Source organism: Amblyomma americanum, chromosome 1, assembly GCF_052857255.1.
Source record: "Amblyomma americanum isolate KBUSLIRL-KWMA chromosome 1, ASM5285725v1, whole genome shotgun sequence".
Taxonomy (NCBI): domain Eukaryota; kingdom Metazoa; phylum Arthropoda; class Arachnida; order Ixodida; family Ixodidae; genus Amblyomma; species Amblyomma americanum.
The window spans coordinates 504,035,002-504,105,729 of NC_135497.1; the positions used below are offsets into that span (position 1 = coordinate 504,035,002).

Consider the following 70,728-nt stretch of genomic DNA (forward strand, 5'->3'; position numbering starts at 1 on the left):
TTTTAAGAGAGATCTATTTTAAGGAGAAAGCCTTTAATGGGTCATCATTGTCCGTCCTGCCGCGAAATCTGACCCACTATAGAAGTCAATAAATAAATGACAACTCGCTAAAAAAAAAAAAAAAACTTTTTGTGCACGGCGGGATTCGAACCACCATCCTTGAGTTCAGCAGCCGAGCATACTACCCACTACACTACTTCTTTCCAACACGGAATCGGTTCTACTTCTCAAATATATATTTTATTGATTATTCTGTGCCTACACTAATATATGACGCCGGAGAGTGCGGAAAGGCGCCGAATCAGACGGATATGCCTCCCAAACACCCTCAAATGTCTCCAGAATAATATTCAAAATAATTGTGTACTTGACATCTTAACCACACATCAGTGACACAAGCAGTAACACCGCGCTCAAGGCATTCGACTACCGCACTTAGGTCAACAAAGTGTGCGCCCTCCTGAATTTTTTGCATATCTTGCTAACGCCGGCTGTGTACACTGCAGTCGTGATTTTTTCCCCCAAATTCTCGAAATTCATATGGAAAACGCGACGGCTGAGGCCATATATAGCTTGCGGCGATGCTAATCAGAATAAGCTGAAAATTGCTTATAAACCCTTCGCTTGGAATCGATCGAGTGAACTAGACCATCTGCACCACACATATCATTCTCTTAAGAGACATTCGTCATTGAAGATACGTGTTCCTGCCAAGCAGTTTATTCATTCCACTTAAAATGAGTGCGCTGCAGGCTCTCCCGTATTGCGCGTGTGCTGTGCACGGAGTCTCACGGACAAAGAATTAATTTTCTTGATTACCAATTAGCGCGCACACACGCGTATGTATAATCGACCCATTTCCTATGGTTCGCGCCAGCCCGCATTGTTTACATATCGGGATTTGTGAGAGATTTTTAAAGAACTAACGCGCATATATATTATAGTTCGATCTTTCGATCGATTTGCCTAAGATTTTTGTGTAAATCCAATAACTGCCCCAAGCAAATCCTCATGGATTATCACCCACAAATTTCGTGGGTGATAATAAATGCACTGGAATGGTGGAGAATTAGTGGCAAACAATGACCGATATCGTTCTGCCTATTGAAGTGGCGTTGCCAATCCTGGGGAAATACTACACAACGAGGGGCCATTAATGGAAATGTAACAGAGTGGCACTGCCTATATGGGGAAAATAGTGACCATCCAGGGCCATTATTGGGAATGTAACTGAGTGGTAATGACAATATGGGGAAAATAATGGTCAAATGGGGCCATTATTGGATATGTAACTGAGTGGCAAAGCCATTATGGGGAAAATAATGGCCAACTGGGGCCATTATTGGGAATGTAACTGAGTGGCAAAGCCATTATGGGGGACATAGTGGCCAACTGGGGCCATTATTGGAAATGTAAGTGAGTGGCAATGCCCATATCGGGAAAATACTGCCAAGCTTGGGCCATTGCTGGCGATGTAACTAAGCGGCACTGCCAATATCGGGGACACATAGAACATGTGGGGCCATCATTGGAACTGTCGGAAAGAGGCATTGCCTATATTGGGGTAATAGTGGTGATGGTGGTCCTATGTAGGACCACCATTTGCCATCACAATCCCAATATTGGGCCAATGGCTTGTGCTGCCTGGGCGCATGCTTCGGTCTTCTGAGGGTACAGCGCATGCCTACACAGGTGTAACTGGTGATTTTAAAGGCACCAAAAAGAACATTGTAACAACGATAAAAACCAAGAAGTGATCTCTAAAGCTACCACCTAACACTGTATCAACTGGCCATGACATCGTCTAAGGATAGGGCACACGTGTTGACAACTGAAAGAATCTGTTCCGTTGCCTTCACCTCAAATTGTTCTTCAGCCCTTGAAAATAACTTCTCCCTCTTGAAAGGTTTTCAAGGACTCGCATGGACTCTGTGGTAAAGGGGTTTTTGCTATGCAGGAAAGCAGACTTAATGCAGTTTTGCAACAGGGTCTTAATTGAGCTCAAATTCATGAGTCACCCATATGCATTTTTTGCGATCAATAAAAAGCAGGCACGGCTAGAGGGTGGGTGTCCCCCCTTTCTCCTATGTGATATTACCATAAATTCACTAAGCCATAACTGAAACAATGCAAATCTAAAGGCTAAACACAGATAAAGGCTTACAGGGTGGTGATATCAGCCGGGGTGGCGATGGCAGCTGGGGTGGTGGCGACGGGAGCCGGGGTGGTGGCGATGGCAGCCGGGGTGGTGGCGATGGCAGCCGGGGTGGTGGCGATGGCAGCCGGACGTCAGGCCCATCCGGACCTTCATTGCCTAAAACAGAAAAATGCGTGCATATTTTGAATATGCAATAATTTTACTAATGTTTAAAAATTTAGGATTTTCCACTTACCAGAAATTGCAGAGCTTTCCACTGCAGAGCTCATCTCATATTTCTTAGCTTTTTTCTCTGCATTCTTGTATGATCCTGCAAAAGGTTAGAGATCAAACACCCAACTCAAGTGCAGTCCACACTAAAATTGCTGCTTCACATGAAAATAAGGCAAACATTTAATGCAACAATTCCTGGATATTACTTTTAATGCAATAATTCCTGGCTATTGCAAACACAAACACTTTACAGTAGGCATCTTGAAGCAGCCTGTGGGCTATGAAAGGAAATGTAGGGAAGGGATGTAGATTATCATGTGACCTTGGTGGCCAAGCACACAGCCTCTGTGGTAGCATCAGTGGCCTTTGCTGCATATGTGGTTTATTTCCTGCTAGGCTGGAAGGTGGTAAACGATAATGCAACTATATTGAATTATGAAACCAGCCAGGCACCAAAATTCTAGAATACAGACCTTATAAGTTTTTCCTGTGATTAGCGTCTAGCTTGCGCTGAAAGAACTTTTAACAACGGACTACTTTGTCGTGGAGGCATTCTGTGCAGTGGCCCTGAATGTGGGCAGTTTCACTGCGGTACCGTCGATGCCAAGAGGCACTGCTTATACAGGGTGGCCAGTTTTTCTAGCACAATAGCCCCACCATCCTTCAACAAATCTGTAGTTACCGCGTCCTACGCAGCTGCTTTCCCCTTTTTCATAGCTTCTAAAGCTTTCTTAACCTCGGTCTTCGTTACTGGCAGAACGTTTGATTGCTCTTCTCTACTGCCAATCTCATTGTCCTCACTACTCTGAATAATGTATAGGTCAGTATAGAACTGCTCTGCTACTTTGACAAACTTGTCCATATTAGTAATGACATTGCCCCCTTAATTGTCCCTAAGCGCCTATATATCTGATCTCTGCCTACGCCTAATCTTCTTGTCACTGCTTCCAGGCTGCCACAGTTCTTTAAGAATGCTCGATTTTCTCCATATTATACTTCCTTATGTCGTATACTTTACGCCTGTTGATCAGCTTTGATAGCTCTGCCAGTTCTATCTTGTCTGTTGGGTTGGAGGCTTTCACACTTTCTCATGTCTTAATCAAATCTTTCATCTGCTTGGATAGTTTACTGGTAAAGAACTTCTTCCCTGCACTCCTCCCCCTGAACTACTTCTTCACTGCACTCGGTAATATCTCTGAAATTTTATTGTTCACTGCGTCTACACTGAGGTTGTCTTCCTCGGTTAAAGCTGAATATGTGTTCTGTAGCGAAATCCTGAATTATTCTACCTCCCCTCTTACCGCTAATTTGTTGATGGACTTCTTTACTAGTCTTTTCCGTTCCCTCTTCAAGTCCAGACTAATTTGAGACCTTACCAATCTGTGGTCACTGCATCACACCTTTCTGATTACTTCCACATGCTGCACAATGCCAGGGTTAGAACACAGTTTGAAGTCAATTTTATTTTTAGTCTCCTCGTTAGGGCTTTTCGATGTCCACTTTCGGCTCTTCCGTTTTCTGAAGAAAGTATTCATGATTCTCAAGTTATTGCGTTCAGCGAACTCAATACCTACCTTCTGCTATTCCTAGTGCCAATGCCATATTCATCTACTGCCTGGTCTCCAGCCTGCTTTTTGCCAACATTGGCACTGAAGCCTCCCATTAGTACAGAATACTGCATTTTTACTTTCCCCATTGCCAATTCTACATTTCACAGAAGCTTTCCACTGCCTGGTCATTATGACTACATGCAGGCGATTAGGCCTGTGGGAAGACAGCTAGCCGTTCTCATGTGGGCTCTGCAAGAAACAGGCAAGCGTTGGCAAGGCTGACATATTCAGTTGATCTACTTAAATTAGGGCATGAGGCAGGCACTTGTGTGTGTTGAAAGCTCCCGCAACGCACACTGGTGACACACTAAGCTATCTGTGTATAAAAGACAAAATCTGTGTTAATTTTTTGTAAGGCTTTTAATGACTGATCACCAACCACGTGCAGTAATTTTGGTTTCAAAGCTGCCCCTGTCTTGTGCGCCCAATGCTTTTGCTTACTTAAAACTAACAGGTACATGCGCATGCATCGACTGACACCACAGCTTGTTGGTGCGCACTTTCAAATGATGCGGTAGACATCAGTGTATACACAGATCACTGCGTATTATTCGCCTAAAACCGCTAAATAATTTATACAGTTGACTCCCGATATTTTTAAGCCGCTTAATTGGAATTTCCAGTTAATTAGAAGTGAAGCATATTTTGGTCCCGTCAGTTTAGCATATAACCCTACAGAAGAAATCACTCGATAATTGAACATTATTATATAGACTGGGTTCCTGATAACTGCACTGTCATGGTGCAGCAAATGTTGCAATGCAGAGAGACATCCTCCTGTTTGTATGATTTCTCTGTGCTGCTTGCTGGCAGCAGAAAAATTTCATAATGATATCAGCAGCTCTTCTATCTCATTACTTTCAAGCAATTCGTGGAACAGCGTTACAAATATATATTGTCACAGCAAAAGTGATGCAAGAAAGTACCAGTGGAGCCTTCAAGTGACAAAGCAAACCACCCGATTCTGTACACCTATCTTTCTTCGACTAGTTCACAGTGCCACTGCAATGTGGAGTCAAATTTCATGCACATTAGCAAAACATTGTAGTAGATAAGCTTGTTAGCATGAAATCCATTTGCAACAAAGGTCGATGACTGCCATAAAAATGGAACGGCTAAAACAGACATTTTGGGGTTTCCTTCGTTACAGCAAGGTTCAACTGAATATTTTTAAACATCAGCAATTATTCGCCAATTATAAGGCTCTGATTTCCAAATTCAAGAGCGCACACTGCCGCTCTTGAAGGCCTTCGAAATCACCACCAAGTTTCGTGCTGCTTCACTGTCTCAATACATTATACATGGCCCGCATGTCGCATTCAGTGCCCATCGGTTGCCAGGCGGCCATGCTGTGCTGAACCACTGCCAGACTGCCTCTAGCTTACCGCTGCCTCTGTTTGCTCACACAGAGTTGATTCCCGTCCATCCACAGCTTCACTATGGTTTTGTGCATTATCCTCAGTGGCTCCAATCATAGCGACAGGTACAGGCACAAGAAGAAGCAGACTAACATGAACTTAGCACAAGAACTCCAAGATCCCAGAGCACAAAGAGCTGCAGGTTGTGGCTGGCTCGGACTAAGCAAGACAATTTGGACCCCAAGAGTCTCAATTTACAAGAGTACAGAGTGCACTTTGTGACAGATAAGAGGTTTGGGTCGTGAACTTAATGTCTGCAAAGCTATGGTGAGCAAGGACTACACCCTGAAGAAGTGAATGTTTTTGTTTCGAGTGAAGCCATCTGACCTGTTTGACAACCCAAACACAGACTGGGCCCTGCGTCACTGCATATACCTTGGCTACAGCACTAGGCAAAGTGGTTCATCACCACGGCCACAGCCAGCAACAACGGCAGAAAGGACAGCATGCTGAGGCCGAGCTTTAGGTATCGTAGACTCGTTGCAGACAGGATCCTCGACCAGCAGCTCGTGAAATATTTTTGTACCTCCAATGATTTGAGGTTTCCATTCTTTCTAATGTCACAAAGCTGGAAGAGTAAACTAGATAGTTCACGATCCCTGTGGGTCACTTCAGACCACATCATCATCTATCATTGCATCGTAACCCGGCCACACTATGTATGCATGCATATTGTCGCACATTTCCACCTTTTTTGTGCAGCGCACATGCACCGATCCAGCAAGTTTAAAGTAATAGCCTGCATTGAATAGCCAATTCCCCTGTGGAGGCAGCATCACGCCTGAAAGGATAAGGAAATAATCCAAAGCATCTAAGGAGCAGTCAGGCCACGCAAGGCGGACGGTCTGGGATCGAGTGGTTTGGCGGCATGGCCGCCAGCGCTTGATAGGAGCAGAAGTCACGTCACGAGCAAGCCATATATTGACTCAATTGCTGCTGCAGCTAACTGTACAGCAACTAGTGTTCATCTCCTGAGTCGTAGACAATTGGTTTGAAAGTCATTGAAATGCCCATGTGATAGAGATATCTTTTCAATCACGAGCGATAAACTTGGACAAGAACAAAGCACAGTCAGTCCTAAATGTTTTCAAACCTGTAGAGTCCAGTGACCTGGAAAACTGGATATCACCATAAAACAAGGCATTGCAGTGTTTGAGATCACATGCGAATTTGGACTGGCAATCGCTTTTGATGCAGATGAAGCAATGATATCAGCTCACAAATGCATGTGTGCATCATTCATTAGCCTCCGAGTTTTGAAAAGATTAGTCACTTGACAGGCTAGCAAAAGGCGCCCGTGTGCTGTGAAGTGTTGGCGCACGTTAAAGCCGGTTAAAAAATCCGGGACCCTCCAATACAGCGCCCGTCACAGCCCATGCGTCGCTTCGGGATGCTAGACACCACAATTCACAATTGCACACATAGCGTTATCCCGGCAATAAAACCACTTACTGCATGTTGTGACGACAGCGACTGGGCAGCGGAACCACTCGCACCCTGGGGCGGATGGGTCCGCCTCCTCTCGAGCGAGGCGGATTACCTCCGCGGCTCGCCTTTTCGGCCAGTGGCAATGCTGCCAGTCGTGGGACAGCCACCCGACAGGGACGACAGCCAAGCTGTCGTCCTCCATCGGGAACTTCACTACCGCAAACGGTTTTGGTGGCATGCTGCAAGGAGTAAAGCGATGCAAACAAAGATTAGTGCGTAAACTGATTTTTCACAAGCTCGCTCGCCCCCTATTCTCATGTTCCTCTCGCACGAAGGTCTCGCGACACATCTCAGAAGCAATACAACGCAGCGTTAAGAAAATAAGTGCATGAAAATGGCATACAATTGAAGGTGCACATGTCGGTTCGAACCCATGTGGCAAGCTAGCCTCCCACATGACTATAAAATAGTACAATTACAGAACAGGGCAACAAATGACGCCTCTCCCCTTATTGCTACTCATGACAGTAGGCTCATGAGGAAACAAAAGAAGCTACTAACAAAAAAGCGTAAATACTTACGCAAGTGGCGGGCTTGAAGATCACGTGAAAACACGATGTATACACAGCGACGACCGAACAAAGAAAGAGATGGCATCCGTCGGAGCGGTCGGACGGGCAGCAAGGGTTGCCAGATAGCTCCAAGCACAGGTAGCCAAGCTGGCCTCCGTAGTAGCCCAAATAAAGCCAAAAAACTTTGTTTTTGCATGGAAAACTCCTTAGCCATATTAAACTATTTTTCGCAAGTATATCTACATAATACTATTAGAAGTAGCGCAAGGCTTGCCTGCAAGCGAGTTCATGATTAAGCAAATGTGGTGTTTATCATAAACGTCGTGTTTTATTTTTTTCTCAAAGCATAGCAGTATCGGGAAAATAACAACACGCAAAAAACATCGCACAATAAACTCACACAGTAATGATATGCATTCAGCAATGCATATAGGTACAGCTCACGACATTTTCACTAAACACAATAAAATAAATACACTACAATAAATTCCAAGACAAACTCTAGTACAGAGGTTGCGGCTAGACAAGATATAGCACAATAGACGGAAGTAGTCTAGAGAGGGATCTCAGGCATCGTGACCTGATTCGAAGGGGAAAAGTTTGGCCCATACATGGTCAGTGACCTTCAAATTCATCAGTATCATGCCTGACCATGGAGACGAACTTTCGTCGAGCCCTAGCATATATGTGTTCCCATTGATGTCTGAGCTGGCATTATCTTTGTTGTCCCTACCGTCATCAAACGCAGCCACCGAACAAATGTTCAGCCAGGTCTCGTTCACTATAAAACCTACCTGCGAAATAAAATGTAGATCTATAACAAGACTTTGCAAGCGCTCCTCCATGTACGTGAAGTTTGGTATGGCCGGGAATGGAGGCTGCTAGGATTTTAAACCGGCCAAGAATTTTTGTCCCGTCTCAGCCCTAAGACTTAGCTGAGCATTTGTTTGACGGCTGCGTTTGATGACGGCAGTGACAACAAAGAGAGTGCCAGCTCAGACATCAATGGGAAAGTCCGTCTGGAGGCATGATATACTGATGAATTTGAAAGTCACTGACCATGTCCAGGTTACGATAGACGTTTCTGAACCCATACGTACGGTTCATCATCTCGACATGCGCGGTCATGTGACCTTCAACTTCATCAGCGGGAACGTCTATCGGCTTTCCAACATTTTTTGCATTTATCACGCAGAACCGGGTATTGTCTGACAGATCGTCAACTTTCGTTTGAGCACGCGATTGTCAGATTCGATTGCATAAATTGACTTTGTTGCTACGAAATCACCGAATGGACAATAGACAAAACCGATGGAGTTCGGGTCGGCGCCGGTCACTCAGAAGCTTTAGGTTCGCAGTAATGCCTCTTCAGCTCACATTTAATGCAGGAAAAAAAAGAAGAAACGCTGCGGCACCTATCCAGCAGGAAACGTTTGTCAGAGATGCTGATCAGGGGAAGATATTTCGGGGCTGTCTAGAAAAAACCCTACCGCATGCCCTGAAATGTAACATATGTGCTGCTCCCATTCGGTGTTGTCGTTCTGCGTAGCTGCACGCAACTCAGCGTTTTCGCAAAAGAATTGGCGTAGTTACCGTACGGTAGAGCTAAAGCTCGCCGGACAGGGGCCGGGGTCTTCCACCGAAGCCCTTGTTCATTCGCTCAAATTAATTTCACCGATTACAAATCCAACAAAAGGCAAATTTTGATCATCGGTGTATATTTCCATATGTATTCTTTCTGCGTAGCAGCGTTCTCTACTTTTCAATGCACCGATTAAAGCGGCCTTCCAGTATAGCCAATTTATTCACAATTAATCGCAAGGCAGGTGCTATGCTGAGCCAACTTGACGCACACAAGCCGTTAGGTGTATGCGGGAAGATAAGATGTCTAGCACGGCCGCCATCAGCGGCGTCACATGAGGCCGGCGTACGTTTCTCCGTACTCATGCTGCCGTTTTGGAGTACCTGTGCTTCATTTGAAAGCCTGACGTAAAGGATTCTAGTACATTATATGAAAAGCAGTCAATGTGGGGGTAGCCCACGCACTTTAGGACCACGCTAGAACCACGCATTTTGTGCCTTGAGTTTTGTGTAAAGGCTGTTGGGCTGATGCCCCGTCTGTCCCGAGGCCCACACAATATTTCACGACAAGTTTTCTACCAGCTATCAGCGCTTAAATAGAGAAAATAGCCTCGATCTGCATCGATCACTGGCACAAAGCCGAGAAAGGCTGTAAACAAATCACAAAAAAATATAAATTACAGACAGTGACTACATTTGCTCCGGCAACTACAGTAGAGTGTAGCTCTCACTGGAGTGGATGGATGAGCGAGTCAAGGAGGCTATATGACCTGAACAGTTATTAGCGAGTGGTGGTAAATATGGAGGTGCGGCACGACCGTATTTTAGACGCATTCTACTAAGACGTGCCGCTGCGGCCACTTATTTTCTCCGTGAATTAAAAATAAAAACAACTCAACTATTTTTTTTATTTACTAAAGATAGTGACCTAATATAATACCGAATAATTCGCAACCGGAGGTCTTTTTTATGCACAGTGTTAACGCCTTTTTGTGATGTTTGTGCTTTTGTGCGCTGCGAGTATCTTCATTGTTAGGCCTCTTTTCGTTTTTAACTGTAGCTCTGAGCGGTTAGGTTTGTTGATTGTTCGTCACTCTGATCTTTAGCGCTCCGTCATGAGCATGGAGACGGAGGTCATGAGCAAGTGGCGGAGGTACCGTATCATCGAAAAAGAGTACAGGGAACTTTTAGGAGAGCTCGGTATCCGACGGCCACCGTCTACGCATCTGAAATCCTCCGGAAGCAAGAGAACGGGCGGCGAAGCGGCCTTGGACGTCGTCAGCGCCCCTCCACTCCCGCTACCGTCCGGAGCAAGCAAACGGCCGAATAGCGAAGCCTACGCAAGCGGCGCTTGCGCTAGTGGCAGCGGACGAGCTACTTCGTCGCTACCTGCAGACCCGTCGATGCCATCTGTTCAGAGCGAGCTCAACGAGCAGGCTTATGTGTCCGAGAGTTGCGCTGAAAGCCTTTCTAGCGAGCATACCGCTACCTCGTGCGACTCAAGCGATGAGACCTCGTCCACGAACAGCCTTACTGCTGAGAACGTGGAAATGGGCCAGCCTCGTGAGGAGTCTCCTGAGCTTTGTTATCGCCATCTCTCGACAGCGCAGGAGTTAGCTAGCATAGCTAGCAAGCACAATTTGACGCACGCCTGCATCAACGATTTGCTGGACTTCTGCCGTCGGCGTGGGATTGTAGAGCTCCCGAAAGATGCAAGGACCATCATGCAGACGGAGCGGAAAGCTAATTTAGAACACGGCGACTCGTTTGTGCATTTTGGCCTTGCTGAGGGAATTCAGCATGCTGTTGGCCAAGGACCAGCGCCTGAGAATGTCGAGCTGCACGCAAATATTGATGGGCTGCCTCTGCATAGGAGTAGCCAGACTGCACTCTGGCCAATTCTGTGCAGAGTAATTAACATCAAGAAATCTGAACCATTTATGGTCAGTGCGTACTGCGGTGCAGGGAAACCTCCGTGCCTCCAGGAATACCTCAGGCCTTTCATTGATGAAGTGCGCAACCTTAGTTGCAACGGACTGATGGTGAAAGGGGTGCACGTCAATGTGTGCTTAAAAGCCGTGATCTGTGACGCTCCAGCAAGGAGTTTCGTGAAGGCAATCACTGGCCACACAGGCTATCATGCCTGTGAACGTTGCAGCCAAAAAGGGCACTATCTGGAAAACAGGATGACTTTCCCTGACCTGCATGCACCACAGCGAACAGACTCCTCTTTTCGTTCGCAAGAGGATCGGCGCCATCACACTGGTGTTTCACCATTTACATCTCTGAACGTAGATATGGTGAAATGCTTTCCTACAGAGTATATGCATTTAGTCTGTTTGGGGGTTATGCGGCGGCTCCTTAGGAATTGGATATGCAAGGGGCACGCTGCCAGGCTGAGCCGGGCTGACAGGAGTGCACTCAACGACAAGCTGCGAGAAGCAGCAACTGCATTTCCAAAGTACTTTCAGAGGAAACCAAGGGGCACCGAAGAACTCGACAGATGGAAGGCCACAGAGTTCAGGTCTTTTTTACTATACCTGGGGCCTGTTCTCCTGAAATCCACTGCCTGATGAGCTTTATAAGCATTTTTTATATTTGCATGTATCTGTTAGGGTACTTGCCTCTCCTCAGCATCACAGAGACCTCAACCAGTTTGCTCACGACCTGCTGCGGTACTTTGTGCAAGAATTTGGCAGACTGTACGGACAAAAACAACTCGTGTACAATGTGCACACCCTTGCACACTTGGCAGAGCAATGCCTGGAGCATGGCACTGTCGATGAGTTCAGTGCATTTCCATTTGAAAGTTACCTAGGAAAGGTAAAGAAGAGACTGCGGACGACAAATAAGCCTCTGGCGCAACTCAGCCGACGAATGTCAGAGGTGAGGGCGTGCACACCGCTCTCTACAGGACAAGTGGGTGGTGACGTGAAAGTCGGTGACTGCTTTCTGGTGGATAACTGCGCTGTAGTCATTGTTGATCTCCTGGGGGGCAATGCCAAAGCTGGCATCTTGCCAAATGGCAGAGAGTTTTTTAGAGTCCCAATTGACTCTTCAAGGATGGACGTGCGTCGCTACAGTGCTCTTGGTCAAGAAACCAAAATCTGGCCCATTTCGTACATCAAGAATAAAGTTCGATGTATAAAGCTTCAGTACAAGAGGGGGCATGTCGTTTTCCCTTTGCTTCACCTTCAGTGAGGCTTTACATTTCTGTGGTGCCTGAAGGATTATGTGCCTCTATTAAGATAGCTGCAGATTGCAGCATCTTGCTTGAAGTGTTAATTGGTGCTGAAGACAGCAACTTCTACATCACCATCCTTTGCATGGTTTGGATTTGGTTGTATGGGGCTTAACATCCCATAGCGACTCAGGCTATGACAGACGCCATAGTTGAGGGGTCCAGAAATTTCGACCGCCATGCAGTTCTTTAACATGCACTGACATCGCACTGTACAAAGGCCTCTATAGTATTCAATGCTCATCAAAATGTGACTGCTGCAGCCCGGATGGAATCTGAATCTTTCAAGTCGGCAGCCAAGCACCATAACCACTGAGCCACCGTTGCATACTAGATCTGCATTGAAGCACTTGGAATTTCATCTTTTGGGGAACATCAACTTTGAAGCTATAATGGCCCTCTTCAGGGCCACCCAAATTTACTGGCAGGATCGTTGCTGCGCCTCCAGAAACTCCAGAACCCTCTTGTTCCCGTGAGCGCCTGCCTGTTTAATGAGTAGTAACAGTCAATCAGCATTATATAATCGTGTCATTCATGCTCCTGTTATTACCCCTATTTATGTAACCCCCCCCCCTCACACAATACTCCATGCTTGGAGCCTGTGAGGCAACGTGAATAAATAAATAATAAATAAATAAAAAAGTATACTCTCAACTTGTTAGTATATAACAGACTGCAGAGTAGTGGGCAAAGAAAGATATTGAGAATGCAAGGCTGAATTAACACGCATTTATGTTAAATGTTAGGTAAGACTAGTGCATGCAGCTTAACTGCTTGTAAGTGATGCATTACTGACATGATTACAAAAAAGATAATATGGAAATTTAACTTGACAAACCTAGAGTTCAAACATCATAGGAGAGAAGGGATGCTCACTCACCTCTGGAAGTCACTTCATGGCACGGAAAGTTGTTGCATCGAATAATAAGTTTGAAATGACCTGCTTCTAAGCAGTGCACCACTTCTTAGTGTCCACCAGCAAAAACGGATTTCTGTCACTATGTAGTGAAGTGGCATCTGCTGTGATAAGCGCCCTTAATTGTTTGTGTCCCCTGCAGCTCTTTTCTCATGCCACCTAATTTCGGGCTGCTAAGATGAGCCTATAAAACTGCACACTTAACTTTCGTAAATGCAGTTTCACCCATGTTGTAAATATGCTGAGGATGAAGTGCATCAACACTTGGTACGAGCCACACCAGAAAGTAGATCTGTTTCTAGAAAGGAGCTCCCTTCAAACACTTGTTTCAATGCAGTCTTTGAATTACGTCACTTAATTAGCACGAGACACATCATATTTTCAGCACTTTAATTTAACATGACTATATATTGCTTTAAAAAGAAATTGAATAATCTAGCTGTGTAACCATATATATGTCTGCTCATGACATGAGGCTTGGGCTGTTTATACTGAATAAAAGTACCATACAGCATCAGGTTTGTAGCAAAAAATTCGAAGCTGCTGCTACTTTAAGGGATGCCAAGGACAAATCTGATGGATTACTGCTGTCTGAAAACAAAAAAGATACTTACACATCATAACGCTTTAAAAGGGAAGTTGCAAAAATTTAGATACATTTGCTGTCATCATTAGAGATTTTTGCAAGAAAAGTGTAGTTAAAAAAGACGGGTTCTTTCACTGGATCTGTGGTGATGCGCCATTCAATTATAAATGGTAGTTAGCAGTTTTTTTTGCTATTGTTATGAATTGAGAGAGGACAAAAATTTAAAATTATGATTTTATCTGCAAGAACTAACAACACAGAAAGCAAGAGCCTTGGAATCGATTATAAGAAAGCAATAGGTTGAAGTCATATCCTCCATGCCCCTTTAAAGCTGGTGCTTCTGCCGTACGTGTTGTTTTCATTTCGCCAAAAGGAGGCACACAGAGGTGCCATATTCTTCTTTGTCCTTAATGACTGAACTGGATCCACCGTTTGTGGGCATAAAAGGGGCCAAGTGTGTTTCCAGTCCAGCCCTTTACATGCATTTTATGCAGTGGTAAACTGGCTGCATGGTGGCTGGTCGACAATTAATGGTTTGTTAGTTGTCAAACTCCTGGCAATAGTCTTATAAGCCTGAGAATAATTTCCATTTACACTTATAGCTTGATTAGAGTTGCAGTCTAGGCAAGTTGGTAGACAATCACACTTCTTCGAAACATGAAAAAAAAAACTGGCACATAAAGCCTACTCACAGTTAACTGGTTATTGCAACGAGAAACTTGGTGAAGAAGGAACCGAGTATGTGAAACACTTGGCTTTGCAGCCAAGCATTACAAAAAAAGATAAATACATAAGAATAGAAGAAAAGTTACTTTGATCTCACTCGCTTAATGCATGAGCAGTCAAGGAATTTCTGAATCTGAGAGTGCAGTGGGAATTAAGGGGCTTTTATGCTTGTGCTGCCTCCTTTTGAGACATGAAATGCCTTAGCTCTTTCATGAACTTTGTTTGTGCTTAAAGATGAGTTATTGTTCCTGAGAGCACTCGCATAGCAATTTTTCATTCATCAAATTTTTTCTGGGCTCATTAATCCTAGGGTTGAAAGATCAGGCTTTTAGGTTTCTTCTTTGATAGCATTTTTGCTGCAGTAAAAACTGAGAGTGCACTTCCTTCTGCATACAGGTATGCCTATACCGTCATTTTTTTCACACTGCAAAAAGTTAGAGAGCTCATTGTGTATTTTCTACCATTTATCTTGAGAACGCAGGAAATGGCTATGTGTTGTTGGAGTTAATGTGGTAGTGTAACTTGCTTTTACACCACAATTTCTTGGTCGTGAGATGATCGACGGTCCTATGGACACCCGTTCAGGTTATTGAGATTACTTGAACTATTGCAACAGGAAACGATAGGTTATGCTACTAGCTCATGTCATTAATAATACATATTGTTTTGCTTTCTCCTTGATCTTTTTATCCCCTCACCCCTTTCCCCGGCCCCTGGTTAACCTATCTTCCTTTCCTCCTCCTCGTCCTCCTCGATTTGCTTTGCATATTTGTTGTAGTTCTTTTCCAGAAAATTGAAAACTTCAGGGGTACGTTTCTTTATTCAAACATGTGCAGCCTTCATACCTGCCTAACACGTACCATCCCGATCTAATTTAGGCGCTGGTCATTGAAAAAAACAAAAACAGTACCAGCATCCCACTACAACAACAATCCATTTATTATTTGATTATGTTCCAATGATTGCAACATTCCATGAACGAGAATTTAGTAAAGAGAAGAGGGGCACAAAAGACAAGCCAAAATAAGACTGAAGAAAAGTTTGTGGACATGCAATTCTAGCCTGCCAAGAGCAAGTGCAAATAGTAGCTGGCCTTTGCCATGATGTATATCTATAGGGTCACCTCGCTCTGTAAAGTTTAGCACATTCTGAAGTAGGCTTGGGTTGACTATTTAATTAAGGATGTTTGAATGAAGGATCTTTTATGTGTATTGAAAGTGAAAAATAAAGAGAATATCCTGGTGAAGGCATTCTCGTACTATAATTTTGCGTCTAGAAATAGTGTGACTTCACTCTTGCATTTAAAGTTGAGGAATTAGTACAACAGTGAATATTTGGCACAGCACTAAAGTTAAATACAGCCTTGAAGTGTGGTGCATGGCCTAAGTGAAGAATTGTACAGCTCAAGAGAAATTTATTGTCATTGCCATACATATTATGCCTAGTGGAAGAAAAAGGGTCGTACCATATCAGTTGCGTGCAACTATAGCCTGGTCTTATGCTAGTCCAAATTGCTACTCTCTATATTTGCAGTTTTCAAAAGCTCGTTTCCGTAGCTGTCTGTCACCTTCAGCCACTTCAGGAAATCAATATCTGTTCTGTGTATAAGATAGTGTATATCCTTATTTAATTATTGTGCTGTCGTATTTGGACTATGCGGGTATTACAAGCATATTTGTTCCTGACCATTGCAGAAGCAGTAAATTGTACAGAAATGGAGAAAGGTAATTAAAGTACTTTAAATCTGATATATCGTAGATGTTAGTACTTTGGAGTATGTAACTCCTCCAACCCTATAGCACAAAGGCTGAGGTCTGTGAAGCATAAAGCCATGTGATGAGATATCCAAACTGTATAAGTAATTAGATTGCAGGATAATTTTATTTATGACAGCAGTGTTCTGTGAATGTCAGTGACAATGCAATCAGCATCATGCTGTATTGCGTGAACTGGTACTATACCTAACTGACTATACTAATGCGTGAAGTAACAATTTTGTATTGCACAGGCCAATAAAAGATATGAAAAATACGAAATGCTCTCAACTCTATACTCCTAAATTTTCTCCCATACTGCTGATGTTGTATATATTTCATTGCAATAGCAACAGTTCGTTTGGTGTGAACAGTCACATGCAAGCCTTTGCAAGTATGTCGACACTGGCGCAATAGTAGGCAGAGTGGCTAAATTTTGCTCTTGGGCATACACATTTGATATAGTCGTGCACCTCCATGGCTTTATGCTGTGTAACCCACAACATAAGTTATTGCATTTGCTTTGCTGAACAAATGTCAGTGAAAGGCTCAGCAATAACCACTGATGTGTTTACTTAAGATAATGAAATATAATAGCATTGCTTTACTTTGCTATACTTTTTGAGTAACTATATATACAACAGAATTGTGAATGATAACAGCTATTTATAATCCGCTAGCAAATTTGGAATGTATCAACGAGAGAAAGGTGAAAGATGAATATGCATATGTATATATATATTGTTGCGCACAGCGATGAACGGGACGACATCGGTTTTAAGAAGCCGTCTCGTCCTTTTCCTTTCCAATTTCATGGTGTCTCATCACAGGTCGATCGTGTAAATTTCCCGTGTGCGCTGGTACAGTGCGAGCTGCTTCGATGCGTGAACTATAGTGTTTTTAAGAGAGATCTATTTTAAGGAGAAAGCCTTTAATGGGTCATCATTGTCCGTCCTGCCGCGAAATCTGTCCCACTATAGAAGTCAATAAATAAATGACAACTCGCTAAAAAAAAAAAAACTTTTTGTGCACGGCGGGATTCGAACCACCATCCTTGAGTTCAGCAGCCGAGCATACTACCCACTACACTACTTCTTTCCAACACGGAATCGGTTCTACTTCTCAAATATATAGTTTCTTGATTATTCTGTGCCTACACTAATATATGACGCCGGAGAGTGCGGAAAGGCGCCGAATCAGACGGATATGCCTCCCAAACACCCTCAAATGTCTCCAGAATAATATTCAAAATAATTGTGTACTTAACATCTTAACCACACATCAGTGACACAAGCAGTAACACCGCGCTCAAGGCATTCGACTACCGCACTTAGGTCAACAAAGTGTGCGCCCTCCTGAATTTTTTGCATATCTTGCTAACGCCGGCTGTGTACACTGCAGTCGTGATTTTTTCCCCCAAATTCTCGAAATCATATGGAAAACGCGACGGCTGAGGCCATATATAGCTTGCGGCGATGCTAATCAGAATAAGCTGAAAATTGCTTATAAACCCTTCGCTTGGAATCGATCGAGTGAACTAGACCATCTGCACCACACATATCATTCTCTTAAGAGACATTCGTCATTGAAGATACGTGTTCCTGCCAAGCAGTTTATTCATTCCACTTAAAATGAGTGCGCTGCAGGCTCTCCCGTATTGCGCGTGTGCTGTGCACGGAGTCTCACGGACAAAGAATTAATTTTCTTGATTACCAATTAGCGCGCACACACGCGTATGTATAATCGACCCATTTCCTATGGTTCGCGCCAGCCCGCATTGTTTACATATCGGGATTTGTGAGAGATTTTTAATGAACTAACGCGCATATATATTATAGTTCGATCTTTCGATCGATTTGCCTAAGATTTTTGTGTAAATCCAATAACTGCCCCAAGCAAATCCTCATGGATTATCACCCACAAATTTCGTGGGTGATAATAAATGCACTGGAATGGTGGAGAATTAGTGGCAAACAATGACCGATATCGTTCTGCCTATTGAAGTGGCGTTGCCAATCCTGGGGAAATACTACACAACGAGGGGCCATTAATGGAAATGTAACAGAGTGGCACTGCCTATATGGGGAAAATAGTGACCATCCAGGGCCATTATTGGGAATGTAACTGAGTGGTAATGACAATATGGGGAAAATAATGGTCAAATGGGGCCATTATTGGATATGTAACTGAGTGGCAAAGCCATTATGGGGAAAATAATGGCCAACTGGGGCCATTATTGGGAATGTAACTGAGTGGCAAAGCCATTATGGGGGACATAGTGGCCAACTGGGGCCATTATTGGAAATGTAAGTGAGTGGCAATGCCCATATCGGGAAAATACTGCCAAGCTTGGGCCATTGCTGGCGATGTAACTAAGCGGCACTGCCAATATCGGGGACACATAGAACATGTGGGGCCATCATTGGAACTGTCGGAAAGAGGCATTGCCTATATTGGGGTAATAGTGGTGATGGTGGTCCTATGTAGGACCACCATTTGCCATCACAATCCCAATATTGGGCCAATGGCTTGTGCTGCCTGGGTAGCGTGCTTCCCAACGCCGTTCAAATCCAGCGCGCTGCTGCCAGGTCACGTGGCAGGACGCAGCACACCCTCTTCCCCTCCTCTCCCTCGGTGCATTTCCAGAGTGATATCCGGCTAGGCCTTACGCCGCGCCGTGCCGTGCTCCGTGCTGCTGCTGTTCGTGTGCTGTTTGTGTCTGATTTCAAAATCGTTCCTTCAAACTTCCGTTTGGATTTTTTGCTTATAGTAGCTTGCGCCGCGTGTCAGCAATGCAGCCGTTCGCGTACTTTGTGAAAAGTGACCACGCCGAGAAGCATGGAGCCGTTTCATACAACACGTTCGGCTTCAACCGTAGCAACCGCGAAGCAAGAGAAGAAAGCGGTTACTGGAATGCGTCGAGTCCTCGTTTCCACAACACGTTCGACTTCAACCATAGCAGCCGCAAAGCAAGAGAAGAAAGCGGTTACTGGAATTCGTAGAGTCTTCGTTTCCAGGTGAGACCCATATTGTAGCGCAAGAGTGCGTGCAATTTGTGACCGCGAAAATAAACGAGCGAGCGCAAAGGCGAGAAGGAGCGGAAGGGACGAGGCTCGTCAGCTCTGTCCTGTTCGTTTCCCTTCGGCATTGCGCGTGAGTCACTGGTTGTTTCCGCGGCAGCAAAGTGCATTCCACATCGAATCATCAATATTATTAATTAATTATTGGTTTTGGGGGAAAGGAAATGGCGCAGTATCTGTCTCATATATCGTTGGACACCTGAACCGCGCCGTAAGGGAAGGGATAAAGGAGGGAGTGAAAGAAGAAAGGAAGAAGAGGTGCCGTAGTGGAGGGCTCCGGAATAATTTCGACCACCTGGGGATCTTTAACGTGCACTGACATCGCACAGCACACGGGCGCCTTAGTGTTTTTCCTCCATAAAAACGCAGCCGCCGCGGTCGGGGTCGAACCCGGGAACTCCGGATCAGTAGTCGAGCGCCCTAACCACTGAGCCACCGCGGCGGGGCAAACTGCTGGTCCGTCAGTGTTCACAGTGTATGCGTTGCGACGCGAGCGCCGAGGTGTATGCATAGATGCGTTTGCTGAATGGCAGGCGCGCGTAGGAGTCCTAAATGTAAATGTGGCAATTGTATACCGCCCAGCAAGGCGCGTGACTATGTTTTGGGCTTTCGTTAAGGTGGTTGCCCGACTTCCTGTTCATTATTCGACGTGGGGCGTGATCGTGCACTGCCTGCACGCGTGTTTTTGACGCCAGTATCGGCCCGTTGCGAACTGCCGATAGCGTGCGCTGCTCGGTCTGTTTAGCGTTCTGTTATTCGCTACGCGTATGTGCGTCTTTATAGTAATCTGATGTGGCGTCTTAAGGTTATAACACACCTCTACGAGCCGATTACACCAGCTGTCAAGCTCAGAGTGGGAGGGGTGTGACGCGTCAAGCCATGCAAGCGACTGAGTGAATTGAAGCGACGTGTCACTGCGATACCACAACAGGTAGCTGCCTGCTCGATCACTTTTGTAACATTGGTACCGTTGCCTGCAGCTGTAAAGTTCTTTTAGTTGCTGGCGGCCGTGAATAAAAGTCATTGCTAAATGATGACGAAGAAGTAGCCATAGAAACAGAGCGCTTTGTAACCCTTTCAAATTAAGTTGTTTTGAATAACCTAAGTAGTACAGAGCTGATCATAAAAACTAGTGTGGGCAAGTGGCGTTATGTATTTGAAGTTTGGCTGTTTAAACATTTTCTTGTGGTTGTGTGAAATGCCAGCAATACAAATAATTATCAGGAAGTGCCAGGCATTGTGGGTGCAAAATACACAGCTGGAAATTATGTTATGCAGGTGAAGTGCCTTCTCTTCAGTAATGAAGAGGTCTGAAAAGAGCTTCATCGGAGAAGATGTCTCCACTGTCGAGATTTGGAGCTGTTCTTGTCTGTGCCTGTTCAGCATACATTGCAGAGCACAAGTATGTGTCGAGTTTTCTCAGATCTGTTTTTTTCACCTCTGCATTGAGATCAGTGTGTTGCAATGTCTGCTTTGGACCAGAACGTTGATGGCATGTATTGGCATTCCCCTATTCAAAATAACGTGTGTGTCTCTTCTCAATAGGTCATCATCAGATAGTGCCAGTTTCATGCTCAGAAAGAAGCAGTGCTTATATACAGGGGTGTCTCGGCTGGCCTCGGAACCCTTACGGAACTAACGAGGAATCTGAGACTTCCTGTACTAGAATGCTTATAAGGAGCGTATGAATCCGAAGCAATCAACCAATTTTCTTTTTCTTGTTAGTGGTGGTTGGAACATTTCTCCTGTCATTTCTAAAATTTCGTGGTGATTTTTAGCAAGAATCATTAACACGTTTTCTTATAGCCAAAACGCAAAAAATGCAACGTTGACAGCACAACACACAGGGTGGAAGAAAAAGGGTAACCCGCACCCTCATACCACGATTGAGTCCAGAGCTGGCTGCTCAACTCCAAGGCTACAAAGCAACAGCGAGCACAATGGCATAGCCTCAGCTCAGCCGCTTTCTCTCTCTCCCTCTAGTTCCCTCCCCACCCGTTCTCGAGTCACTAGAGACCCCCTTCAATGCAGCCAGGCTTTAAGAAATGCCAATATGAAGTAATGGGCTACAGGGCAGCATTCTAAGGTGATATTACAGCATGAGAACAATGCTTTTATTCTTTTTTCCTCTAGTATCCATCTCCCATGGCACTCCTCATAGACACTCATAGTAGAAGGATAACCATGTCAAGCTTCTGCAGTAATGCCGGTGTCGCATGGCACTCCTCAGAGACTGGTCCAGCAAATACGTTTTATTTCACTTGATGAAAAGAATATGAATGGTGTTATATAGTGCAGCTATGAATGCACCTCAAAGATGAGAAACATTAATTGGACTTGAAGCTTGGCAGCTTCTCTTCTGTGGCCTCTCACTGTATAACGAAAGTAAAAACAGCGCTAATTTTTACACAAACCACACAGAAAGAACAGACAGGACAGCGCCCATCCTGTCTGTTCTTTCTGTGTTGTTTATGTAAACATTAGCGCTGTTTTTACTTTTGTTACACAATGTTACACCAACTAGTCCAGCAAGAGGTACTGTTAAATGAACTTTTCACTGTAGTTGCAATATTTTTACTGCCTCTAGATCTGACTGGAAAATAAGCACCGTCTACTGCAAACTACTTCAAGGTCTGTTGAATTATAGCCTGTGCACAAAAAAGCTAAAAGTGCTAAATGAAAAAAGGTGAATGTTCACCATAAATTGTTACCTCTGTGATTATCTTGGTCAGTTCTGATTTTTTTTTTGCCATTTCACTTCCTTGGTGATGACACTGTGCAAGTTCAGTGAATATACTTGCTCTGTTACACTTACAGGAAATTAGGAGCTTGTAGTGACCTGTTTGACTCAGCCTTTCGGCATGCTACCTGATATCATAGTTCAACAAAGCTTGAAAGAAACTGCATATACTATGGACACCAGATGTTTGCTTGCGTCTTTTTTCAAGTGCCTTAGACATTAATGTCCAGGCGCGGACAGAAGTAAACGAAGCGCGCCGCACAAGAAAGAACTGCTTTTCAGCGCCGCCTAGCAAAACCACACGTAAGCTCAAAATCGCGACACGCATATGCAGGCCCCCTACCAGCGCAACTCTCATTGCTCCGCTCGCCTCTCATTCGGCCATAGTCAGGGTCACGCTGATGATGGTTATGATCAGATGGTTGCGCCCTTAGTAGCGAGCGGGCATTTCGGAGCGCACAGACCGCTGCCTTGAAGCCAAAAATCCCGCGGGGGCGACGCTATCATTATGTCGTTTCATCTGTGACAGCTGTGGCGCGTTTCCATTGCAAATAGCGCGCGTCCTTCGAACTTTAGTTGCTTCTGGGATTCATTTCCATCTCGCTATAGACCAAATAAACTCAAAAGCGCTCGATCCACCACCGCAGTTTCGGGATCTTTTATACAGTTACCGTTCATTTTCGGCTTGCTCCTACGAGGAACCGACGGAGCGGCAAAGCATGCGCCCTGTGTGTCTGTACTGCACCACAGTGCTCCTGCATTGGAACCTCGCCTAGGAGGTCAGCTTAAAAGGAGATGAAACAGCCGCTCTTGGCGCTTTTTGCAGCGCGATCCAGCGTCTCAAGGATGGTGACTGCTTCCAAATGTGCTGGATGCAGCTGTTGGGTTTTCACACCTATATTCTCAAACAGACCAATGTCTATATGTAACCGGTAGCTGTGAAGTAATACAGCTCGTACAGAAGAGTTTGGATCACTTGCTGGGTTCTGTCGTGGCTCATACTCTGATTAGTGGGCGATCACGGATACTTACATACCGAATTTCGCACGCGGGGCACGCAACAGTGACGCACTGCTGCCGCGGCATTCATGTGGGTGATACAGCGGGTGCTTGTAGTCATCCTAAGATCCAAAGGTGCATGCAAAGTGATTACCATGAGCTCTGCTTCGCACATGACAGTGCGATACGCAGCGCACTGTCTCATTGGTGATAAGAGCAGGATCCATTATAGGGGCAGTTTGTTTCGGGGGAGACAGGCAGGGTGCATACACTAGCGCTGCGTCAGCGCCTGGTAGGAACAAGGCGAATCATCAGTGATAACTGTAGAAAATTAACACAAAACGGCGGCAGTATGCCGAGTGTTTCGAGCGGGTTTGCTTGCGAGTGAGACGCAGCAGAGTCCCAGCGGCAGCAAAAGTTCGAAACATGCGGGTTGTTTGCGGCGCAAACATGCCTCCAGCTGTCTCAAACGAAGCGGCTTAATGGTAGAGCTGTCACCGCGCAATTTGCCTTATCAAGACAGCGGTCTTTGTTTTCCGAAATGTTCGCTAGCTACACAGAGCACGACCATCCAATCATGATCATCATCAGCACGACACAGACGCCGGACGAATGCGAGGCAAGCGGAGCATTGAGAGGGTCGCGCCGGAAGCGGGCCTGCACATGCGCGTGGCGATTTCCAGCTCTCGCCTGGTTTGGCTAGGCGGCGCTGACACGCAGTTCTTGTGTGGCACGCTCTGTTTACTTCTGTCCGCACCTGTACATGGACCACCCCGTGATATTTGCTCTATGACTGGTAAATAATTTATAATTGTCTTTCTCTTTGTTGTTTCAGTATTATCAACCGAACGATGGCTGCGACGTGTAGTTGGTTTTCAGGTCATGGCAAAAGCAAGAAAACTGGTAATATAACTGCTGCTATGGCATTTGTTGTCATTCCAGCTTTTGAAACAGGCTGTTTTAGGTGTTGTAGTGAATTAAAACTGCATATCAACATTTATATTGTAGCCTTTTCCATGCCTCAGCAGACCTAAAGGCCAACTAGGCATCACAGCCATCAATTGGCTGATCAAGCCTAAACAACATCAGAGAAGGAAATGGAATTATAAATTATTTATTGATAGGCAAATACCATTTGGGGATTCGTGTATTCTAATGTCTAATGCAGCGTTTAAAAAAATATGTGACCAAAGTTGCATTTTTATAGTCCTTGAAACTTATTTTTTAGGTGTTTTCTATTTCACTGCTCTCAATTTGCAGAGGCAGCAGTGTTCAGTACTGCTTACCTTCTTTTTGTTGTTCTCTTTTCATTCATTGGTTGGGCCCTGTTTTCCTGTGTTATTTTGTGTTCTGTAATCGCATAGTGCATTCCTTCTTTTTTGTTTGTGCACCGCTTCAGTTCAGTGTTTTTTTGTGGCAGGCCTCATGACAGCTGGCCGCTTTCCTTTCATTTTTGCCTTCTCCTCTGACGGTGCTCATGGTACTAGACAAAATATAGTTTACTGAAAGGCTGAATTCTAAATTGTACAACATCATTAAGGTGCCCTCTTCCTTTTTAGCACATGCCATTAATGGTGATGCCTACTGTTGCCAAGAATCTTACATTGACAAAAATTTGTTTCACAAGTGCAGGGCATGCTTTGCTCTCATGTAGAGTTTGTGCATTTACAGTGTATAGCTTGTACATTGTCTCTTAGTTGGTGACTGACAGAGTGGCCTCATTGGTTGGCTTTTATATTATTATGAAGGTTAGAATTTGTTTTTCTCACTGCTGATGAGCTTTACAGGAGCTTATGATGCCTTCAACAGTCATGTCTTTTTTATTGCTTTAGTTAGGATACTGAGGCTCAAATGAGCGAGCATCTGAGACCAAAATACCAGTATAACTTCGTGCCGTTTGTCAGCTTTCTTTATGATGTGCATAACTGTTCAAGTAGGAAATAATTTCAGGTCTTAGTGGTCATTCATTTTCTTTTGCTTTTCAGCCTTTATGCCAGATGTCAGATTTTGGAGGATAGTTTGTCACATCCTTCATCATTGAAGTAGGTAGCACAATGTACCAGCCGTGACAATTGGTCATTATAACTAAGCACCCCACCTTCCCTTTATGAGCACACCAAAGCTGAGATCTGATGGCAACTTTGATGAGTATTTACACCTGAAGTTGTCTTGTTACAAGCATAATGTTACGAACCACTTTAAAATTTCCTTAAGCTATTAGGTTCAAATCATGTTTTTGCTTGCTGTCAAACTCGCTCAACGGCACTTTCATTGTGAAAATTAGTATAACACTTGGAAAAGGCAGCCAGGTCCTTCATTGAATGTGAGTGGTGCACACTGGAATCCTGCTCCTGCAGCAAATCATGTGGGTCATATTGGAGGTTGTGTTAAAAAGTAATAAAGCATAGATATGAAAATGGTGATACACAGTTATTACCATTTTGTGGCCCTTGACCAATTTCTGTCTTTTAAAGGCACTGTACTAAAAAGAAACTGAAGTGCACTGGAGCCGCTGGAAACCTTTTGTGTGAAGAAAAGGCATAATGACTGTGCTCATGACAATTTCATGATTGTGCAAAATTTCAAAATGACCATTTTACTACTTCTTTATGAATATGTACTCTCTAGTGTCACATAAGGTGTAATGACAGAACTTGTCTCTAATTTTTCGTTGCACTTCAGTTTTGTTTCTATTTATATTTTGTATTTCTTACCATGAACAGCACAGGCCATGCACTCCTGTATTACTTTGTATAAGGAAACAGTGGCAAGTCAAGTGTCTGCGTGTGGGCCCCTCGTTGAACACTATTCTAAGGCACTAAGTTGTTTGCCTTGGACTCAATAGTTCATGCGCTTCTAGCTGAAAAAATAAGTAATGTTTCGTTCAATTTTGACTACAAGAACTTTGCTAACTAGGCAGCATGTTGAGGATACATTAGATTTACTGCAGGTCAACCGGCATTAGTGCCTTGCTTGACAAGGGCATGGACAAGAACTGCAATTAGAAAATTGCTCTTAGCAGTCACTGCGAAGCCGCCGCGGTGGCTGAGTGGTTATGGCACTCGGCTGCTGGCCCGAAAGACGTGAATTCAATCCCGGCCGCAGCGGTCAAATTTCGATGGAGGCGAAATTCTTGAGGCCCGTGTACTGTGCGGTGTCAGAGCACTCTAAAGAACCCCAGGTGGTCGATACTTCTGGAGCCCTTCATTACGGTGTCCCTCATGGCCTGAGTCGCTTTGGGACGTTAAACCCATATAAACCAAACCAGTCACTGCGTGTTGATTTAAACACTGGCAGTGCTCCTACTATTTTTATTTTCAGTATTTGCTACCACACATACTAATCTGCGATTTTCAAGGATGAAGTCAATTCCTTTTCAATAATTGTGCAGTTAAAGTTGCATGTTTTAAAATTCGAAGCAAGCAGTTGCCTTTTGTACTTCACACTCCTATCAGAACTCACCACTATTGCATGACACCATCAACATCAAGGTGCAAGTCTTGTGTTGGTAATAAACGAAATGGTTTCTACTTTCTTGTTTCAACAGGCGTTAAAGCATACTGCTGTTGTTGCTGTGAAGCATACAAATACAATTATTATCATATTCCTGGCTGCAAATATGGCTAAGAATTTTTATATGCGTGTTCTTTTTCCTTTAGGTGCATCTGAATTCAAGGTAGAGAAGGCAATGTATGACACCGTGAAGGGAATCCCAATTTATGCAGTATTTCACAAGAGAACTGCCATTCCCATCTGGTCAACAGAAGCAGTTGTACTCTGCAGTTCCAGTGGCAAGTGCTCAGGAGGTGACAGCGGAAGGCAAGGAAAAGGTTCTCCACAAGGCTCAGAATAGAGGGCTGGGATAGTCGGTTCTGGGAAGAATTATGAGACATCATTCCAGCGCACAAAAATTATGTCCGGTGTCCGTGGTGTCTATCCTCTTCGTTCGTGTATTTTTGTGCGCTGTAGTGTGAAAATGGATGCACTGAGAGGTAATTGCTAGCTGTAGCTGGATTTATCTCAGGGGCATATACTCACTCCATCAGTGTATGTGAGAATTACGACTCAGGTTTGTTAGTGGTTTATAATATGAAAGCGCCAAACAAAGGATAATGCCAGACATACAAGACGTGATCAAATAATTGTAGATGTCTTCATGTGAAAGTTTATTTACAGGAGGTTAATTGATGGGTTCAGTTAGCTCGTGTGAGGATAAAAGCAGCTTAAAAGCCTAGGCTCTATGTTCAGTGCGGCAGTGCATAATCAGTGAAATTACTCATAATGAACAACTTTTAGTGAATATGTACTTCTCATGCCATGGAAACAGAAGATGGACGGTACTTAGCAGTCATTTGCCCTGAAGCTTGGATTTTAGCTACTGAGGCCTAAGTGATGCTGATTCAGTATAGGCATACGTGGGTGCCGCCACATTTGCCATCGTCCATGAATCCTCTTGTTGCCTCTACTTAACAACGAAAATTTGTATGTTATAACTTGTAGCCATCACTGAAAGCATTTTGCATGAAAATAAGCTTGAATTGAATGCTAGCTGGCCTATTGTTTAACTGTCAGATGCCATGATGGAAGTGACTGTTAGAGTCCATCATGTAGCCCATAATGAACCCCTGTTTGCCCTTACCTTCTCTGCTCTCTTGTCGAGCTGTTATGCATACAGTTTTACAAGTCATGTTCTAACTTCAGCTACTTCATTTTACATGTAAAAAGATTTTGGCTACTTTTTACTCAAGCATAGGTGTGCTTGAGCACTCTTTTGCTAGCTTTGCTGCATGCTTTGTAAAAATAGTTTGTAGCATTGAATATGACAAAGCATATCTTAGCCACTTTTTTTCACACTTAGCAGGGACGGCCAGCGGGGCCTGTAGAGATGGCTCGAAGCGGTTGCAATATTTTGTTGTATACATGTTGGGAGGAATCATGCGACTAGTGAGTTACGTATATGTGTGGCAGTAAACATTGCTACTTTGGAAAAGGTGCCGGTCTGCCATACAATGTCAGCGAAGCTTAACGAACCCCACTTGGTCTAAACTAATTTGGAGCCCTGCACTACAGTGTCCTGAAGCCATTATTGTTTTCTGCCTTGCTGTGAGAAGCGGATCTTGCAAGTGATCTGCCTGCTTAGAACCAGTCAACTTGTTAAGCTTATTCACTTAACTCATAATCAACTCAGACATTTTTTATAACTGGAACCTTAATGCTTGGATGCACCAAAAGAAGTGCATCTCACTGGAAGACAGGGCGTGCTAGGCACTATAGTGGGCAATGCACAGTACGCAGAATCTAGTGTGGGTTTTGTATGTGTGCACGTGTCTGCAGGTACTCTGCAGTCAACTGCACCACAGGCTCAGGATGTGCATAGCAAGCTATACCTAAACAAAACTCGTGCGCTCAGGCAGCTTTGGTTTTAATACATTCAGCAGGAAAAATAATCTGGCAGCTTTTTTTGCGCTTCTGTTGGGGTTTTACCGGTGCCAGAGTTCATCGCATCTTGTTTAAGATTTCCTTTCGAATCATTAACATTCCACCCTTGTCATTTTGTATGTGGCATTCAGCTGAAAATAAATTTCCGCAGTCGGCTTTTTATGATTTCCTGCCACTTTTTTGGAAGAAATTAAGAGGAATGGTCTCTTTAATAGATGCAGCCAGCCATGCAGGGCTTTACAGTTCTGCACCCTGTGCGCATAAAGTCTCAATACATGGATTTTGTCACCCTGAAATATACTCGCATCAGATATTTTTTTTAGTCGAACTACATCTTGTCTCCTTTTGTGCCCATCTTTATGGGCATCTTGTAATCATTGCTGTAATTCCTTAATTTCTCTTATTTTTGTTTTCTGCAGCAGTAGAATTTCCATATCAATTTATTTCTCTAGGCTACCAAGTATTAGTATCTCTGAGCCTGGTAATGAATCAAATTACCGGAGATGCTAGAGTGCTGTTGATTGTCTCAGAAAGCCTGACTGTGTTGGAAGGACTGTCATGCTCAATATTAGCTGCAATGCCAAAATATGACGAATTCAGATTATGATGCAGGCATACCCAACTGTATTGTAAATATATGCAGTTAGCTATGAATACAAAAGAAAAACACAACGCAATAATTCACACTTTCATTCACACAGCATGATGATGAACAGGGGCAAGGGAGGAGGGACCTCAAAGTGTTTTTCGGTGTCTTCCCCCTTGTCCATGTTGTACTGTGTGAATGAAAGTGTGAAATACTTGCTCATCCAGATACTGATTTCAAGCAAAAAAATGCAAGTGGGCTGCTTTATGTGAGTAGCATTGATTTACTATAAAGCAGAAGTCAGTTGATTTACTGTAGAGGCATTGCGAGTCGTATTGAATGTGTACTGTATAATTGCACCACTGAGCTAAATTTAATAGCAGTATTTGCTGGTTGTCTTTGCACCGTGATTATTATAGTGTATTTCACACAAATTCGTGATTTTGTTCTGTTGTTCTTCAGGCATTGTGGCTACACAGCTGGAGTCAAGCTGCTATCAGGGAAATTCAACCTATTCGACTTTGCCAGAAAAGACGCACGCTATGATGCTTGGGGCCTCCATCTTGACTATACTGCCAATTTTGTCTACCAATGAAGCTAAGGACGCTTTTGTGCAAATGTGAGCATTTTTTCTTTCTTTACGATACGTGCTTGCTCTTCGGCAAGAACAGAAATGATGTGGTTATGTGCATGCTCCAGTGTACAATCATGTGAAAACTTATGACGCTGCGAGTGTGTGCCATACTATGCCTAACTGCGTGCAGGTGCCATCTGATGAAATGCTCGTGCCATCAAGGCCGGCGCAGCGAGATTGATGGATGTTAGTGCACCTGACTCGACATCAGGAGTGCTTGCTGTTTTACACCATTTGGCATGCATTCGCTGGGATCTCTTAATTTTTCTCACGATAGTATGTCCAAACTCACAGCATCTCATTCAAGACATTCTACGGTATACCAAACACACCAAATCGAATGGTACATCGACCACACCAGGAAACACCAAACGAAACCACACCAGAGCCGGTATTAGACAACCGGGTCACAGCACAGAAAACCAGACCAGAACACACTAAAGCACACCTCACTACGCCACATCAGGACCCGTGTCTGAAAATCCTGGTCTGGTCGGAACACCAGACACGGTCACACCAGAACCCGTGTCTAAAAAAGCCAATTTGGTGTAAACACCAGAAACGGGCGGGTGTTTTTTTTCGACTGGGTATATGGCATTTCTTTCAATTGTGCCTATGAACTACTGGCAACGTATTGATTCCTTTCAATATAATTTTGATGCATAGTGTTTTGTTCAGCTGTAGGTTAATTTGAGCCCTCTACATATGGTGAGTCCACTTCAGATTAAGTTGGGACTTCGAAATTGCCTCATGTTGCATTTGGATTTGTAGACCTGAAAGCTTCATTTTGTACAAGTGTATTTGAAAGAGAATTTGCTGTATATAATATCTAGCCTACTACAAGAAATTAGCACAAGCGTTAGCCTTGCTGTTCATAGTGGCAGCTGACGGTTATGTTCTTACATCACTCATTTAGCTACAGACTACAGTTTTGCCATGGTTCAAGGTGGCCTTAAAGTAATGGCTTCACTTTTTCCCCCTTGTCTTATTGTTTGGGAAGTGTATGCCATTGAGTCGTGCATAAAAGGCAGTTAATATGATGATGCAAAGATGGGCATTTTGAAGACAACAGAGAATTCTGTTATCATTAAGCTGAGTTACACCACTGTGATCATAGGTCTCAGAGTCCTCTGTATTATCCTGTTCTACATCCTTCTGATTTTTTGTTGACTTGCACATGGTTCCTCGAAGAGGGAGTCTTATGAATGGTTCAATGTATGGTTTTCGTGGCATAGTTCACTTTGTATAATCTGTATAATCTATTTCAGATCAAAAAGCTAGCACTCATTGGGAGTGAGCCAGCTGATGAGGCTACAAAACTTATTATGAAGACTAGTGAAGACTCCTGTGGCCCTTATGTACATATTGAAGAGGCGGGGCGAAAAAGAAGCGTTTAAGAACCTACGGCTGTACAGCGCAATTTTTGGTGAGTACATGCGAATCTTCTGAAGGTTATAGACACTTTGTGAACACACCATCTAATTGCAGGAAAAAGCTACTTTCAATCTGCCTGGTGTGGTTTTCAGCACTTCCGTTATCAATTACTGAGTAGCCATCCAAATATAAAGGACTATAGGTACCAAATTTTTGCTTGTGCGTTTTTTTCTTTCAAACCATGCGTTAGACATTCTATACATGTACGACCACTAAATAATTTATTATTTAATTGCATAGTGGTGGTTCAAAAGTGCCAACACACACGGACCAAGAGACGAGACACACAAATCAGCACTGATCTTACAACTGATTTTTTTTATTAGGAAGAAGCACGTCATATATATACACACGGAAAAACAGCGCACATGTGCGATGTCAACAAGACTCCTAGTGCTAGTAAAAGGCAAAAACCGCTTTAAAAGCGTGTGTGTATCTGCAGAACCGCTACCCACTATGTAGCATATTGACTTCTCGAAGCGATAATATAACAGATGATGTACTCACGCACCCATTACTTTTTCTGATAATATGAAACGCCTCAGCTACTTCTCTAGTGGGCTGGTCAGAATGAGCGAACAAGACATCAGTATCGGTGCTAGAAATTTTCTTTAGTGCTAAGATGCACAAGCTTAAAGTGCGTTTCCGGGCAAGCGTATCTGAGCACAATTCTTGGCAGTTGTTTGTGTCTATCTATCTTCGCAAACATTTGTAGTCACTTCGCGTAAAGGATCCGTTTCTCGTACCTACAGTGGACTCCTCTTAAACGGAACTTGAAGGGGATTCAAAGTGTTCCATTTATCAGAAGTTTCATTTAAGCAAAGCACACATATTTCATGTAGAAATATTTATTTACACTGCACCAGCCCTTACTGACCTGGGCGTGAAGAAAAAAAGGAATCAGTTGTGGTCTGTTTTACATTCTTCAGTTGCTTTTTAACAAAGTAACTGTGCATATTCGAAAGGCTTTGCGAAAATTCTGCGCTCCCTTCACGTTCAAAGTACTGTAGCAAAAGTGCAACTGCATTCCTAGCTGCGCTGTCTGGCACCGCACTGGGCACAGGGTCCTCGCACTCATCACTGGAGGAAGAGTGGTCCTCGGCTTGCACTTCTGCAATAATTTCTTCAATGCTTTCCTCGCGACAGGTGCATACATTTGCATCTATGTCCTCATAGTCTTGTCGTCAGAAAGGGGCAGAGGGCACTATTTGATTAAGTATAGTGTCTGCTTCTTCATCAGCAGCACCTGCCTCTTCATGGGCTATTGGATCGTGTGCTTCGAAGCCTGCATGGTGGAAGCACTTCTGCACTGTTGTTGCCTGAACTTGTTCCCAGGCACGGGCCAATATGTGGATAGCAGACAGCAAGTCAATGACATAATCCTTTCCACTGTCAGCACAAAGCAGCATGCGGTGAAGCAGTTGGCGGCGGTAGTGAACCTTGACGTTCTGGATGACTCCTTGGCCCATTGGTTGGATGACAGCAGTTGCATTGGCAGGGAGGAATTCAAGGCTGATGGACTTCAGCCCTCCGTCCTGGCCATGGGCAGGGCAATTATCTACGATGAAGACAACTTTCCTGCCCTGTCTCGTAAACCTTGCGTCCTCCTCCCGCAGCCAATTTTCGAAAATTGCTGTTGTCATCCACGCTCTCCCATTTGCAGTGTAGGCCATAGGTAGATTTCAAATGCCCTTGAAGCAACGTGGGTGTCTCGATTTTCCTACCACCAGCAGCTTTAACTTTTCATCGCCTGCCATATTAGCGCCCACCAGCACGGTAATGCGCTCTTTGTTGCGCTTCCCACCTGTACAGGCTTCGCCTCTGTAGGCGAGAGTCTTCGATGGAAGCTTCTTGTAGAAGAGGCCCATCTCGTCGACGTTGAATACGTCTCGTGGCTCATAGCTGTTTAAAATCTCCTGCAGCCGTCCGCGTTGCCAGTCAGCGCAGACTTCTCTATTCACTGCATTACTTTCTCCTGAGATGGTTTTGAAGACTAGACCATGGCGCTTTTTAAATCTGCTAAGCCATCCGTCGCTGACGCAGGAATTCTCAACCCCATTTGCAGGGCTATCTCCCGCGCCTTTTGCTCCAAAATTGGTCCACTTATGGGAAAACTGGCACTCCGCGCACGCTTAAACCACAGAAAAAGAACCTTTTCAAGTTCTTCATACGGTGTCGTCCTCATACGCATCCGGTTGGAAGCGAAGGTCCCAGACTTGACAGCTCCTTGAATGACGTCTTTGTTTTTCATGATCTGCGAAAGCGTCGACTTCGGGATGTCGAACTTCTTCGCAACTTCTGTTCTTGAAAGGCAAATTCGAACAAGCTCCTGCAGAATTTGTAACTTCTTTTCAAGCAAGAGCGCTTTGTGCGGCCGCTTCTTAACGCTTTCCATCACGTCGACGCACCGACAACACCGGTCGCACGTAGGCCTAACGCAGAACGACAACAAAAACAAGATTATCAAGCGACTTACTGGATTGGCTTGTCCCGGCTATAGCGTTGGCTGCGAAGAATTTGTTCATGGTTGCGAGACTGCCGCTGACATATGCGAGCACAAATACGCTCGGGAGGATTCCAAATTTTTAACTTTTGTGCCGTTTAGCCGAGGGTAACACGTTAGTGGTGTTCCAATTATCCGAAGAATTTTACTGCTGCAGATATACGAAACCAACCAAGTAACCCTGCTTAATTTTGTTTATCCGTAAGTTTCATTTAACCGAGTTTCGTTTATTGGGCGTCCACTGTAATTCTGAGGCAGTAGCGGATTTCCTCTGAAATCAGAGGCGCGCACTATGTGATGGTTTTAGTGTAGATGTGGTTGATTTGTTTTATTCTCTTCCACACTTTGAACTAATCCAGTATGTTCAGCATTGTATTACGGATGAGAGCGATGAATGCGTGTTCCAAAATGAGTGTGGAATCACAATGGGATTCTTTCTTTAACTCTTATCTTACTACCTGAGTAACACATTTGTTGAGTGGGATGGTCATCTTTATATGCAAAAATGGGATGTGTGCATAGGTGCCAAGGTAGCTCCCATTCTCAGTAACATTTATCTAAGCAGGGTTTATATGAAAGTTGAGACTGATCTAGCCGGTTATTGCATATGCATTTTCTGTTATGTGGATGATTACCTGGTGCTGGCTAGGTCCGTGAATCCCGAATTTGTGTCAAATGTTCATAGTTTTGCATGTAATTGGTTGGAGCTGAGGTTCACACATGAAGTCCTTCAAGAAAGAGTCCTGCAGTTCCTTAATTAAAATTCTCTTTCGAACCCAACCATGTCTGTTGGCAGTATTCCCCTAGAAGTGAAAAGTCCCTTTCGAATTACAGGTCCTTTCATTCAAAGCTTGCAAAAAGTGGCATCGTTACGGGATGCTTAGGCATGGCAGTAAAGAAATCTTATCATAAAATGATGTCCTGTCTCTTAGCCCAAATAGACAGATGTAGGTAAGCTGGTTTCTGGGACTCAGTTCTCGTTTCAAGTGCAGACAGTCCTCCATGAGCTGAAATCGTCTGCAAGTACCTCAGGGCTGGAAAAGAGTTCGGAAGAAGGGAGAAGAAAGGTAGTGGGTTATGCCATATGTCCACACGCTATCGCACCGGATTAAAAAGAGTGGGAAGCAAGCATGGGGCAAAGGTTCTGTTCCCTGCACATAACAAGCTAGAGAGTGGGGGCAGCAGTTCAAAGAAAGCATGAAGGGCGCAGAAGAAATGCTTGCAACATAAATCATGAAAATAGATGGCGTAGAAGAGAAGACTGGCGCAGCATATCAAATCCCTCAGTCCTGTGGCCTTACCTACATAGGTCGAATTGGCCGCTGCGTTAACGTGCGGCTCATGGAGCACGCTAATTCTTTAGGAAAGAAACTAACCTAGCTAAGCATTGTTTCACGTGCAAACGTACGCCATTTTTTTTACGATACTGATGTCTTGTTCACTCATTCTGACCAGCGCACTAGAGAAGTAGCTGAGGCGTTTTATATTATCAGAAAAAGTAATGGGTGCGTGAGTACATCATCTGTTACATTATCGCTTCGAGAAGTCATTATGCTACATAGTGGGTAGCGGTTCTGCAGATACACACATGCTTTTAAAGCGGTTTTTGCCTTTTACTAGCACTAGGAGTCTTGTTGAGATCGCACATGTGCGCTGTTTTTTCGTGTGTGTATATATGACGTGCTTCTTCCTAATAAAAAATCTGTAGTAAGTTCAGCGCTGGTTTGTGTGTCTCGTCTCTTACATTGTCCGTGTGTGTTTGCGCTTTTGTATGGATCAACACCAACTAGCGCAATGTGCAGTTTTTCTGCAATTTAATTTCTTCTTGACGCTGTTTCGGTTTCATCAGTCGAATGATGACTGTGACATGTAGATGGTGTTTAATTCACATGAGGCATAAAAAATCGGTTATTTTATTGCCGACAGGTCATTTTTGTCATTCCAGGTCTTGGAAGAGGCTGGATTAAATGTCGTAGTCAATTAAAGCTACATATCAGTGATTGTATTAGTTTTTCTAGTTGCATCATGTGACCAAAACATCAACTTGATGACAGTCAGTCGGCGTTCGGTCGATGAAACCAAAACAGCATGAGAGAAGAAATTCGATTATAAATTATTTAGCGGGGTTGTAGGCAAGTACTACCTGGTAATCCATGTATTTTATTATCTAACGCATCATTGGACAGAAGAAAGCACGGAATAAATTTAGGTGTCTATATTCCTTTAATGGCTCATGCACCTTTCGGTTATTCTTATTATGGATATTTATGTTTATTATGGTTACGGATATTAACAGCAAACGAAATCTGCTGATATTTCAAGCATTGCACATTGTAGCATTGCATACGGCTTTGAAGCATTTCCTGAAAGATGTGACTATAATACTTTGGAAAGTGATTTTTATCCACCATACTGAATATCAATTTGATGTGTGTGTTTATTTGTTCACTTTTACATCTGCTATGCAGCGCAGAATCCCAACAGCCACCATGGAAGGCAACAACAGAGTGGCTGCGTTCGTGCTGGGGGCGAGAGACTGGGATGGTGGTCGAAAAGTTCGGATGAAGGGGCAGACCCTTCACCCCAGTAATTGGGGCTTTGTATGCAAGAATGCCCAAAATGTCTTGCAAAAACAAATAAATAAATAAGAAGCATTCTTACTTGCATTGTGATTTCAGTAGTAACATGTACACAAAAAATACTGATGAAGTGAAGAAAGCCTCTCTGGGTTGGCAAGGTGGGCCTTAAGTCTAATTGGGTCGGTGGGCCCAAAGGCATACAGCTATTGGTTTTATATGGGTTACCTTTGTTGACTTCCCGCAAGGTATCACCTAAGAAGCCCACTGGGACCAGAACGGCTAAACCACAGGGGCCCAGTACGGGCTTGCCCATGGGTGCCCAGTACGGGCTAGCCCACGGAGGCCCGACACGGGCCAGCCCACAAAGTCCCGACACGGGCCAGCCCACAAAGGCCCGGCACGGGCCAGCCCACAAAGGCCCGGCACGGGCTAGCCCACAGAAGCCCGGCACGGGCTAGCCCACGGAGGCCCGGCACGGGCCTGTTCAAGGGGATCCAGCGCGGAGCCTTGTGGGGCTATGCAGTAAGCCAACTGGGCAGCCCTTGAGGGTCCCCCCTGATGCCGAGTTGCAAATCCCGCACATATCCCACGTCGGGCCCCTATGGACAGCCCGTGCTGGGCCCACAAGGGCCCGCAGTTCAGAGCCCCATTTGTGCTACTGGGGGAGCTGCTACAGTGCCTGTTCATTGGAGAGTGGGAGTAAGCAAAAGGAGATCGCATTAGGAAGTAAATTCCTGCCTCATGACCGTATCTCCTGTTCACGACCATAGCTTTTGTTCGGTTGTTGAAACCGAAACCGGATCACGAATAAATTGAGTTATGAATAATTTAATGGTTACACTGGAAAACCAGGAAATAGTTCCTACATACTGATGTCTAAACATTCATTTAAAAGACGGAAACACACGACCAAGATTTTGGTGTCTGTAGACCTTTTAGTTAGTTGTATCAATATGTACTCGAGCAGGGTCATTACTACTTGTGCCAGGATAGCATTACTATCATGGTATTTCATCTTTGTAAGAGTACACATTAGCAAGTGTCAGAAACTCAATGTTCCTGCAAGTCTGCTATGCTTCTTCCATCACACACTGTACTCTCTGCAGCACCTATTGTGTACAGCTGTGAAACAGTGCACACCAATTGTTAAAACTGAGATTAGACAGTAGTCTTCTAGTTAAGGGATCATGATCATTACGACTTGCTTTGTTGGTCTAAGCTGCTTTACTTCTGCGCAATCGTTTCCTGTAGAATCTAGCAGCTTGAGTGAGGGTTCACTTTGTTTGCAGGGCAATGTGCTGCTTGAACGTTGTACCCCAGAGTGATGTAGATTGTACATGTTGCTGTCGCTCAGCTGGGTAAATTTTATGGGAGCTAGTTTCTGGCGCTGTTTTTCTCTGCTGTTGCTTTACTTACAGATATCAGTTAATTATCATTGACCCTGTGAGTAAGATGGCCTTACAAAACATTTCTCAGTTACCTTCTTCAGGCATGCTGCTACACAAGAGAAATCTGGATGCTCAGGAGCCTCAAGACAGTTTTAATCCAGAAGGCTCCACACCCAGCACCTAGCACTTAGGATTGGCAAATTAGGTAGAATGTAGTCAAAATGTGCGCTCTGAAGTAGTGTTCACATCATGAGCCTAGTCCTTCTGCTGTGGCAGCAGGTTATCAAATGTTTAGTTGGACAATAACGACCTACTTTTACACTACTGTGTACCAACAAGCTATTTCATGTTAATAGTGCGGAAAAATTACAAGAGTAGTGAGAAAATATTGCCTGACAAACTAGAGGAAGCCAGATCTGTTAAGTGTTGCAGTCTCCAGCATGCATATCACTTATAAAATCATAAAGTTGAATGCCACAAAGGAACAAACACAGGAAGACACTGAGACAAAATGAGCGAGCGCCTTTCTGTCTCTTCTGGGTGTCTTCCTGTGTTTCTTCCGTTGCGCCGTTCAACATTGTGATGAACCAACCAGCCCACCAGCAAGTAATTTTGAAAGGCAACGTTTGACACTGGACAAGAACCGCAACAGGGCTGGCCGGCAAGTAAATTTAAATTTGTATTTTTTTGCACTCTTTTCAAAGCTGCTTGTTACTGTGGTACTGACCTCTGTTGGATTTCTGTTAGCCTACTTTGAAAGTAACTTGCCTCTCACTACAGCATTTATAAAGTTTCAATTGGTAGTGATCCTCGCTACTGTGCTTCATTACTGAGATCTCAAGCTTAAAGGCACTTGTCTGGTCTGACATTCATGCCTTCAAGTAAATTTTGCCCACTTTAGAAGCTCCTATGTGGCCAAACTTTGTTAAAGAATCTTAGGATTGCTGTGTTTTCACATGTCTATCTTGACTGCTTAGTCGAGTGTCGCTCAATAAGCTAGTGTTTGACAGAATATTCGTACTGTTTGCAGATATATACAATCAATTTTTAGTTATTCTAATGATCTAGCTAAGTTAATAATTTGCTCATTAGGCTGAGTTCATAGAGACAACTAACGGTATTTTGTCTTTTGGACGTCTTTATTTGTGATATTTTGACAGGTTACTTAAAGCTGCGATTTGGGAAGTTGGTAATGATTTATTGTTAAATACCGCCGAAAGATACGACATGTGAAAGAAAGACGCGCAACACAGGCACTGCCTCGGAACTGATTTTTGATCGGGAAACTCTCCTTATAAATTTCTCTTTCCAGAAAAGAACGCAGGAAGCACCAAACCTAAAGATGCAAAACAAGTAAAAACAATCCTACTAATCATACATGACTAAAAAAACACCGCCACGTCGCCTTGGTGCAGCTGCATGTGAAAGTAAACTTTCACCTAACTTTCTGACTAACTTTTTAACAAGAACCTTTCTTTCTGCTATCACCTAGCATTCTACATTCATGTGTGCTTGCACAACAGCGGTGTTTTTTCACTGTCTTTTATGAAGAGTCCTGTTGTTTACTTCTTTGCTTTTACGAACGATGTGTTTTTTCTGTAAAGGAAAACTTATAAGGACAGTTTCTCTCATTGAAAATCAGTTGCGAGTCAGCATATGTATTGGTTGTCTTTCTTTCATATTTCCCGTCTTCCTGCGCTGTGTAAAAACGAATCTTCCTTTCTTGTGGGAGCATCCTCTCCGTGATATTTGTGCCCCTAATAGGTCCTCTTCTATGCTTATTTTTCCTCATATTTTCTTAAAAACTCCTTTCTTAATAACTGTACTGTTAGGATTGCTGATTTTGCTAGATTCTGTCACCCTATAATTTCTAAAGCTTATTTATTTAATTTGAAGTAAAAATGTTTGGTAGACAGGCTACTTGGTTATTCAGAACAGTTTGGAGAGGGCAGAGTTTTATTATGACAGAGATAAGCTATGTTTGATCTGAAATTTGTTTTGTTTGTAATAGTAAAGAATCGTTTCTTGTGAATAAGCTGTGTTTTACGTGTAGAGTTCCAGAGTTGTTTGAAGACGCGAGAAGTAATGTTATATTTTATGCCAGATTTATTGCCTCAGGGCATAAATGATGGGCGAAGGTGTAATGAAAGATGTAGTAATGATTTATTTTTATTGAAAAAAACACTAGCTCATTTTATGAAGTTCAGTAGAGAGCGATGGTATGGTCCCTGCGTCCATGCAATTTATGAAGCAGGGTTGCTCGGTTAAAGACCCACTACCTTCAGGTGCCGGATTCTTGTAGGCTTTTGAGCAGGGCAGTCCCACAAAAAAGTGGTGAATGTCGGCTTCAATGTCCTCGAGTTTACATATCGGACACCCAGTCCGAGCAAAGAAATCTCGGTACTGAGATGACTTCCAAATGACGGCAGGTGTCAGGGCAGCCCCGACCCGGATCCTCGAAAGCACAACCTCCTCTGCACGGGCAAAACCACGGGGGAGGTTTACCGCACACGGAGAGACGAGAGCACGTGTGCGGCACCAGAGGAGTTCCTTTCTTGATTAAAGGAGGGATAAATTGTTCAAATGAAGGCGTCGAGACATTGATAAGCTTGGTGTCCCGAGGCGGGTCGTTAAATCTGCCTGGCTTCGAGATGTCAGAAGAACCCGTGAGACCCACTCAATACGTACCGGCTGCGGGATGCGTTCTGCGAGCCGGTGAATTTCCTGACACATCTTTGGACCGCGGCAAACACGTCGTAGCAACCGGGCTACTTGAAGGGCGCCAGTGCGGATGACAACGTGGGCCACAGGCAGCATAGCTGTGGCGGCCACGGAGCCGAGTGCTTCTTGAACTGCAACGAGCTCAGCACAAAAGGACGAAGCGGGTTCCTTAAGCTGAAACCCAGCGGTTTGATTCAGGGCAGGTCTGCAGGGGCAGTAGATTGCTGTTGTTGCTTCGCAAGCCTGAATGCTTCCGTCTTCGTAGAAAACAATGGATTCTTAAGGCAGGCAGGCATCTTGTTTTCAAATTTCTGGCGAAGCAACGATGCTGAATTAGCACACATTGGTCAGCAATTCTCTGTTGGCTTTTTGTAGCTGAGCCATACAAACTTCCATGGTTGAGGAACTTGCGTTGGCGGCTGAACAATGGAGTGTGACGTTGCGTAAGTCCCCAGTGCATGCGTGGAGTGCGATAGACTGTACTTAGGGCAGCGCGCATCACGGCGCTGCTGCACCAGCTCATCAATGGTATTGAGCTGCGTATTCTCGTGTAAAGCTATGACCGGTGTGATGCGTGGAAGGCACGTAATGGTCCTCATAACCTCTCGGTTCACTGATTCAAGGCGATCCCATTGGGCTCTTGTTAGATGTTTAAACTGGGCTTGACAAACAACACGTGGCTGAAGAACTGCCCTCACCAATAGCCCTGCAAAAAACGAGCCTGCGCAACTCGTTTTAGGAGCTATTCTTCTGATCAACCCCAAAGTCTAAAAAAATAGTTTGCCTTTTTTGCCTGAGAAAGCCATGCAGTCGCTGATCCTGATTGGTGAATCATTAAGCCAAGGATTTTCACACTCGGACTTTAATGTAGTGGGGTGCCTGATAGACAAAGACGCATTGGTCTTATAGCAAGTTTACGGCGTCCCCAGTGGTTGGCGACCGACGTGTATGTTGTTTTATGCACGGAAAGCTGAAGTCCGAAGGATGATGCGTAATTAGAGGTAACATACAAGGCAGATTGAAGGTAAGCCTCTTGAGTACGCAGATCTTGGTGAGTACTCCACACTATCATGTCATCAGCGTACTGCAGAAATTTTATGTGACGATTGTCATGTAAGCGCCAAGCCAGTGGGATGAAAGTACTATTAAATAACGTCGGCGACAATAGTGATCCCTTGGGCGCGCCACAGAGAGGAGCAAATGATCCAACCGCTTCACCGCTGACGCATATTGCAAATTTCAAAAAACGGTTCGATAAAGCTACGCACTCTCAGCGGGAGATAAAACCTGCCAATGTAGTTCAGAACGGCTGCGTGACTGATGTTTTTTAATTGGTTTTGGGGGCAAAGGAAAATGGCGCAGTATCCGTCTCATATATCGTTGGACACCTGAACCGCGCCGTAAGGCAATGGTAAAGGAGGGAGTGAAAGAAGAAAGGAAGAGAGAGGTGCCGTAGTGGAGGGCTCCGGAATAATTTCCGACCACCTGGGGATCTTTAAAGTGCACTGACATCGCACAGCACACGGGCGCCTTAGCGTGACTGATGTTGTCATATGCATTTTCAACGTTCTTTGCTTAAACGGTACTCACATATTGGCTGCGTGTAGATGACAAAATTGCAGATGCCAAGACAGAAAACCCGTCCTTTGTACCAATAAATGGACAAAATCCACTTTGTGCTCGGTGATAAAAACCATGCTGCTCTAGCCATCACAACAATCGTGTGGCTAGCATTTTTTTCTACTAGCCTGCACAGCATAGGGGTTAAGTTTATCGGTGGTAAGATTGCAAGGACCGTCGGAGGTTTTGCTGTTTTCGGAATAGGAATCGCGACAGCTGATTTCCAGCTCTCAAGCACGATGTCTTCCAGCCACTTTGTTTAAATTGTCTAGTAGTTAAGGGAGTGCAAACCTACTAAAGTTCTAGTACACCTCGTACTGAATACTAAGGTTTCACTACTCTTTGTGCTATTTTTTTAGGTTTTGCAGCGTCAGTGAGCATTTTAGGTTTTAAAAGGGTGTCAATTTTTTGTCAATGCGGTTTTTTATTGGTGTGTTTGATATTTCGGCACAATCACCACTGGAGCTAAAATTAAATGAAAAGCAGATACCCTCTTTGGTGCACTTTTAACCTGATGTTCATCATTTTTCTGCAAGGAGTAAGTGATTCCTAACGAAGCGTGCAGAATTAATGCGGCTGATATCACGAAAAGCGAAATGATGTTGTTGCCAGTCTGTGAACAAAATGTATTTTTTTTTAAACTGGTGTTATTATTGCAGTTCCTTAAGTGAAGGCCTCCATGTGAAGGATGTTGCACAAGTGATTTTTAGTCGCTAATGATTAGCTGTCAGTTCGCCGAAACGCGCCACGCCTCAGATTAAGGGAACTACAATAGAGCCCTTTAAGGACATCTAACAAATCAACAGTGCTGTTGTTTACCAGAAGTCTATATCGTGCTATCTAACTTTCGCTAGCCTGCGTATGCTTAAAAACCGTTTCGGAGAGGACGATGCTCTTCTGCCCATTTGCCTCTCGCACGTTTTCGCATTTACCTCCTGCAGCAGCTCGATGCCTTTGGCCACCGAACCCAAACTCGCGATATCAAATCCTGGCAGGTGCAGCGCCAATTTGGTGGTGGTGGTGATGGTAAAACTTTATTGGATGCACTGGGACCGGTTATAGAGGAGAGTGGACGGTTTGACCGCTCCCTTGCCTGGTCCTCATTCCCGGACACCTTTGGCGGTAGCCGCTGCCAGCGCTTTTTGAACCATAGCCCTCTGAGACTCCAGGTCCCAACAGCTGGACAAGGTCGCATCCCAGTCCTTTCTCGTTCAATGATTTACTCTCTTTATTTGGGGATTTTTCTGGCAGCCCCGTATCTTAAGACATGTGTCTGCCCACATCTGACATGATTTACAGTACCCTGAAAAAGGTGGGTCAATGATTTTGAGAATAGCAGCGCTCAGAAACGACCCTGTTTTAAGCCTTCTGATGTGTCGTTTGCTCAGTTCTATCATGGCCCTTGGCGTGCTCTGGGAACGTCTGGCTACTGAGGTGTAGATATGCGGTAATGTCCGCATATACGGTAAGCGGATTCGGTACACGATTCCAGACAGAGTCTTGGAATTCAGTGGAACTCCGGGAGGGAGACGCTCGAGTGGCTATGTGAGCAGCAGCGTTCCCTTCTATTCCCTTGTTTCCGGGCACCATACCAATTGTTCTGTTCACTGCACTGACCTATGTTGCGCGTTTGTTAAAATTTTGCTGGCATGTGGCGCTATTCTTCCGCTTATATAATTCCGACAGGCATGTGGACAATAAGAAAATTGTGCGAGGCGCCGGAGTGAGTAGCTGCCAGTGCTATCGGCACTTCCTCGGCTACCCCAACTTAACTAGTTTTCACCGAGAGTCAATCCACTTGCTTCCCCTCGTGATGACCACAACGAAGCAGTTGCCCTCTTGCGTAGGGTTCCGCCACGTCTACATATTACGTGCCATTTTTGCTGCCGCAATACTTCTCTATAGTTCTAACTCTGGCTTCTCACCTACCTTGATTGTTCTAGGCATGCATGTTTTTTACACTGATTTAACTAGCAGTTTATCTCTAAAGTCCTTAGGAATACCCCTTCTGTCTTCTGTTGCTGTTGGCAGCGCTTATTGCAGATCATCAAGGAGTCGTGTATTAAATTTGTCGTTGATAATCACAATATTTGGCTTGTTTGGCGACCTTCGAATAGTTCTTCCTGTGCGTTATGCATTCCTAGGTGGAGAAGGTGCTCAGTGGACGTCTTGGAGGGGAGTCGAAAAGCCTTCTTGGCGGCTAAATACATAAGCACTCGTGTGCTGTGCAACTCATATTCCACGTTAAATATCCAGAGGGAGAGGTAAATAACTAGAGGTAGAACGGCTAACCTGGAGCCGTCCATTCCTGCATTCCACACAGATGACATGCAGGAGCACAGTTTAACCAAACTAATCCGAAGCCCTCCGCTGCACCTTGACAAAAAGCGGCCATGCAGCTTCGGGCTGTTAAACTCTATTTGCCAATCATCTTACTTTCTACATTTAACTACAGGAGGGGACTTCATTGGCAAGATTCCTCAAGAGGCTGCGTATGTTCATACTGATACATTTTCACGGAGGAAAATATGCTCACGAATCTCAGTGAAGCAAACAGGGCAGACCTTAAGGAACAAACACATGAAGCAAACAAAGGAGCAACTACTCCTTTGTTTTCTCCGTACGTTGGCGCCACTTCGCAGTTTTGAAAAATGAAGGGGCTAAGGAGCTGTAGTTACATCAAAATTTTCCGCTCCATGGGGGCTTGCCAAACAATATGTAGACTAGTGGCGCGCTTTCGGGCACATTATCGACAGAAAGAACCCGCCCGAACATCCTCTTAAGCTATGCAAATGTCCCTTATTGTCTATTCAGCCGCAATATTGTAAAAAGCAGCAATAATTGTAAATTGGAATGAAATGCAGGATAATATGAATGACATAATACTGGAATGCAATACTGAAAAATGCATGCAAGGAACTACTAGAATACTAGGAGTAATGAAATCAGAATGGCAAACGTTCTTTAATCAACCTCAATAAAAATGTTACGAAAAGCTGTTCCGAATCTCCAGCTACAGTTTATGCAGAGCAGTGATATAACACAGTGGTCCCTACCTGCATGCAAAGGAGCGGCAAGAGCAGTCATGAGCTCTCTTGTCGACGCCAAGTATGATGAGCGCTAAGACGAGCGTATCTGTTCCTTCCGACCACAGTGGTTGCTATTTTGGCGCAGCTGCAGATATGCGAAAGACTACAGGGCGTTTCCAGTCGGGCTTATCCTCCAATCTTCCGGAGCACATAGCTGACGCTGGGCGTTGAACACCAAAGTGGCGAACTTGAAGTCCCAGTGTTCAAGAGGTGTTCGGCCCGGTTGTAGAATCCCACGAGCTCAGGATCCACCTTTGCACTGCGCGCAATCACGCCAGCTTGTGGGGCTTCAGACGGGCGCGACACTTCCCCTGGAGTCCCATGCGAAGCTGCCCCGTGCTGCGACGGCGGAACTAGGGCGTCGCCGAGACGTCACTTCCTGCCTCCTGCAGGTGCTGGGAAAACCAAAGAGCGAGCTTTCTTCCAATGCTTCTGTAGTGGTGCCAGGCGAAGTTGCAGATGAGGATGCCGTCCCGCGATGGGCAGCGCGTGCACGACGAGGGTTCGTGGAGACAGTGCCTCGGGTAGTGGCTCTCGAGGTGCCGAAGCTCGCTGCTCTGTGTGCAGCCGTTCTCGAGGTTGGGGCAGTAGACGCGTAGAGTCCCCAGCTCCTTGGCGTTGAAGTCTAGTCTCTGGACATCGGCTGTAGTGTACTCTGTATTGTCTTTGAGGCAGATAGCCATTGATGTTGCGGCGGAGTGGACTACCTGAGTGTCAAACGTCACACAGTTTCTGCACATCACATGGCCGCACGGGATCATCCATAGGAACGGCGGTACCTCAAAGCACAGGAAGCACACCCGATGCTCAGGCAGCGGATCCACGAACACGATGGGGCGGTAATCGATGAAGGAGTCGTAGCCCCACACGATGGGCTTGCGTCCGGGACGCTGAACTAAAAAGGCCGCCTCGTCGATATGACTGTGCACACCGACGCTGCTTGCATCTTCGGAAAGTTTGTCCGCAGACTCCTCCGAGTTGCTGGAAGTGTCGTCAAACCTGTCCATATCTGCTTGAATAAGGGACTCGAGTGAACTCGACACTCGCGCATACTTAGCGACGGTCCGGAACTGATTGCTCTAGGCTGGGGGAGGAGACAGCGGCTGATGAAGAAGGAAAGGGAAATCAGAGCCTTGTAATTGGTGCTGTCATCGTCACGACCACTGGGACGGGCCCTAAGCAGGACTATGGGGGAGAGGAGGTAAAAGAGAATGCAGCTAATAATCAGGGAGAACTTGCGTCCCTGTGTAGAGTACGGCTCTCGGGAGAAGGGAACTTGAGGGGGCGAGAGACCAGACCAGGCGTTCCCGGAGGACGAAGAAAGGGGGGGGGGGGGGCTTTTTGTGGCTAGGTAGCCAAGGCTAGGCAGGAAAGAAGCTAAGGACTGGGCTTCGTTCCATTGTCATGGGGAGTGACTTATCTCAGCCTTATACCCCTGTCACACGGGACGTTGAATGTCATTCGCAGCGAATGACATTCACAACGAATGTCACTGCCTGCTGGCGTTGCCGTTCTACACGGGTACACAAAACGGCATTTGCAAATGATGGCGATGTCCATCGGCTAACTGCTATGACAGCAGAACGTTACAAATCATGTTTTTCATACACATTTTTTATGTTTATTGCTAGTATCACACTGTTACACATTAATAGACTCTTTAAAAATTTTTTGCAACGCCTTGTGGGAGCAATAGTCAACAAGCAATCCACTGAAATATCCAAAGCAAGACAGGCTCAAAGCCGCTCACGATCCCTCCCGTACATGCCGCCCGCACTTCCTCCCGCTGTCGGCACTATGGAGGGCTGCGAAATTGGTGCCGAATTCTTGACAGTCGCTGATGAGCAACAGTGCAAGCGAACATTGCTTGTTCACACGCCTTCTGCTGGGCTGGCGAAGCTGCAGAGTTGTTTTCCATTGCGAGCACTGAAGGCAAATGGAGTGACGACCAAGCTACTCAGGCAAGATGGAGGACGGTTTGTAAACAAACGCGGCCGTCTCTACAGTAACTGGCGGCGACTGGGAACAATAGTGTAGTTGCGCAAATCGCTTCAAATACCTTATTTTACATCAAAAAATGATTCAAAAGTTCATTGCAGCAATTAAAATAAAGTTTTCTTTGAATACGTTTTGTTCTCACTAATCAGTTTTGTAATTTTTCGCCAAGCCGCTGTCGTCGAGATTACACAGGTCGCGCTTGCATGAGTTCGGGAAACTCATTCAATGGGCGAATGTCGTTAGCTGTGAATGTCATTGACTGTGCCCGTGTAGCAGCGAAAAAAACGCCATTCAAACGTAATGTCATTCGCTGCGAATGACATTCAACGTCCCGTGTGACAGGGGTATTAGTGAGCCTGCACCATCTCCCCCTTCATCCCCCTGCAGCCCTGGCCACAACAAATGACCTGTGGAGGGGATCGCAGTTGGTTGACAAAGGCGCGCCTCCTTCACTTTCCTAACTAGTCATGGCTGCATAGTCACAAAAAGCGGTCTGCGAGTGTAGTGTCTACCAGCCGGGGGGGGGTAGCTTTGCATTAAGCCCATCCTCCTCTGCAAAATTCATTCTCTCCTTCCTGGCTATTATTAGTGGCTTTTGTTTTCATAATAAAGTAAAAATGGAAATAAAAGATGTTGCTACCAGCCGCATCTGCCATTGAGGCCGGAAGCACCTGAGCCGCGGATAGTAGCGGCAAATATTCATTCACAGAAAGGAACAATAAAGAACAAAAAATACAAATAGTGGGTGGAGTCGTTGTTTCAGGATCCAAATTTCCACCGCTGTCGCTCTTGCTTGGGATAACAGGTCACTCCGGGTCACCAAATCGGAGCTGAACAGTGGAAATAAAACAACCGAGTGGGAAAGAATGAAGGGAGCATAGAAAGAAAACAGCTTTGTGCGTTGTGATCAGGCCCTTCGCCTAAGAGTTGCCCGCTCTCGAACAGGGCCCTTGAAATAACGTCTAGCTGGCAAAGGTTGCAATGCGTCCTATTTGGGGGAAGCGCATAGCTTTAACAGCGCTGGTAAGGTAGAATGACTGATGTTATTTTTTTTTTTTGCCCATTGCGAATGTTGCCAGTGAATCTTTTTAATTCCCTCTTGGCGTTCCGCATTCTCAACGCTGACGCATTTCTTCACTGAAAGAAAGCTAAAACGAGTGCCCCCTCCCCCCGATGATCAATGCCGAACTTCGCAGCTCAGTGATCAATGTATCTGTAGTGCGATTTGTGTCCAGACGAGGAGAGCGCTGCGAACTCGAGAAAGGGCTTTTCAGGCTTGTTAGAATTTTCTTTAGAGGATACATCCCCTAGACAATGTCTAAGTCACACAGCCTTTCAAGCCCGCAATCGCTATCTCTTCAATCTCCCCACCTCCTGCATTCTTTTCTGCTGAGATGGCGTGTTTCTTTATCACTGTTCTGTAGGTCAGCAAGTTAAACATTTTTAGCACCCATCCTGCCCAAACAAGATTTTCAAGTTTCCGCTCCTAAGCCTTCCCCATCCACTCTCCTCCCCCTAATCCGGGCTTCCTCCTGGGAGTGAAACTGATGAACGCTTTGCCCAGATGAAGACAAGTCCTTTTGCCAAACCGCTGGCTCCCTCTTATCTTGTTCACTTCGTGTGGTAAACAAACCTATTTATCTGCCCTCTCTCTACCATGGAAACAACGGGGAACGTTCTCTTTGAAAGTATTTGCCTGAAATAAATCGTTTGCTTGGACTAACTACCCACCAGTTTCAACCGCCTGCTGTGACACTAGCCGAGCGGAGTTTACATGAATGCGACAGCAGCACATCGCATTCATGTAAGCGGTGATGATGCGCTAGGAAAACGCGTCGCGTCAAAGCTCCAGACGGGGGCAGATCGAGAATGGCAAGTTGACCTCAGCGGTGAATGTAAGCATGTTTGGAGGTGTCCCTCCTCCTCCCTGTCGTGGCTATACAATACCCCTTAGCCGGATAACAAAGCAGACTTCGCTCCAGATACGGAAGACTGGACCCCTTTGCGGCGCGCAATGAGCGAGGGTCACCGTGCTGCCAGACTTGATGCGGTACGTGTAAACGGTAGCGCATCGGCTCCGCGAGATACTGTAAAAATGTGACGCGCTACTGTTGAATCCATGTACACGGGGCTTAATGAAGAAAAGAGAGCAAGAAGAACAAAAAAGATGCATCGATAGCTAACCAAACAAAGCGCACTTTTTCAAAAGACGTTTCTTTTACCATTTAGATTTTCAGGGAGTGTATAGCCCAAAAATAGGCAAAACGCCAAACTGTCTAAAAAGAACCCAGGAAAAAATAATAGTAGCCCAATTTGGTTCAAAATAGTCCAATCTGGGACGAGTATCTGTTTACATGAACTCGATAGGAGCGAGTCCACTCTTGCGGCGCGGCCCCCGAGGCACCACAGCGCGAACAGGAAACCGGTTCCCGCTTCTGTTCTCCCCTGCAGAGAATGCTTTCCGCGAACGTGAAAGGGAGTTCAATTTAATTTGCACAGGGACCTCTGAGTCAGCTCAGCGCTTGAAACGGAAGTTGAGCGGTAAAGTTAGTCGAGCCCAGTGGTCTCCCGACGACACCCTGCGGCGTTTACATATACCCATCTCGACACAACCCGCCTTGCAGGGTTCATGTCGACGCTGCTCTGGTTAGCTCAATTGGTAACGAGACTGCCGCTAACAGGCGGTGGTCTCGACTTCTCTTCTTGGAACAGGAGGAATTTTTGTTCAACAGCTAAAAATTGCTGGTGGTTTCGCACTGGTTAACCCTGGTCGAAAGCGAAAAGCTGCATCCCCCTGGTTACATCTGTGGTCCAGTTACTGGCGGTTTCCATAGATAGCCTGACTGACACACACAGGGTAGTAGGCATTTTTCTTTATTTGTTAAATATCTTGCTTTTTCCGAAACGACATTAAAGGCGCTGACACAAGATATTATATGTTTAATACAACTTCGTTGATTTTTACAACTTTATTGTTGCTCGTTGTGTGCGGAGACATGAAACCAAATGCGCTTCGAAACGGCGCGCTAACACTGCAGATAATTTCAGAAAGCCAAATTGAAAAATAAATTGGTTTTGGGGGAGAATTGTGCAATGACACGCGCCATTTCTTTTTATTAAAATCTCGGAAGAGGCCAAACGCGTCCTCGAAGCGAAGCCGATAGAACGTACGTAACATGGAGATGATATGGATTCCAGCGCACGAGTCTACTGCAGGAAATGACGCTGCACACAAGCTTGCCCTATAGGTCTCTAGCCCTCTCGCATAGACATGAAAGATAGCTTTATTTCATAGCACGAGGTCACGGAACAGTATAAGCTGAATAGGAGGGTCTATCCGCCGCCCGATTGTTCCCTCGGAAACGAGGAGGCAATTGCATGGAGAGGATTGCAAGGGGGAAACCATATAAGCCCCTTCTGGGTATGCATAACAACTTAGAAGAGAAAGAACAATATTGCATAACGTGTGGGGAGAGGGGCACTCTCGCCCACGAATTACGGGAATGTGCCGGCAGCCCGGCCGCCGAGCAAAATATGGAAGATCGACAAGAGAGTTCTGTATGTCACTTGTCATTATCTGCCCCCTTCGTAAAATTTCGCTTGCTAACAGCCTATTTCTATTTGTGTGTTAGGCAGACAGCAGCTTTTAATGAGGTCAGTTCTCTTAAAATCGTCCTCCAAGATAAAGCGCTTAATTGAACGTTTCCGGTGACAGCACGCTTATTATCTGTATTTTTTTCATTTTCCCGTAGCTTATCTTTCTTTCTGATTCATTGAGCACTTTTTTTTGTTTCATTTGGTTCGCGTAGCTTTTCACTGTATTGACGAAAATGTCTGTCCGCCATGTTTTCTAAAAGCACCTCTGAATTGAATACGAAAGTACTGCTCTATTAACAGCACTTATTCCATTTATGCTCAGCAGGCAACTATATCTGCGCATGCAAACTTTATACCTGGTGGGTTAGTTAAACAGCCTCTTCTGTCATTGTTGCGAGTCTTGTGTCCTGTTTTCCAGTTACTGAAATAAAACTTAATAAGATTTGCATTGTCTCTATTTATTCGAGCTAAACTCGATCATCATAACAATGTCATAAATAACTGCTCGCTAACTCAGGGGCTCAAGAACAGCTCCCACACAAGGAGCTATAGCTGCATCTATAAATATACCGTTAAGACAATAAGATAGTATAGGGAGTTTGCACGAAAGCCGGCGGCGCTATGCATTCTGGGTAGTCCTCCATTTTGTCGTCCTTGGTAGCAGCCGACGCAGGAAGCGCACGTTGGTTTTTACGCTCGCGTAGTACGTGCGTGCAACAGTGCTGGCGTTACGGTGTACTGTGCTGTTGTGAGCTGCACCAGCAGAACCCAAAGCAAAGCGCAGAAACTGAAGACAGGACAGGCCGACTGCCGGTTCTTCAAGATTCCAAAAATACGCCTGCACGAGTGCGAGAAAGCAAAGCAGCTTTCATATCGACGCCGACGCGAGTGGCTGGCGCGTATTAACAGGAGTGAGACTGACGCCAATCCAGACAAGTATAAAGTCTGTGCACTCCACTTCGTTTCAGGTGCGTACAACGATTATTTGGCTTACTGCGCGTTTGTTTTTTACTTCTGCACTCGCGCTTTACGCTTTGCAAAACAGGCACCCCACGATGCGTCTCTTCGTAGTTTTTCCTAAACATGCGCCTCGAATGTATTTGAAAGTTAGGAACTGCTGCCGAAAGTGATCACTCTTGGTCACACGCGTACATTTATTTTCTAGGTCGGCCGTCTAAACTTTTCGACGATTCCAGCCCCGACTGGACCTCATCGCTGCACCTGGGTTATGCCTTAAAGAAACCAGATCAGTCCACGGGTGGTTCACCTGGGCGCAAATGACAACGGCGACGAAAGGAATTAGTACTTCACGAAAAAAAAAGGTTTTATGTCCTTACCTGTGTTTTGAGTATCACTGTGTCGGCTACGACCGTTTTCATGCATGGCTCGCGTACCCATCCACTTGTGAGGAAGTTGTGCCCTTCCAAAGCTTTTCTGGCCTTAAGCTGCTGCCGAGTAACAAAACTAGTTCTCAGAACTAGAAATTCGTGAATATCGGCGATGTCGACGGGCGGCCACAAGTTGAAATCGACAGTGCAGTCATCCGCGCGTAGCGTGAATGGGTCCACGCCGCACTGTTTTGTTTTCTGCTCGTAGCGCCCGGTCTTTCGGGCACAGAGTCGACACGTAGGTCTCTGACGAAACTGCCGACATCTTTAAAGCACGCCGGGGCGGCGAATATGCAACCCCTTGTTAGTTTTGATGACTGCAGAAGACGATACGGCACTCGGACAAAAACACTGCTGCCTGGCCTGGGTGCGTCGGCTGCTAACAAGGACGACAAAATGGCGGACTACCTAGAATGCATAGCGCCGCCGGCTTTCGTGCAAACTCCCTATATGGGACTGTTTAAACGACAAAACTTTGAAATTCAACTCGACACGCAAGGCGAAGGCGAAGGAAAAAGACAACGATCACTGACTATATATTACTACATAGTCTGATACTGTGATCTTCCCTTCTTTCTTCGTCTGTCTCGTGCCCTGAACATCGAGGTGTTCGCTGATCAATTTTTCACACCAGAAATCATTCTGCTTTGGCATCCCGTTTCTGTTTTTAATTATAGCGTCATTGTTCATTTGTCCAGCCATTTCAAAGAGGACTCGTATTTGGAGCATATGGGCTTTTCTGCAAGTTACGTGGCCAGTCAAGACCTAATTCGGCCCAGAGGCGAACCTCACGGAGCGAACGTACGACGTAACTGGACACCAGATCCGTGGCGACCCACGGGGCAGTTCTCCTCTTGTCAACAAACAATAAGCGGTAATGACGGTAGTAGGCGCAATGCCGAGCGTCTCTTTTTCGACAGTCCGTCGTGCGCTTGGTAGAAGAAAGGCTATTTTCCGAACACGTGTGTTGCAGCTAACTCATGAGCCATTTTTAACGTAGTTTTAATCGAAAACAATGGCGAAGGTGCTATGCGCATGCGTGGGACGTTACTGGAAATAAACCTTAATTACAGTACACTTTCTTCGCTTCAGAACTTTTTGTCACGAGCTTGTGCACGTAACAGCCTATTTACGGATGTGATGATCACACGCTTTTGTTAAGAATATATAGTACGGATATTGGAGGTAAACTTATTACACAGCGAAAAGAACTGCAACCATTAAGATTTTTTAAATTTCAATTAATGATGTAGTTTAATCGCATAACCAATAGACATTGGAATGCAAATTCCTTATATCACGTATCATCTCGAAGAGAATAGTTCGTTTTTAAGCACCAGTAACGTATCGAAAGATTTGGAAGTTTTCGGGTAATACTTACAATAAAAACAGAATGCAATGGCGCAGTTTTGAAAATGAAAAGAATAGCGAAAGGGCGCTAAAAGTGCTCTCAGTGATTCAACACTGAAGGCGCGTGAGCCTCGGACGTTTCTGCGTTGGAAGTCTCGGGCGAATAGTCGAAGCAAACGAAGACAGGCGTACTTCAAACAGCGCAGTAGACGCCGACGGTCGAAGAAGCCCCGGCCGATCAACGCTGTTGCTTCCCCACAAACAGGTCCTCCAAGGGGCGCTCGCCTCTGGTAGAGGATTCGTTGGGACTTGCAGGACCCTCGGACAGCGTGCCTACGGTAGCGCCTTCACGAGTCCCGGAGACCTCAGGGAGCTCTTTTGATGTCTGCGGCCAGTTGATTCAGGTGTTCCACCGGCTCAGGATGCACCTCTCCACCACGCTCAGTGACCTCGGCGAGAAGGGCCTGCGTAGCGCACAAGTGCTCGTCTTCAGTCTGACTCGCAGGTGATTCGGACAGCGACTGCTGGACAGGGGGGCTTTGGCGGTCGACGCTTCTTGCTTCCTCTTGGCGTCTTTTGCAGCTGTAGATGTGCGGGACGAAGTCACCAGGCGGGATGTCCTCCCGTCGGCAGTGGAAGCACATCTTCGGGTGGTGAGGACAGTTCTTCAAGTAGTGCTCCTCAAGGTGCCGAAGCTCACTGCTCTGCGTGCAGCCGTACCAGATGTTAGGGCAGTAGACGCGCAGAGTTCCCAGGTCCTTGGCGTTGAAGTCAAGTCTCGTGACGCCACGCATGCTGAACTTGGCATGGCCTTCGGGCGAAGTGCCTTCCCCTCTTTCCCTGCACTTGGCGGGGGCCTCTTTGATGGAAACGTCCAGGCAGCTGGCGCATACGGCATTGCCGCACGGAGCAAGATACTGGACCGGCAGCACGTCGTGGCACAAGCAACACACCCGCGCTTTGGGCAGTGGATCAAGGAAAGTGAGCCGGCGGCAGTCGACGAAGGAGTCGTATCCCCGCACGGTGTACCGATGTCCGAAATCTTGGGCCTGCAATTCCTGCGCAGGGGAACGGCATGAATGTGGGCAACAGCGATACTTGGAGCAGTGCCGCCATCCGAGCGTGAGGACGCAATGGTTCTAGTCGATCTCGTTCAGCCTAATAATAGAACAAAAAAAGAGCTAACCTTTTCACAGATAAAGGTGTTTGGTTTGGTTGGTTTTATCGGGTTTAGCAATCCAAAGTGACGCAGGCTATGAAGGACGCCGCAGTGGAGGGCTCCGGTAATTTCTACCACCCGGTGTTCTTTGACATGCACTGACGTTGCACAGTACATGGGCCTCCAGCTTTTCGCCTCCATCGAAATGTGCCCGCCGCGGCCAGCATCGACTGCGCGTCATACGGGTCGGCAGCCCAGAGCCATAACCACTGAGCCACCGCGGCGGGTTACAGATAAAGATGCGTCTTACGAGTAATAGGCGTAGTAAAACATGCATAGAGCCTACCGACAGCAGTTCTCAGCTGCCACTTGAATATTTGCATTGCGTGCAAACATATTTTTGAACCCCTCTTGCCTTTAAAAAAGATGAAGGAACTAAAATTGGCGCACGGCTCGTGAAACCACAGATAGCTTTCGTTAACAATATTTCAAGACCGTTTCGGTATCTTCCTCGAAAGGAAATTTCAGTCCCGGCGGTCGACTGTAGCGCTCGACCACGTGGCATAGGCCGCGGGTTTGCGCCGTCGGCAAAACAGCCACAGTTCCACTTTCTATCGTAATAACCCGAATGCAGCGCGAGGGCCGACTTTGCAAACACGAAACAGGACAAAAAGAAAAGAAGTATAGCTCGATAGTAATCTGATTAGCCAAAGAAAATTGCTTCCTTGTGGACAGCCATCACAGGAAGGCGATGACACGCGAGCCTTAACACAGTGCAGCAGTTGCTATCTGCTGTTATCGACGTAAGGGTTCAAGCGGTAACCGCCTGAGGCGATACTCCGCGATACGTCGCGGGATGACGCCGCCGTCGCCCATCGATGCCGCTGGCGCAAACCGCACGAAGCGACGGGACTCGGCGTCGGCTAGCGGCGCGTTTTCAGCGCTGCTCGATTGCGTTAATTAACGCGTAGAACAACGCTCTTAAGGCTTCATACAAGATAAAACACAACAAAACATTAAAAAAATATATTTTGGTAATTTTATTTTTAGTCGACTACACAAGGTCACGTGACGCAGAAAAGCGCGCCCGAGGGACGCTGCGATGAGGCGCCAGGCGACATTCCGACGCTCTTGTGACGTATAGTGCGTGTAGGACATATCCCACAGCACCTTTTACTTTTGAACTTCATTAATGAGCCTTTCATTAAATTCTTGCATAGCTGCCATGGTGAGGGATGCATCGGCTTTTGCTGCGCTGAAAGGCCGCTGAAAAGAAAAATCGACTTTCGCGCGCAAAACGGATCGGAAGTACGCATCCGCAAGGCCTACCGTCATTGGCCAAGTATATAGATGTCTCAATGGCTTAATATTTTTGGCTATAACTGCCGCAATGCTCTGCTTGGACCAGACGTTTACTGGCTGCTAGTCAGAAATGTAAGTCGCTATAGTGAGAACAGTACTACACTTTGCGTGGAAATTTCTTACGCTAAAGCACAGGGATTTCGTTGAGGCGCTTTGTGTTCACTCATGCCACACCCTACTCAAAAAATAAGTAGAAAGCGTCACAGCCGGGAGGAGGATTTAAAACCGCATCGCGCGAAGAGATCCGCTCCCCGCACCCGCTTTCCTTGATAACAGAGCACAATATCACGATACACGAGTGCCTAAATAACGCTTGCCTTTGCAGAATGAGTCGTGTGCAAAACTCCTCGCACTTGAAATGCGCCCGTTAGTCAGGAATACTCAGAGATGCACGTTAAAAATAGTGACTCATATTTACTACACAAGCCATTCTACAGCAGTCACATAAACAGCTTAGAGATAAGGGCTCAGTACCGAACAAGAACTGTGCTGTCATGGTGGAACCATCACCTTCCACGCTCTCGGTGTAATGACACCAGATGAATCGCAACGGCACTTAGCGGCATATCTATTCGTTGTCGTGGAGACATCTATACAACAGCGCTTAAACGTTATACTTTACAGCAAAACTCATGACAACAGCATGAGAATGCGCCGGCGACGGACTGAAGGAGCTGATCAAACGATGTGGTTCCGCGTGCATATCCATCATTGACTACATCTCGGCGTCGATGTAGTCAATGATACACCACTGGCCTTACCAGTCCGGTGAGTGCCGCCGCCCTTAAGGCTCTGCTAGCACTTTGAGACTGACATGCAGGAGTGTTGTCATTATTTCAGGAAGACCGCGAAATACGCACCTAAACGGAACGTGAAATATATTGATAGCTGCGTCCTCCTTCGCATGACTGCCTCGAATGCGCAGCTTTATCACGACTAACGAAGTATTAATGCGAAAGTATTTCTTGCCTCATGAGTGGCGTGTACAGAATTTGTCACCACGGGCTGTGGACACAGCGTGTCTTCATGAAATGTCGATCATCCGGTAAGAGTGCAATTATGATTTGTAAGGATTAATAAGAATTTCATGGAAGGTATAAGTGGTGGAATTACTAACTAAAAACCATTTAAATAAGAATTCATATAATTTAGTTAAATAATCCGAGTAATTCATGATATTGGTGGATTAGAAGTAATCACTAGAGAATTGAGAAAACAATAAAATAATAATCAAGTAATCGATTAATATTAGAAGTAATTAATAATTGAAGGTATGCAATAAATATGTATTACATTGATCGATTAATTGAGTTATTCCTATTTTTAAAATTTTAACCAAGTAATTGTTAATTGTACAGTATTATTTATTTGATCGAGCAATTACGTAATTAAATAAGTAATATCAATGATTATTACAATATTAAGTAACAGAGAAGGCAACGGTACTCGAAAGATGAGAAAACATAAGTGCACCTTCAATTTTTTTCACACCGACAGTGGGATTCGACATGTTTTGCTCCTTGAGCTTCATTATTTTTTCCTGCCTTTTCCTACTAAATGCAGTGGCAACTGCATCACCGGCGCTAAAATGTGAAGCCTCTGACAGAGCTTTAACCGATGTGACAGCCGCTAAGAGAATCTTCACGGTGTCTTATTTAGTGCTCCTTTTATGAAAGCTCTCAAGCTCTCGGCAGTTTCTGGACAACTTAACAAGTTGGTGACGTAGAGCGCGGTAGTCCTCGTTCAGTGCACGCTCTTTCATGTGGATTGAGCGTGATATAAATTTGAACTCCGCATATTTTGAATAAATTCTGGATCCCCCTTTGATTTTGAAAAATTCTGAATCCGCTTGAGGCATTCTAAAGGAAAGTGACACTGCCGTAAGGCGCTAAGCTGCACCTCTATTTGTCGGAATCGAAGAGGTCAACTTCGGTGACCAACATAAGAGAAATTATTGCGTGCAAGACATCGACCACTTTCTGAAATTACTTTATTCGGCCGGTTAGGTTTATCCCACGGGGAAAATAGCAGGGAAGAGTAGATTCTTGAGAACACAAAAAGGTCAGCACACGGCGACAAAAGAGTAGACTGAACAACGTTTCGACTGGACGACTTGCCGTTGGCGAAGACCCCTCGTCTTGCCACAGCACAGGTCAGCGGGCTGTTTTCCTCTGACCCCTTGTTGAAGCTTGTATTGTAATCCTAGCTGGCACACAAAGGGGCACATTTCGGTCGGGCAGCCCTATAGACTCACCAGCTGGTGTTTATCTCGTTGCAGAGGCAACGCACGTGGCGCGCGATGTAGCTACAGTCGAAGACCTTGAGCACCATCGGTGCACAGCGGACACCGGACACACGGAAGATGTCAGCGTGCTCGCTCTCGTGGAGCTTCACGCAGGTCTCAACACCGCTGCACAGTGGCACCAAGGCATATATCTTCGTCCTTCATACAGAGCAAACTTTCGCGGAAGCTAGCGCCATGACCTGCCAAAGGTACGAAGCCAATATACTCAAGATATCATTCAGGTGGCAATAGAGGAAGCCAGAGCTGGATTCAGCCAATTAGAGATCGAATGATTAAAGCAGCCCGGCCGTTAGATTTCTCCGGCACTTGCTCGTACCCGTGACATCACCCGTCTCGGTGGCCTTGTGTGCGAAAGCCAAGGTTTTCTGTCATCAAGGGCAGTTACTAAGCGCGAAGAATCTGGAGTTTATTAAGAATTCGGGTGGAGGTTCGCTAATGTCAACTGCTTTTCCTTCCTATTCTGGTGCTGCCGGTTGTGAGTTAATACACAAAACTGGCATCGTGTGCAGCGGCATAATTATGCAATAAGTTAACGATCGCGAGTGATCGTCCGATTTTTGATTTTCTACAATTCGATGAAGACTTATTCAGAGCTGAGCCGACACCTTGGGCTCTCGAACAAGTAACTTCCCCGCACAAGGAACCCCGCTTAATACTGCTCATTTCTGGCTCAGTCTATATGCAGTAAGCCAAAGCTTTTCTGTAGAATCCCTTAAGTTCACAAGGAATGCTGGCATCAGGGAAGCGTCAGACATACATTATCACGAGAAACTTTTATCTTCCTTGAAACCCGGCCTATCTGTATAAAGAATTTGCTCCACCTCATCACCCAGCTAAAGCATGAAGTGCTATCTCGTGTAGGAGCACTCGCAAACTTTCTAGTTACTCAGGAGCAGTTGTTAACCTACTTCAGCTCGTCTGAGGAAATTTGGGTCCACATTGATGGTTGTCAGGATTGTTAACCTAGGTGCGCAATCAGCAGGCATGGAGTGTTTCTCTACTCGTGCCGCTCAAATGGTGAGGGGGTGATTTAGCTGGTTATTTATTCTTCAAAGTAGCTTCATTTCATAACGACACCAAAACGGTTAGACGAGAAAAGTGATGTAATCATGAACACAATTTGTGCTTTTGTTTTGCTGTCGCTGCGCTGCCAAAATAATTTTTCCAATTCACCCAATTTGCCATCTGTAAGCAGTTTGATTTGTAGCTGGTGGTCAGATAAATAGTTGTTGAACATTGGTGGCTATGACGCTAGTCGTGCCCTAACTTCACTGAGAATAAAACGTAGTCCAATCAAGGGTTTCTTGAATTTCCGCCACCACTCTTCAAGCGCGAGTTTCGCTGGCTCCTATCATTTGGCGGCAGCAGTATGCGCATGAACTATGCCACGCTTTCAGCTTATGATATATCAAGATGAGAGGGACGCTAACTGAAAAACTCAAACTATGCAAGAGGATAGATAATTCCCCGGGAACGCTACCGATGACTTTTCTATCGCGAAAGGTGTCTGCGTTGCTGAGAAAACAGCAAATGAAAATTCCGAAACACCTACGTTCGAAGCACCTCCAAAAAGAAACTGCCAAGAAGTTATTTTTATGCCGTCCTCTAAAGACCGGAAACGCGGCCGGAAATCGAAAACTCAAAAATTCATCTGCGGCAAAGTGGGATTGCAGGCCACCTTCGCCCCCCCCCCCCTTCCCCGAACTATTTCGATGGGGCTCTTCGCTGCATCACGTGCGTCTGCGTCACGATGCGACGTGCGCATACGGTAGAAATAGGCTCCGTTGCTGCGAATGAAAATTACATGAAGTTACCGCGAGCAGCCGGAGACTGCAGAACAAACTGCTGATCGTGCTGATGCATGTGTACATCGGCGAGAATAACGCGAGCATGTGGTCTTGGGTGCATTGTTCGCGGTCGTGAAGTGCACACGAAATCTTCGAGGGATACTCAATAACATGCGAGCAGCAGCCGTGCTCTAACGTATTTTATTCAACATCACTTCTGAGTGAAACATTGCACGCGTATTTCCCATCAAGCAGCGCACAGTACTGTCGATGGTTGCATGCTTGTTGAATAACTATGCAGTATGATTGCAGAGAACGCTTGTGATTCACTTGCTGTGGAAGTTGTGACTTTTACGTCTGTGAATTGGTTCCTGTCAGTTGTAAGCGAAAACAAACCACGGTACGCAGCGCCCAACTGCAGTCTGCCGCCTGCTGGCTGTAGCGGTCGGAAGGGGATTAACGCACAATCATGACGAACACGCGTCAGCTGGTTCAACGTTTCTCACGCGGAAAATCCTGACTTGCGTGCCGGCGTCTCACAGTACTGCGTACTACATGATAACCAGCACTGGAAAACTTTTTTCTTTAATGAGCCAAATAAGAGGTGATGGTGCATGCATATGGTGCTTCTCGCGTATTTTTCAGCACATCTAAAAGCATATCCGCTTTTCCACTGCGCAGAAAACGTGGAAGTCCACACACTTGTGTAGCGCTTCACACGCGGTTGATGTGCATATGGCATGCCCGTAAAAGCATGAGCACGTACTAAAGGTAAAAAAATAAACAAACTCTGGAATTTCATAACGCCAGCAGCCTATGCAAAGTAGCCAGTTCGGCGGATGAAGGGGGAATCAAACCGCTTCGCAGGCCGCGTGTCTAGCACACACAGCGCGAATGCGTTGAGAGGGAGTGGTTCTGAACTTGCTGCGTAAACGGCTACTCGCTGTCCGAGTGCACAGAATATGAAGCGAAAGACTCAGCGCTCGTGTTTGCGATTAACCTTTCTCTCCGTCATCTTTTTGTGTTGTTTTGATTACGAGACTCTTCGTACGGCCGGTTAAGCTCACCGCGCTGCTTCTATCGTATTTCGACGGTAATTCCCCATCGAGACGGCGAAATAGTGTTGTTCTCAAAAAGTTCACGAATACGTCACTCGTCGCCGCTGCTCAAACATTTAAGTAGCAGCCCCACGTGCACCTCATTTTTACTCAATTTTTTGGTTTACAAAGAATATGAGTTGTAACATGACTTATCAGCAAACCCCAAAGTTATCAATCCAGCCTGGATTAGTATCCCTTTTTAGTGTCCCATTAATGTAAATGTTTGCGGTGTCTGAAATATAAAGAATGAAAACCTTTTGCTCCGCCACATGTTTACATGCAAGAATCACCCATAATAAAGAAAGTGGTTTAAGCGATTATGGCCAAGTTAACGTCCGAAATACGTTTCTGTTTCTACCGTAGTCTCAAACGGTTCAGTTGCGGGCATAAGTCATTGCTTTGTTGTGCCACAGCACACTAAGTTTCGCTACAGCACACGACGTTTCACTAGAGCGCGAAAACTAATGCCAAACCTAACAAAGAAAAAGTACCTCAAAAACTTGGTTGCTTTTGAAAGTATCGTTAGAAAGAGCAGACGAATGCGATCATCAGGAACATTTTTTTACATTGCTGAACTAGTTTTTGTTTTGAGTTTAGACTTTCGACATTTCCAACATGAGGGACCTGACTGAATCTAATCCGTTTTACTATAGCGTATAGTTTTCAATGCATTCTTCACAAGAGATTATGACGACATATTAGGGACAAACTTTCAACGGAAAGTGGAAGGGAGGATGGCAGCAAGGCATAGCTAAAAGCATTTCATGCTCTTAAAGATAGAACAGCAACCCTTCTTGCTGCGGCCACTGTATGGATGATCACTCGACAGACAGTTTGAGAAGCATGTATCGCAAACAAAAAAGCAGGGACCACCTCCGCTGTAGTTATTACTACTGGAAAGTAAGCTAGGTTCTATACGAGCAGCCTCAAACAATCTTGTGTCTTTGGGGTCTTTCCTGGCCGCAACACGCGCTGCGATTTTCACACTTGATCCTTCAGCCCTGGTACATCTTGCGCATGCGCTTAATGAAACTGATGTTATCACTTAGCTTTAAATATTGTTTCTTTCGGTTTATTATGCATCTGTACCCATACGGATGTGTCTGGTTTGTACAATCGCTACTCATTCCCGGTTGTGTCGACTTTGTGTCTCTGTGTGTGCACTCTTAGCTGTCTCAAAAAAGGGCGACTGCCCGAACTTCTTCAAGCCCTTTGCCCTCTTAACCAACTCACAGTTCCTGCAGGATCTCGGAGAAGGCGACAGCCTCCGGCTGCCTGCAGGCCTTCAGCAGCTGCTCGAACACGTCCTGCGAATGACGGGGTGTCCGAAGCGGCTCTACCGGCGATACGAAGCACGGGGCGACAGCAGCTGCCGCGGCGCAACAAGCGTTTTGTTGGTGCTGGTCGAATGAACAGGCACCGAGAACTTCTTCCGATGGGCACTTGTTCTCAGGCAAAGCCAAGTAGGCAGTGTCCTCCGAGAGACCGCTGTTGTTCACATGCGACAACTCTGCGAGAGTGTATCGGGAACACCCTGAGTTCACAAAACAGTTACACATTGTTGACAGCCAACGTTGGAGTAGATTTCAGTTACAGAGCTATTACTCGTTACTATTCACTTGGATAATAAAACAAAAACTGATGCGTAATGATACAAATTAATATTTTAAATTGTTAAATGGGCAAAGCAAAATAGACGAAAAACTTCCTTCAGTGGGCCAGCGCGCATGAAGTCACATTTTAATCCGACAGATGCTCAACTCTAGAGTCTCGAAACCAATGCCTTTCGTAATATTTGAAGATGATTCAGTTAAGGACGAAATGCTTTTAGCACCCGTTATCGGCAAACTCAGGCGAACATCTTCAATAACCGCGGCGAACTTTACTGGCCGAACTCAATGATTATCGCCCACGGTTACTGAGCCTGAGAGCCTTGGTGTAATTATGGCCGCAGCGGCCGCATCTGTAGACAGGAGGAGAAATGGAAAATGTGTCTGCGTGATGTGCGATGTCAGTGCGCGTCAAGAAAACCCATGTGATTTAACTTATTCCGGAGCCCCTCGCTCAACGTCCGCGATAGGTTGTGTCTTCTTATAATTGGGAAAATAATTGGACGTTTTATCTTGTTTAGGATAAATGTGATACAGGTGCGCCAGCACAAGTCGTTGAGGTTTGTTCAACTTCGAGCAAAGGTCGGAGAAATCAGTGAGTGAGAGGTTCAGCGCTAGCGCTCTGAAACTGCCGTTTGGGCATGACGCGATATCGTTAATGGGTTAATACTCATATATGCGCAATTGGTCGTTCTCTAATTTACATTCATAGATCGCTGGGAGTCCTCGTACTCCTCCTGGCGCAGTGGTATAGCGGTTAAGCAATGCGCTAGTGCCCCGGGATGGCAGGTGCTGCCACCGGTAGGGTTGTGCGGCCCGGGTTGGCCTTCCCGAGCAATCTCCAATAACTGCCACCTGCCACAGTGGGGAGTTTGCTCACAATCTTAAGGTCAGGTTGTGATGGCTGCATAACGTCACGTGATCTAGGGTGCCCCCTAGGTTGCTTATGCGGGGATTTTCTCCTCACACGAGGGTACCGACGAGGGTACCGAGGGCGACGCCAGATTTTCTGCAGAGCGGGAACCTTAACGTTATAGCGTTAAAACTGTCTCAAACTGTCACAACTGCGATCGATCTTAAACTCATCCCGATCGCATTGTCTCAGCTGGCAAATCCTGGCACACTACTCCCCCCGCCCTCCCCCGTAACCCTAAAGCCCATAAGGATGCCTCGTTAAACTGACTGAAAATGGTAGAATCTCAGCAGGGAACTTTCGAAATCATATGTGACCTATTTTTGGCTAACAACGTGCACGATTAACACTAGTCTCCAGTGAAGAAACTTTTGTTAATACGCATAACCAAAGGCCACACCAAAAAGGTGTCGTTCTTCAGCACCAAGAAAGTCCCTCACAAAGATGACGACGTAAAAAGTCGCATTTTATTTAACTACCTCTTTGGCATCAAATAGCATTATCCGCTTATAGAACATTTCATTCAGGATGTACAAAGTTTGCATGTATTACAAGGTATGTTGTTGAACTGTTTCAGTGAGCTAAGGAAGTTGGACTGAGGGGATCAGGGAAGCAACAACACCAGGCATAGAGTGCGGCAGAACATGAAGATTCGTTTGATTTCCTTTGTGTTTAATTACCTGCACACTTCTAAATTATTTGCCTAAGTACAACAGCGTAACGTTTTCCTGATGCTAGAAGATCATCTAGCTAAAATTAAATCAGCTAACGAACAAAAGTTGTTTACCCCAGTCTGCTAACCCGGAGCGTCTTCTCTCGTCGCGCTGGTGGTGATGGGAAGGCTGCCACTCCAGGCGCTGAGGCCGCGATTCATCCAAGTCAGCCCAGTTGCCCTCTACGACTTCGGTCTCATCCGTGCCGTCCTCACTGGCATCGCTTCTTCGGCAGTATATATTGTCCAGGAGGGGGGTCTCAAAGGCCTCAGTGCTCGCACGATTCGCATCGTCGGCTCTGTTGACGTCATCTCTGGTGCAGCCGCCGTAGGAAGACGTCTGAGGACGCGGTGCCAGCTCCTCCGTACGCAAGGTGCCGCCGTGGTATTCGGCGGCGCTGAAGTCTTCGAGCACCCCTCCGCAAATGGTCGGGTTATAGCCCAGGAGGTCTGGCCAAACGGCGTCCCGAAGTCATCGTTTCAATCTTCCACCCACGTTCAACGGTTGATCTGTGTCGCTGCTGACGCTCACTGAGAGTTGCAGACGCCATATGTTAGGGAGGTATATGGAAAAGTAAGAAAATGGGTAGATGTTCGGTCAAAAGACCTCAGGCTAATGGCTTCATTTTCACCGGTTTCGTGGTACCCATATGCAGTCCAGTAGGATCTAAATACCTATTAGTTAAAAAACAAAACCATCGTCCTCATCAAAATTTTCTGGACCTTAATATGATGCTCGCATGGAAGCTGTTTGGCCTGAAGACTTTTGAGCCAGTTTGCACTGCATTGAACAAGAGCAACTTGGAAAGGAAGAATGGCCGACTAATGAGACGAAGTAGGGAAACAGGGAATGTAACATTGTGCAAACGACTGAAATCATTAAGCGGTTACTTCCTCCAAGGGAAGAACCATGCAGCGGACCGCATTCCAATAAAATCGGTTGTTAGTTTATTGTTTCTCGATCTACTTCTTCTCCCAGACCTCTTGGTAGCTTAATTCTTTAAACAGGAGATGCGGCTTTCAAATAGCGAAAAATGGCCAAAAATTTGGATTTGTGAACATCAAAGTATTTGATCGTGTTACTCGTTTTAATATGCAGTCCCAAAGTTTTATTGCCTGATTCTACCTTCAAGTAGTTCACAAAAGTGTTTTATTAGGAGGTCCTACATATCGTAAACCGTTCATATAGTCGGCATTTTTTGAACCCTCTGTGTCTTTCCGTCTTTTCGCTGTTGCGACTAAGCGGCGCGAGCTTTGCTACGGCAGAAACCTTGATTTATTGTTTTCAAGTCTAGCGCCTTAGCGGGACACCAAGCCAATCCAAAAAGAGAAAGTTTCAAGGTCTTGCCATGGGGCCGCCCCGCGTCGGCGTTGGTCACCTCAGTGATTGCCCTTAGCAAGTGGCAGTTCGCGCGGTATCTGCTTTTGCGCTCGCATAGCAACTCTCTCTCGTCTAGCGTTATATGGTTTTGGGCTCCGTAGGATTCTTCTTTAGGACGCCTTCATTATTACGAAAGGTTATGTTTTGATGGGTTGCTAGCTAGAACCACGTTCTGCACATAACTTCATTTGCCAACTTATAACCTAGGCTGTGAACTGAACATTGCTGCCTACAACGTATCATCAGGTGCTGCTAACCAGTTAGTTCTAAACTACTGAGCACACAGCTGATATGGTGCATAGTTTTCTTTTGTTCAGGCTTCGTTGCGCAGGAGCCTTTTCATAATATCCAAGACGTACAAGGAAAGAGCTGTTCCTCGCTGGCTGTCAGAAAACCCGTCAAGGGACTTCTTTGTCGGAGCACCGGTACTGATGCCGAATCGTCAGTGCCTGCAGCGAAAATAACAGATACGAAAGAGTGACGAAAGCAAAGAAAGTATTCAGCGCAAACTCTTAATCTTTTCAGGCACCATTCGTCATTTGTTGTTTATGCAGATGCTTTTTTCTTCCGCCCAAACTGAGTGTGTCCTGAAGCCAACTAATAAGCTTTTCAAGAAAAATACCCGCTGCTATTTATACATAGACATACAAAAAATTTCGTAGATATGCTAGAACGGTTGCAGATGAGTACCAGAAACGTCAGGGAATCCCATATTTGCTATTCTATACATGTTGAGATGATGCAAGAAAAGTAGTGGTAAAATGACGTTTACGGAAGGTAAAAATTGCCTACAAAAGTATGGTGGAAGCTGTGTTATCAAGCTCACTCCTTTCAGAAATGTTATATACGACATTAGCTCTGGGGCACAATAAGGGCCGCAGGTTGCGACATAAAAAAACTGAAAACTGGCTGAAGCACATGCATCAGTGCTGCCTGTAGCCCAGGCTAAGAAGAAGCTATAAATTCACAGTTTACACAGGTGTTTACATACACATCGAAGCGTTCAACCTGATCCAACTCCTTCGAGTCGCCGGCTATTCAACATAAGTAGCCATGAAGTTCAATGTTCAGCTTTTCACACACCCAATTTTACTGTGATCAGAAAAAGGTTTACGACACCCAAGACAGAGAGGTTAGTTTGATGCAAAATACCCTAGCCTGCAGCACTTTCCCCGGAACGGAAGTTAAAGGAGAGAGCCATAAAGTGTTATAATGGGTAGCAATTTATAGATAAGATTGGTGCGCGCCTGCGACACGACGTGGCTCCTGGTAGTCCGCTTCGCGCTGTGAAGCCAAGCACCACGCCCTGCAAGAACCCAGTACAACTCGGTTGACTTAGAAGCGGCCGGTGAGTGTGTCAGAGGTTTTAAAGATTCTAGGTCTCCAGGCGCATCATATGTCACAATTTAACGACCACTCATTGAGCAAGTGCTGCCTGCACAATCCTAGTACGTGCGCTTCCTCAATGCCCCAGAATCATCATATTTGTAAAAGCCTCTTCATTCAGATAAAAAAGACCCCTGTGTTTCGCATTTGATGCTATTGTCTAAGGAAGAAAAGTGCGAACTCCATACATCTGTGGTCCAGGGCTATCTCCTGTGTATGTGTCTGTCAGCCTATAGCAATGTCTTAGCATTCCAGTACCCTACGCCACACCATTCCTTTTGAAAATAAAAGTCATTGCTGTGTCGTTCAAGATAGCATGCGACGCAGACAACCGCTGAGCTCGAGGTGCAGATTAACAGTGCGTTTATTGGGCGCTTGCGCTCTTATATCAGCCACCCGGCTGGCCGGCTTGCACAGCATGGTTGCCAGTCTTGAAGGCCCTGGTTGCCAGATCCGATACATCTTTCTCCCTCTAAAAACAGAAAAAAACTAGCACAATACAACAGCAGATCGATTCAAGCAATTTGATGAAAGTCCTTTTGATACACGAGGCGGGTGGGCTTTTTCCTTAACCGGGTGCTCCGCCGAAGCCCAGCGTCGTCCGGCTCGGAATTCATGGTTTCCAGAGGACTATGTTGCCCTGGCTCAGGATGCTCTTGAGGCGTGTGGGCAGCCGTGGCTTGATCGTCACACGTGGGGCTCGAGTTGCCCAGGGACTCCTGTGGTGCCGCAAGCCTGGAAGAGAAGCACAGTCGCTAGCACTGTCTTCCGTACAGTCAGGAATGGTTTCCAGTGAGGGGTCGAACTCTTCGTTTGTTCGCAGCAGATGTTGACGGTTGCGACGAAGCTGATTCACGTCTTTTTTACGGACCATGTATGAGCGAGGGGCGACGGCGTTTTCTGCGAGGGCCTTTGTGGTCCACCCTCCCTTGTCGAGCAGCCTAACGGTGTCATGCTCGCCGAGTGCTTCTAGTGGACGTCTCTGAGGGTGGGCTTGGGTGTGCTTTTTGACCTCTGGTGCCCTACGGTCTGCGAAGTCAGGCAGCCTCGCTCTTAACCTCCTGCCCATGAGTAGCTCGCACGGGGCTTGTCCGGCCTCGAGTGGTGCTGTCCTGTTTTTAAGAAGGCGATCCAAAAGTATTCATTCACATATAGCGCCTTCTTGAGGAAACATTTCACCAAGTTCATCCCTTTCTCTGCCAAACCGTTTGAGCGTGGAAAACCGGGACTAGAAACAACATGGGCAAATTCAAACTGTTCTGCGAAAGCATGAAATGCCTGCGATGAAAGTTGTGGTCCGCCGTCCGTGCATACTTCAAGCGGGATGCCGTGACGTGCAAATATCATGGCCAGCTCCTCTATTACACAGTGGCTAGTAGTGTGAGAAAGCGGCTCTACTTCAGGGTAATTGGAATAGGCATCGTAGACTGCAAGGTAGTTCCGTAATGCTCGAACAAGTCCGCGCCTACCCTAGCCGACGGTAATGCGGGACAATGCCTTTGCATTAGGGGTTCACTTGGTTGCTTGTAAGCGAAACGGTGGCAGGTTTGGCACCTGGAAACTTTCTCAGTTATTTCTGCTGCCATACCAGGCCAATACATCAATACTCTGGCCATTGCTTTGCATTTTCCGACGCCCAAGTGGCCCCCGTGTAGGCGCTGCAACATTTCTTTTCTAGGGACTTCGGAATGACAACTCTATATCCACGCAACAGTACGCCTTCCACACTTGATAGCTGAGCTTCGAAGGGAGCTAGCTGACCTATAACGCTATGTCCATCTTGTAGGGCTTCAGTGACTCGCCTTAGCTCGTCGTCTTCACTCGTTTCTTTTGCCATCCGCTTGGCTGTTGTGTCGCTGACGAGAGTGGAGAGGCCGGCCGTTGCATGGGTGGCCACATTTTCTAGTTCGCTTTCAGGTGGCTCATCGCTGTCGCATCGGATTCTTGAGAGAGCATCGGCCAGAGCAAGGTCTCTCCCTAGGACGTACAGAAGAGAAATGTTGAACGGCATGAGGCACATAAAGAAACGCTGCAGGCGAGGAGGCATGTCTGACAGGTTCTTCTGGGCAATGGCTATCAGTGGTCGATGGTCCGTTTCCACTATTACGTCGACATTAAGACATTAGGTGTTATCTTTCAGCAGAATATGTCATGGGGTGTCCACGTGGACAGCATGCTAATTAAGCTAACACAAGTAATTGGGCTAGTATACCGCAATCGCAATTTACTACCACCAAAAATCTTACTGTTACTTTATAATACCTTATTCTCCTCCCGACTCAATTATTGTCACTTAGTTTGGTCTACGACAACTTACGGAAATTTGCAGAAGCTTCACAAGTTGCAGAAAAGGTTTGTAAGAGTAATAGAAAATCTGCCGTTTTATTCACATACGTATCATCTATTTCCCAAATACAACATAATTCCTGTTACCAAACTGTTTGATTATATCCTTTGCAAGGCAATTAAGAATGAAAACGCTAGCAACAGTTCATTTCTACATCGTCTAGCCAGGTTACAACCAAACACTACTACACGCCAGACACGTCACACGGAGCTCTGGAAAGTAAGGACGTTTCGCACAACATACGGCCTACAAACAATACAGAATAAACTACCCCGGTTACTAAATGATTTAAGTCATAAACATATCCAACTTGAAAAGGTGACGTTCAAAACACTCCGCCGGTATTTCAACATGTACTAGGACACATCGCTTGCCCTTCCTGTTTACTCTGTCACGTTGTTGTTTATCCTGACTGTACCGCTTGTCTGTATTCACATTGTTCTGAATTTTATTTGAAGCAAAATGTGCTTAATTTATCTGTTACTTTCGCTAAACTCATTGCCATCGCACATGAATGTTTCATTGCTTTTGTAAGTGCTTTCTAACTTCATTCTACCACATTTTCTGTATAATTTTATGTAGTTCTTGTGAGTGATTGTAATTGCAGATGTTTTCGTGTTTTGTTCTATTTTGTTTTTGGATGAGACATGCCGTTTCATTGCGCCTATGATGCTGTCAAGTGTATAGGGGGGCCTCCGGCTTTGTCAAGCTGTCGCTTGTGACAGCTTTTACTGCGGGTCTCCCGCGCCATGTATTCATAAGGCGCAAATAAAACCATTATTATTATTATTATTATTATTATTATTATTATTATTATTATTATTATTATTATTATTATTAAAATCGCGAAACCGTTCACATGCGAAGTTGCCTTGAAGTACAAATCCATCCTCTGCCTGAATTGCTTCCACTTTTCCGCCGGCGCTTCGGAGAGCAGTTGGCGATTAGGGGGCGGTAGTACTTCCATTGCGCTGGCTCAGTGGAAGCGGGGAATGGGCGTGATAAGAACTTCTGACACCATGTGTCGTTCAAGATAGCATGCGACGCAGACGACCGCTGAGCTCGAGGTGCAGAGTAACAGTGCGTTTATTGGGCGCTTGCGCTCTTATATCAGCCACCCGGCTGACCGGCTTCCACAGCATGGTTACCAGTCTTGAGGACCCTGGTTACCAGATCCGATACAGTTACCACCACCACTGCCCGATTTGCTGGTGTTTGTGTTGAAACCGAAGGCATGCCCATAAATCACGGGAAGCGAAGTACTAAACCATACCTTGTAATTTGAGAACGGTACATGTCTGGCACTTGCCTACCTCTA

The 70,728-nt window shown here is 45.5% G+C and overlaps 4 protein-coding genes and 1 pseudogene across 10 annotated transcripts in view; 2 read left to right on the plus strand and 3 right to left on the minus strand.

The window, feature by feature from the left end:
* Positions 1-1,753: 1,753 nt before the first annotated feature.
* LOC144106389 (uncharacterized) lies at positions 1,754-7,427 on the minus strand. Its single transcript, XM_077639188.1, has 4 exons — positions 7,409-7,427; positions 6,852-7,066; positions 2,394-2,468; positions 1,754-2,314 (listed from the first exon to the last, which is right to left on the minus strand). Exons 2-4 carry the CDS (start codon positions 7,063-7,065, stop codon positions 2,136-2,138), a joined length of 468 nt encoding a protein of 155 aa, XP_077495314.1. The 5' UTR covers position 7,066; positions 7,409-7,427; the 3' UTR covers positions 1,754-2,135.
* A 1,926-nt stretch (positions 7,428-9,353) lies between these two features.
* Positions 9,354-13,421, plus strand: LOC144116139 (uncharacterized; annotated as a pseudogene).
* A 5,421-nt stretch (positions 13,422-18,842) lies between these two features.
* LOC144116140 (uncharacterized) lies at positions 18,843-36,274 on the plus strand. 7 transcript variants are annotated; one of them, XR_013311758.1, is made up of 6 exons: positions 18,843-19,220; positions 20,562-20,685; positions 26,682-26,841; positions 29,510-29,666; positions 30,950-31,107; positions 36,087-36,274. XR_013311758.1 is itself a non-coding variant. In XM_077650843.1 (6 exons), exons 2-6 carry the CDS (start codon positions 20,618-20,620, stop codon positions 36,181-36,183), a joined length of 561 nt encoding a protein of 186 aa, XP_077506969.1. In that variant the 5' UTR covers positions 18,843-19,220; positions 20,562-20,617; the 3' UTR covers positions 36,184-36,274. The 7 variants fall into 7 exon arrangements, 3 of the variants coding, with proteins under 3 accessions (XP_077506969.1, XP_077506968.1, XP_077506970.1); XR_013311756.1 differs by lacking the exon at positions 20,562-20,685 and adding an exon at positions 23,858-23,925 and having other exon boundaries at positions 26,682-26,852; XR_013311757.1 differs by lacking the exon at positions 20,562-20,685 and adding an exon at positions 23,858-23,925.
* Positions 36,275-53,478: 17,204 nt separating this feature from the next.
* On the minus strand, positions 53,479-62,375 carry LOC144106397 (uncharacterized). The gene is made up of 2 exons (XM_077639199.1): positions 62,295-62,375; positions 53,479-54,406 (listed from the first exon to the last, which is right to left on the minus strand). Exon 2 carries the CDS (start codon positions 54,140-54,142, stop codon positions 53,714-53,716), a length of 429 nt encoding a protein of 142 aa, XP_077495325.1. The 5' UTR covers positions 54,143-54,406; positions 62,295-62,375; the 3' UTR covers positions 53,479-53,713.
* A 5,063-nt stretch (positions 62,376-67,438) lies between these two features.
* The window catches only part of LOC144106404 (uncharacterized), a 3,985-nt gene continuing 695 nt past the window's right edge, over positions 67,439-70,728 (minus strand). The window contains exons 2-3 of the mRNA XM_077639211.1: positions 68,866-69,040; positions 67,439-68,175 (exon numbers count right to left, since the gene is read on the minus strand). Of these exons, the coding sequence (XP_077495337.1) occupies positions 67,677-68,175; positions 68,866-68,900 (534 nt within the window). The 5' untranslated portion in view covers positions 68,901-69,040 and the 3' untranslated portion in view covers positions 67,439-67,676. The remainder of the gene's footprint in view (positions 68,176-68,865; positions 69,041-70,728) is intronic.

Bases quoted from the DNA above. Each gene is read 5' to 3' on its own strand.
- LOC144106389 (XM_077639188.1), bottom strand. From the start codon at position 7,065: ATGCCACCAAAACCGTTTGCGGTAGTGAAGTTCCCGATGGAGGACGAC. The intron at 2,469-6,851 runs GTAAGTGGTTTT...AACCTTTTGCAG, and splicing joins CGCTGTCGTCACAACATGCA to GATCATACAAGAATGCAGAG. The intron at 2,315-2,393 runs GTAAGTGGAAAA...TTTCTGTTTTAG, and splicing joins GGAAAGCTCTGCAATTTCTG to GCAATGAAGGTCCGGATGGG.
- LOC144116140 (XM_077650842.1), top strand. From the start codon at position 19,042: ATGGAGCCGTTTCATACAACACGTTCGGCTTCAACCGTAGCAACCGCG. The intron at 19,221-23,857 runs GTGAGACCCATA...TTGTTGTTTCAG, and splicing joins CGTAGAGTCTTCGTTTCCAG to TATTATCAACCGAACGATGG. The intron at 26,853-29,509 runs GTTCTCCACAAG...GTTGTTCTTCAG, and splicing joins CAGCGGAAGGCAAGGAAAAG to GCATTGTGGCTACACAGCTG.
- LOC144106397 (XM_077639199.1), bottom strand. From the start codon at position 54,142: ATGCGTGGCGTCACGAGACTTGACTTCAACGCCAAGGACCTGGGAACT.